Source organism: Lolium perenne, chromosome 6, assembly GCF_019359855.2.
Source record: "Lolium perenne isolate Kyuss_39 chromosome 6, Kyuss_2.0, whole genome shotgun sequence".
In the NCBI taxonomy this organism is placed as follows: Eukaryota; Viridiplantae; Streptophyta; class Magnoliopsida; order Poales; family Poaceae; genus Lolium; species Lolium perenne.
The window spans coordinates 70,525,074-70,596,479 of record NC_067249.2 but is presented as its reverse complement, the minus strand read 5'-3'; the positions used below and the strand labels follow the sequence as shown (position 1 = coordinate 70,596,479).

General features: G+C 48.0%; 3 protein-coding genes and 1 pseudogene across 4 annotated transcripts; 3 read left to right on the top strand and 1 right to left on the bottom strand.

Annotated features, from left to right (window-relative positions):
• Nucleotides 1–32,769: 32,769 nt before the first annotated feature.
• On the top strand, nt 32,770–37,682 carry LOC127307638 (uncharacterized). 2 transcript variants are annotated; one of them, XM_051338378.1, is made up of 5 exons: nt 32,778–33,075; nt 34,926–35,176; nt 36,799–36,892; nt 37,281–37,347; nt 37,442–37,682. In XM_051338378.1, exons 1-5 carry the CDS (start codon nt 33,017–33,019, stop codon nt 37,493–37,495), a joined length of 525 nt encoding a protein of 174 aa, XP_051194338.1. In that variant the 5' UTR covers nt 32,778–33,016; the 3' UTR covers nt 37,496–37,682. The 2 variants fall into 2 exon arrangements, with proteins under 2 accessions (XP_051194339.1, XP_051194338.1); XM_051338379.2 differs by lacking the exon at nt 37,281–37,347 and having other exon boundaries at nt 32,770–33,075.
• Nucleotides 37,683–37,766: 84 nt separating this feature from the next.
• LOC127307636 (23.6 kDa heat shock protein, mitochondrial) lies at nt 37,767–38,928 on the top strand. The gene is made up of 2 exons (XM_051338377.2): nt 37,767–38,208; nt 38,295–38,928. Exons 1-2 carry the CDS (start codon nt 37,956–37,958, stop codon nt 38,681–38,683), a joined length of 642 nt encoding a protein of 213 aa, XP_051194337.1. The 5' UTR covers nt 37,767–37,955; the 3' UTR covers nt 38,684–38,928.
• Nucleotides 38,929–40,586: 1,658 nt separating this feature from the next.
• Nucleotides 40,587–41,747, bottom strand: LOC127310398 (protein ALP1-like; annotated as a pseudogene).
• An 18,442-nt stretch (nt 41,748–60,189) lies between these two features.
• Nucleotides 60,190–63,308, top strand: LOC127307635 (EIN3-binding F-box protein 1). The gene is made up of 2 exons (XM_051338376.2): nt 60,190–60,508; nt 60,603–63,308. Exons 1-2 carry the CDS (start codon nt 60,484–60,486, stop codon nt 62,543–62,545), a joined length of 1,968 nt encoding a protein of 655 aa, XP_051194336.1. The 5' UTR covers nt 60,190–60,483; the 3' UTR covers nt 62,546–63,308.
• The last annotated feature ends 8,098 nt before the right edge of the window (nt 63,309–71,406 follow it).

Here is a 71,406-nt window from a genome sequence, read left to right as displayed (position 1 = left end):
ACATTACTCCTGTAGGTACATCGAAGAAGATCGAGAAAAGCCCCAAAGCTTTGACGGAGCTCTATCGAGAAGTTACCAATGATGATGGCCGCGCCATTCAACGCGGCAAGATAAGGAACATTCAACTCCCTGCCATTAGATATTTCGCTTACTATCTTGCTACTAGCATTCTTGGTAGGGAGAACACTAGCAACATTTCTAGTTATCATCTTGCTTTTCTAGTTGCTGCACTTACTGGAGATACACCTTATCATCTTGGTGCTCTTGTTGCTCGTCGTTTATCCAATAAAGGGCCTATTTTTGGAGGAATTGTTGCCTCACGAATTATGGCACATCTAGATCTTCCTCTTGATCCTACTGATGAGAAATTAACTCCTATAAGGCTTGATATTGCTGCTATGAAGAGTCACCAATTTGTCACAACTGACTCTAGTTTAGAAAATATTGTCTATAAAATGTTTTTTATTGATGGGGATGAGAAGGAAATCCCTTTGCCGCAGGCCGACTTGTTCAGTGTTCACAGGAGACCGTGGACGCGCTCTAAGGAGGAGGTGGATGAGCAGCTGAGGATACAAGGTTTCCACCAGCAGCATGACTCCGAGGACGCCGAGCCCTCCTACGGGTACACCGTCACGTATCCTGGTGCGTCTTCCAGCACATACCCAGAACAGGATCCTTCTTCGTCATACTACGGAGGTGCCACTTCATGGGCACCATGGGGTTGATCTCCATTTAGGCCAAAAGCCTAAGCTTGGGGGGAGGTATACCGACATCACTCATTCATTGCATATTACAATTACCGGATACTTTTATATATTTGTTTATCTTCTTGAGGTGGTTTCTAATAAGAGGGGGATGATATTTGGGGAAGTGCTGTTTGAAAACAGATTCTGGACTGATACTAAAAAAATCATGTGCGTAGCGAGAACGTTATTTTGAGCTGCAAATTTTTGTTCATGTTCCCCAGGTTATTATCTAACTTTCATTAGTTGAGCACTTTTCGATTTGAGCAGCGGAAGATTTTCGTAAAAATAGATTACTGTACTGCTGTCAAGTTTGACGAATTTCTGCTACTTTGTGTTTATGTGATTCTTTTAGTTTTCATTCTCTTGTTTTTGCTTTGTTTCTTTCCTAAAACACAAAAAGACCAAAAATATTTCTGTTCTTTCTCTTTACCGTTTGTTTATTTTGGTTTCTTGTTCTTATTTTGCTTTATTTGCTATCGTTAGGTTGCTATGAGAAAATCCAAAAAGATTTTGCTTTGTTTGCTTGTTTCCTTTTGTTTTTGTTTCCAATTCGAAAACACCAAAAATATTTGTTGTTCTTCTCTGGTTTTGTAAAGTTCATTATGGAGTTCAGCGGTCTCCGGTGGTTGGAGCTTGGTTTTCACTTCATATTATTCAAGCTACACAAGTGAAAGGCAATAATGACGATCTACGACAACTCGACTGTGGTGAGAGGCTGGTATGAACTCTATTTGTTTTCATTTTTGTACATATACTCATCCATGTGAGCATGCTTAGTTGGTTCATGTGAGGTATATGTCATTTAATGAAAGTCTAGTATTTCATGATCTCTCATGTTTAGCTCCAATTTATTAATATGAGTAGCATGTCATAAATATTTGCTTGCATTGTTTTATTCATAGATAGGTATGACATTGTGGTATCCTCCTCTGAATAACTCGTTTGAATTGACTTGGCACATGCTCACGCATGCATATGACTAAACAAAAAGTCAATTAAGCCTCGATGATTTACTTTGCTTCAGAGTTCTTGTATCACTCTTATGCCTCTTTTAATTTTATTTTGTCGCAAGCATGATTATAACAGTTATTGCTCTCTTGATTGTCGCTTCCCAGTCTATTGCTAGCCTTCACTTGTACTGAGCGGGAATGCTGCTCGTGCTTCCAAATCCCTGAAAACCAAGTTATTCCAAAGTGTCCACCATAAATACCTATGCATGGCATTTCAAACCATTCTAAGTAAATTCTCATGTGCTACCTTTAAACCTTCAAAGTACTTCTAAATTTGTGTTAATGTTTTATAGCTCATGAGGAAGTATGTGTGATACGTCTCAAACGTATCTATAATTTCTTATGTTCCATGCTACTTTTATGATGATACTCTCATGTTTTATACACATTATACGTCATTATTATGCATTTTCCGGCACTAACCTATTGACGAGATGCCGAAGAGCCAGTTGCTGTTTTCTGCTGTTTTTGGTTTCAGAAATCCTAGTAAGGAAATATTCTCGGAATTGGACGAAATCAACGCCCAGGGGCTTATTTTTCCACGAAGCTTCCAGAAGACCGAGGGAGAAACGAAGTGGGGCCACGGGGCGCCGCCACACTAGGGCGGCGCGGCCTAAGGGGGGCCCGCGCTGCCCTAGCGTGTGGGGCCCCCGTGACTCCTCCGACTCCGCCCTTCCGCCTACTTAAAGCCTTCGTCGCGAAACCCTCTGTACCGAGAGCCACGATACGGAAAACCTTCCAGAGACGCCGCCGCCAATCCCATCTTGGGGGATTCAGGAGATCGCCTCCGGCACCCTGCCGGAGAGGGGAATCATCTCCCGGAGGGCTCTTCATCGCCATGATCGCCTCCGGATCGATGTGTGAGTAGTTCACCCCTGGACTATGGGTCCATAGCAGTAGCTAGATGGTTGTCTTCTCCTCATTGTGCTATCATGTTAGATCTTGTGAGCTGCCTATCATGATCAAGATCATATATCTGTAATGCTACATGTTGTGTTTGTTGGGATCCGATGAATATTGAATACTATGTCAAGTTGATTATCAATCTATCATATATGTTGTTTATGTTCTTGCATGCTCTCCGTTGCTAGTAGAGGCTCTGGCCAAGTTGATACTTGTAACTCCAAGAGGGAGTATTTATGCTCGATAGTGGGTTCATGCCTCCATTGAATGCAGGACGTGTGAGAAAGTTCTAAGGTTGTGGATGTCTGTTGCCACTAGGGATAAAATATCGATGCTTTGTCTAAGGATATTTGTGTTGATTACATTACGCACCATACTTAATGCAATTGTCTGTTGTTTACAACTTAATACCGAAGGGGTTCGGATGATAACACGAAAGTGGACTATTTAGGCATAGATGCATGCTTTGGATAGCGGTCTATGTACTTTGTCGTAATGCCCTGATTAAATCTCATAGTACTCATCATGATATATGTATGTGCATTATTATGCCTTCTTTATTTGTCAATTGCCCAACTGTAATTTGTTCACCCAACATGCTAGTTATCTTATGGGAGAGACACCACTAGTGAACTGTGGACCCCGGTCCATTCTTTACATCTGAAATACAATCTACTGCAATTGTTCTTTACTGTTCTTCGCAAACAAACATCATCTTCCACACTATACAATTAATCTTTTGTTTACAGCAAGCCGGTGAGATTGACAACCTCACTGTTACGTTGGGGCAAAGTACTTTGATTGTGTTGTGCAGGTTCCACGTTGGCGCCGGAATCCCTGGTGTTGCGCCGCACTACACTTCGCCGCCATCAACCTTTGATGCGTGGAGTTAACACACGTCCGTTGGGAACCCCAAGAGGAAGGTGTGATGCGTACAGTAGCAAGTTTTCCCTCAGTAGGAAACCACGGTTTATCGAACCAGTAGGAGCCAAGAAGCACGTTGAAGGTTGATGGCGGCGAAGTGTAGTGCGGCGCAACACCAGGGATTCCGGCGCCAACGTGCAACCTGCACAATACAATCAAAGTACTTTGCCCCAACGTAACAGTGAGGTTGTCAATCTCACCGGCTTGCTGTAAACAAAGATTAATTGTATAGTGTGGAAGATGATGTTTGTTTGCGAAGAACAATAAATAACAATTGCAGTAGATTGTATTTCAGATGTAAAGAATGGACCGGGGTCCACAGTTCACTAGTGGTGTCTCTCCCATAAGATAAATAGCATGTTGGGTGAACAAATTACAGTTGGGCAATTGACAAATAAAGAAGGCATAACAATGCGCATACATATATCATGATGAGTACTATGAGATTTAATCAGGGCATTACGACAAAGTACATAGACCGCTATCAAGCATGCATCTATGCCTAAATAGTCCACTTTCAGGTTATCATCCGAACCCCTTCCGGTATTAAGTTGCAAACAACAGACAATTGCATTAAGTATGGTGCGTAATGTAATCTACACAAATATCCTTAGACAAAGCATCGATGTTTTATCCCTAGTGGCAACAGCACATCCACAACCTTAGAACTTTCTCACAACGTCCCGCATTCAATGGAGGCATGAACCCACTATCGAGCATAAATACTCCCTCTTGGAGTTACAAGTATCAACTTGGCCAGAGCCTCTACTAGCAACGGAGAGCATGCAAGAACATAAACAACATATATGATAGATTGATAATCAACTTGACATAGTATTCAATATTCATCGGATCCCAACAAACACAACATGTAGCATTACAAATAGATGATCTTGATCATGATAGGCAGCTCACAAGATCTAACATGATAGCACAATGAGGAGAAGACAACCATCTAGCTACTGCTATGGACCCATAGTCCAGGGGTGAACTACTCACACATCGATCCGGAGGCGATCATGGCGATGAAGAGCCCTCCGGGAGATGATTCCCCTCTCCGGCAGGGTGCCGGAGGCGATCTCCTGAATCCCCCGAGATAGGATTGGCGGCGGCGGTGTCTCTGGAAGGTTTTCCGTATCGTGGCTCTCGGTACTGGGGGTTTCGCGACGAAGGCTTTAAGTAGGCGGAAGGGCAGGTCAGGGGGCGTCACGAGGGACCCACACGCTAGGGCCGCGCGGCCAGGACCTGGGCCGCGCCGCCCTAGTGTGGCGTCGCCTCGTGGCCCCACTTCGTATCTCCCTCGGTATTCTGGAAGCTTCGTGAAAAAATAAGCCCCTGGGCGTTGATTTCGTCCAATTCCGAGAATATTTCCTTACTAGGATTTCTGAAACCAAAAACAGCAGAAAACAGCAAGTGGCTCTTCGGCATCTCGTCAATAGGTTAGTGCCGGAAAATGCATAATAATGACATATAATGTGTATAAAACATGTGAGTATCATCATAAAAGTAGCATGGAACATAAGAAATTATAGATACGTTTGAGACGTATCAAGCATCCCCAAGCTTAGTTCCTACTCGCCCTCGAGTAGGTAAACGATAACAAAGATAATTTCTGAAGTGACATGCTATCATAATCTTGATCAATACTATTGTAAAGCACATGATGATGGGGATACACCCGTAGGGGGTGGGTCGCCAGCCCTACTCGCTATGAAGAAGGAAGACCCAGCTGGGCTGCCAGTCGGCTTAAGCGACTGGGCCATGGAGCGACTGGGCCCCCGATCCAAGGAGGAGGCCCGTGCGACTGGATGAAGGGATTGCGTGCAGGAGAGGTAGCGAATCCCGGATTAGTAGCAACTGTGTGATTCGGAGTTATCTCCATGTAACCCTAGATCGGGGGTGTCCATATAAACCCGCGAGCTAAAACCCTAGAGGGACACGTTATCTGAGATTCAATTTCCCCTTGTAAGCTCCTGGCGTAGCCGGCGGCTGAGCCCCCCCATTGTAATTCTCCACTGAGCAATAAAGATCTAGCAGGACGTAGGCCCTTTATTCTCCGGAGGGGCTGAACCTGGGTAAACGTACCCTTGCGTCCTGTGCACCTCGATCCGCGTATGGCCATGTTTCCTTGCCCCCGCATCAACGAAGTGCTGCCCCCGGTAGCATCTGCCGTGGTCATATCCACGACAGTGGCGCCCACCGTGGGGCATGGAACATCAAGCCTCCGAGCCGCGGCGAGGCCCTACTCGCCGATACGCCGGCAAGTCGCCACCGGCAGGATGATCGCCACCGGCGGCTTCTTCCATATCCAGCCGAGCTCCTACCGGCCGGCTTCGAATCCCCTCGCGCGCGCCTGGATGGTGCCGGTCGGCACAATCAATCTCTTCGTCGGGCTCACCGGAGTCAGCGACCCCGGCGAAACTCGCCCCAGCCAGGGGCACGATCCTTTCGCGCCGGGACAACTCCTCACCGCAACTCTCCCCCTCACGGGCGAGGTCCACACGGAGGCCGAGCAGGCCTTGGAAGATGACGCCGACTCGGCCGCCGCAGCGTCAACCGCCGAGTCCATCGCCACGGCGTCGGTCGCCGGGTCCATAGTCGCAGCCTCGCTCGGGGACTCCGTCACCCTAGTCTCCAACCTGAGCGACTTCGAGGACGACTCCGTCCTCCCCCTCTTCAGCAGCGACTCCGACTCGGACTCAGTCGATGAAGCCCGGTACCAATACCCCACTGCCGTCTTCATGGCGGCTGGTGAAGGAGATCAACCTCCCCAAGATCCCTTCTCCACGCCGCTTCCTCCCACCGCGACCGCGGCCGAGATCGAGGCACATCGAGCGGCCTTAGAGGAGCAACGGAAGAGGGAGCTCGTGGAGCGGCAGAAGTTCCGCCTCGAACAAGATTCGGTGAGAGCCGTGTCCCACTACCGCAACGAGCGAAATCGCGCACGCATGGAACGCATCCAGGCACAAGGCTTCCCCAGTGCGCGCCTCAACTTCGACAATCCAGATGGAGAAGTCCACCTCCAGCGCCACGAGCCGCCCATTCGACTAATCATCGAGTCGAGCCGCGACCTGCGCGAGCGATGGTCGCCGCGAATGGGCAAGCGATTGATGCACGCACTCACATCCTCAACGACCAAGAGTGGCGAGCGCGCAACCGGGCAAATGACCGCCTCGCCGACGAGGCCCCGCGCCAGAGCGCGTTTAACCGGGTAGGACCGGCATGTTTCGGCCCCATGATAAGAGGCGAGCCCTACCCAGTTGGGTTCAAGGGCCCTCGCGACATTGGAAAGTACGACACACATATCGACCCCACGGTCTGGATCGACTCGTACACCATGGCGATGGGCATCTTGGGTTATTCCGAGCTACTCGCCGCCCGCTACCTGCCCCTCATGATGGACGGAGTGAACCGTCATTGGTTCAACACCCTCACACCAAACAGCATCGATTCATGGGACGAAGCCAGGGCCGCCTTCATCCAACACTTCGCCAGCGCGTACACGCGCGCAACAACCATAGAAGACCTGGACCGCTGTGTTCAAGGCCCACGCGAATCGACTCGCCGATGGGTACAACGCTGGCAAGACATGTGGACGACCTCCAGCGGCATCAGCACCGACACGGCAATCTACTGCTTCCGAAGGTGCTGCCGATATGAACCACTCAGCGCGAAGCTCCGTCGAGTCAGGAGGGATAACATCTCCATCGCCGAGCTCTTCGACATCGCCCTGCGCTACGCCGACGAAGACCCCACAGTCGACTCGGACGACGAGTACGGCCAGCGGCGCAATCGCCGCCCCACTCACTCCGACAACCACCGCGGCGACTACCGGTTCAGCGGCCGGTCCAGTGGCGGCAAACGCCGCGCCGATGGTGGCCACACGGAACTCGTCGCCAATGCCGACTACGAGCAACGCGACCCGAAGTCGTTCCGGCGAGAGAACCGCGCACCAAGAGAGGACCGGCCTCAGCCCAAGCGGTTCGACGCGCACAGCTTGCTAGATGCCCCATGCATCTACCACAGCAGGTAGGGCAAGCCCTCCAACCGCACGACTGGAAACTGCTATTCCCTGAAGCAGATCGAGAGAGCCCGCCGCGCCAAAGAAGCCCACGGCGGTAACCAGCACAAGGACCGCGCCAAGGACCAGGACCAGAGTAAAGAAGACGGATTCGGACGTAGCGCCGGCTCGCTACACACCTTCACCGGGGTCGGCGACCGCCGCGATCGGAAAGTCCACACCAGGGCAGTCGCCGTGCACGCAGTCTCAGTCGACGTGCCCCGCTGGCTCAACTGGTCCGAGCAAAGCATCACGTGGAGTCGTGAGGACCACGCCCCACGCATTGAATACCCAGGCCGAGTGTCGCTAGTCGTCAGGCCTAAAGTGGCCAACTACTGGCTCCCGAAGACTCTGATGGATGGAGGAAGCTCCATTAATATAATGTACTACGAAACCTTCCAGCGACTCGGTCTGCCAGACTCGTGCCTTGAAGACACCAAAGTCACGTTCCACGGCATCGTCCCAGGGCGGAAAGCCTTTCCAATCGGCAAGGTCACGCTGCCAGTCACCTTCGGCACGCCTGTGAATTACCGCACCGAGCGGATAACATTCGAGGTGGTCAACTTCCGCAGCCCATACCACTGCGTCCTCGGTCGCCAGGCGTTCGCCAGATTCATGGCCGCGCCCCATTACGCCTACAACATGATGAAGATGCCCGGGCCCCGCGGTATCATAACCGTCCACGGCGACCCGACAATGGCGCTGGAGTGCGAGGACGACAGCGCCAAGCTCGCCGACGCCGTCATCGCCGAAGAAGTCGACAACAACGCCGAGCTCGCCAAGTACCCGGTCGACAGCAATGACCCCACCATCCTCGAGAAGCCGACTGAGCTCGACTCGCCTGCAGCGACCTTCAAACCTACTACCGATACTCGCCAAGTAGACCTTGTAGAAAACGATTCGAGTAGGCAGGTTACCATTGGGACGGGTCTGTCCGCCCAATAGGAAAGCGCGCTTATCAAGTTCCTCCGTGAGAATCGAGATATCTTTGCACGGAAACCGTCTGACATGCTAGGTGTCCCGAGAGAACTTGCTGAGCACAAATTACACGTCGACCCCACCGCACGCCCCGTTAGGCAGGCGATGCGGCCCGTGGGAGAAGAGCGCCGGCGTGCAATCGCCGAAGAGGTGAACCGGCTACTCGCCGCCGGTTTCATCATAGAAATCAAGCACCCCAAGTGGCTGGCAAACCCAGTTTTGGTGCTGAAGAAAAACAGGACGTGGCGCATGTGTATCGATTACACAAGCCTGAACCGCGCCTGCCCCAAGGACCCATTCGTCCTACCGCGAATCGACCAGATTATCGACGCGGTCGCTGGTTCCGAGTCGCTATGCTTCCTCGATGCGTATTCCGGCTACAACCAAATAAAGATGGCCAAGGAAGATCAGGAGAAGACGGCGTTCATAACGCCGCTCGGCGCCTACTGCTACACGGCCATGACCTTCGGCCTCCGGAACGCTGGCGCCACCTACCAACGGTGCATGAACAGCTGCCTAGAAAGCCAGATCGGCCGCAACGTCCACGTCTATATAGACGACGTGGTCGTGAAGTCGACTCGCCAGGACGACCTGGTCGCCGACCTCGCCGAAACATTCGCAAACATGCGGCGGTACAACATCAAGCTCAACCCCCTGAAGTGCACCTTCGGAGTCCCATCCGGACAGCTACTCGGCTACGTCGTCTCCAAACACGGCATCGAGCCCAACCCGGAGAAAACGGCAGTGGTCATGCGCACCAAGCAACCAACCTGCCTAGTCGACGCGCAGAAGCTCGCCGGGCGGGTCGCGGCACTAAGTCGCTTCATCCCGCGACTCGGTGACAAGGCCACGCCACTCTATCGCCTCTTGAAGAAATCAGAATCGTTCGAGTGGACAGATGAGGCGCAAAAGGCCCTAGAAGAGCTCCAACACGCTCTCAGGAATGCACCTGTCCTCGCGGCCCCACTCCCTCAAGAAACGATGTTGCTATACGTCGCCGCGTCGAATCGCGCGATAAGTGCAGTCATGGTCGTCAAACGCAAAGAAGAAGGGAAAGAGCAGCTGATCCAACGCCCAGTCTACTACATTAGCGAAGCCCTCATCAAATCGAAGCAGCGCAACCCGCACTACCAAAAACTGGTGTACGCAGTACTGAGGGCCCAGCGGCGACTGGCCCCTTACTTCCACGAGCACCCCATCAAAGTGGTTGCTTCAACTCCACTCGCCGACATCATCCGGAACCGTGACGCAACCGGACGGATAGCCAAGTGGGCAGTCGAACTCGGCGTCCACAGCATCACATACGAGTCGCGCCATACCATCAAGTCCCAGGCATTAGCCGACTTCCTCGTCGACTGGGAAGAAGCACAGCAGTCGAGCTCCCAGGCCGACCTCAAGCATTGGACGCTACACTTCGACGGTTCTTGCAGCTCCGATTCGAACCCTGCACCAACAATATGGCCGAGTATGAAGCACTTCTCCATGGCATGCGCGTCGCAAAGGAGATGGGCGCAACTCGCCTGCGATGCCTCGGCGACTCCGACCTCGTCGCCAGCCAGACGTCCGGCACCTGCGACGCCTCCGACGCCAACATGATCGCCTACAAACGAGCGGTCGACCAAGCCGGCGCCAGCTTCGCTGGCCACGTCGTCGAGTGGATCGACAGGCGCAAGAACGAAGAAGCAGACACCTTGGCCAGGCTTGGGTCCAAGCGGATACCACCCCCTCCAGGAGTCTTCCTCGACGTCCTCGCCCGTTCATCGGTGCACATACCACGGGAAATCGACATCGCTGAACCACCTGCACCTGACTCCGCCCTAGTCGCACTCGCCTCTAATGCTGGGGACTGGACCGAGCCGTACCTCAGCTACCTCGAGCGCCAGGTACTGCCGACGGACGAAACAGAGGCACGCACCCTCGTGCGCCGCTGCAAGTCCTTTACCATCATCAACAACGAACTCTACAAACGCAGCATCTCCGGGATATTTCAGCGCTGCGTCACCGCCGATGAAGGTCGCAAGATCCTCCGGGACATCCACGCGGGCGACTGCGGCCATCATGCAGGCGCCCGCTCGATCGTGGCCAAAGCTTTTCGGCATGGCTTCTACTGGCCAACAGCTCACGACGACGCCATGGCTATCGTTCGAGCATGCGCCGGGTGCCAGAAATACGCCAGCCAGTCGCACATGCCGGGCTCAGCACTGAAGACCATACCCCTCACCTGGCCATTCGCCGTCTGGGGCATGGACATGGTGGGAAAGTTCAAAACGGCGCCCGGCGGATATACCCATCTCCTCGTCGCCGTGGACAAGTTCACCAAGTGGATAGAGGCAAAACCCATCAAAAAATGCGACGGCAAAACGGCGACCAAGTTTCTCCGGGAGTTGATCTACCGCTACGGCCACCCCCACAGCATCATCACGAATAACGGTACAAACTTCGCCAAAGGAGAAATGGCCGACTTCTGCGAAGAAAAGGGCATCCGACTCGACCTCGCGGCAGTCGCACACCCCGAGTCGAACGGACAAGCAGAAAGAGCAAACCAGAGCATCCTCCATGGGATCAAACCACGGCTGATGGTACCCCTGGAGCGCGCGGCCGGCTGCTGGGCCGAAGAACTATCTTCGGTACTCTGGGGCATTCGCACAACACCAAATAGGTCGACCGGCTACACGCCCTTCTTCCTGGTGTATGGCGCCGAAGCCGTCATTCCAACAGACATCGCCTATGATTCACCACGAGTCGCCAACTACGTCGAAGAAGAAAACGAGCAATCTCGGCAAGACAACGTCGACATCCTCGACGAGGCACGAGACCTCGCACTCTCCAGAACGGCCATTTACCAGCAAGGCCTGCGCCGATACCATAGTCGCCGAGTGCGCAGTCGCTCCTTCCAAGAAGGCGACCTCGTCCTTCGGCTCATACAAGACAAGAAGGGCATGCACAAGCTTTCTCCCCCGTGGGAGGGACCGTTCGCCATCAGCCGCGTGCTTGGCAACGATGCCTACTACCTCACTGACGTACGCAAGAACGACAAGGGCGAGCCGCTCACCAGAGAAGTCGAGCGTCCCTGGAACGTCAACCTTCTCCGCCGGTTCTACACCTAGCATAAATGTGTAAGCGACTTCAAGAAATATTAATGAAAAGCACTTGTCTCTCCAAATCGCATTTGCCAACCATTCTGCAGTGCTCGCCGACCTTAACTCATCTCCCATCCCCGCGAGTCGAATCGCCCAAAGTGCGCGACTCAGGGACTGCGAGACCTTCGATTGTTGCTGCTGACCGAGCAATCCACGATCGACCAAGTAGCTCGGCTAACAAGAACACAATGGGCCACCGGTCGCACTACCAGGACCGGTCCGCCCCGTGTCTCTTACGCCGTTAAGCGAACACGGTGACTGGATCCGGCAGCAGGGTCGCTTGCTCGACCAGCCCTCCGGGCCCAGCAATCGCACAGTGCTACGCTATAAAGCACAACTCCACGCCCTCCTCTACCTTAGGCAGGTGACTTGAAAGGCTAAGTACTTCGACTAGGGACCCCGCAAAACGGACCCGCGGCTCGCCAAGGAAAAACGCCCGACCAAGAACCCCTTTGGAGTCGCCTAGCGACTGGCTCACCGAGCCACGACGAGAGGCACGCTACACAGACAGCGCAAAAAATCCACTCACCCACCCATGAGGCTGCTATCCGCGCAAAACGACTACGTCTTGCGGCCCAGGGGACGCCCAGCTCGAACAGGAAAACAGTCATGCCGATAGCCTTCATCGGGGTCGCACAGCGACTGGCCCCTCGGGCCATGGAAGAGTAGGATCACTCCAATCGCTCGAACAAAAGCAAAGATAAAAGAGCAGCAAAAGTCACCAACATTCATCCACCAAAAGCATCTCATGTACAAATAACACACCCTCGAGTCAATCGCTCGGGGGACAACACATCCGCTCACTACAAAGCACGCCAACCTACTTGGGCGAGCTCGACTTTCCCTCCACCACTGGCTCGGCTCCACCGTCCCCGTGACGGAACTTCGGGGTGTACCGGACGACGGGGTACGTTGACAGGGCCTTGGTAGCCGCAGCATGGAAAAGCCGCTCGGCGGGGAAATCCTGCGGGCCTGGCACCTTCTCCGTGTCTTCGGGGGCCGACTGGCTGGTGATGTGCGTCTCCAAGTCCGCAGTCGCCAACACCCGGTCGGCGTAAGGGCGAACCGCCTCCATCAGACGCAACACCTCGGCGACGTCGAACTCTCCAGTCTCGGAGGGGAAGCCGGCCGTCACCTCCTCCACGTCGAAGCCCTCAGAATAGTGGGCAAGCACCATGCTAAGCGCCATGGTGACACCCACTCGACAGGAGGAGCGGCGGAGCCAATCAACCACCGCCGGAATATCGGAGACGGCCTTGAAGACCGACGGCGCGTCCCCAGGAATTACCTCCCGCGGGCTCAGGTACTGAAGCACCGCCAAGATCTCCCCTGCACAGGCAATGATGCGCGTCGTCGCCTCCTGGAGACACTCCCGAGGAGTCGCCGACTCAACGAAGTCGCATTGCCCTGGAAACACAAGCAGGAAAAAATTCTCTAAGTCAGAACTCGCTCTATCAGGGACTCGCCACGCTCGGGGACTGGACCCCCGAAGCGGACTCGCCACGCTCGGGGACTGGACCCCCGAAGCGGACTCGTCACGCTCGGGGACTGGACCCCCGAAGCGGACTCGCCACGCTCGGGGACTGGACCCCCGAAGCGGACTCGCCACGCTCGGGGACTGGACCCCCGAAGCGGACTCGCCACGCTTAAGGGCTAAACCCCCGTAACAGGCTCGCAGTACAAGTTGCCGACCGAAAAAATTAAAAGAAAGTAAATACTCACCGAGCAATTGCCGCGACATCTCGCGGACGAAGGCCTCGAAGCTCGTCTTCTCAGCTTGAACAGCCAAAAGAGTACCTTCCGACGCCTCCTTTTCGGCCGCAAGCTCCTTTGAGTGCTGCAGCTTCAGAGCCGCCAGCTCCTCACGCAGAGAAGCGGCTGCACCCCTGGCGGCGTCCCTCGCCTCCGCCGCGGCATCAAGTCTGACCTTGTAGGCAGCAATTACATCTTCGAGCTCCTTGCCCTTGTCCTCCAGGACCTTGGTCAGATCGGCGACCTCCGCCTTTGCCTTCTTCTTCGCCTCCTCAGCTTGCTGGGCTCAGAAGTCGGCCTCCCTGAAGTAGGACTCCTTCACATACCCCTCTCGAGCCTCGGCAAGCGCCCTTTCCCGCGCCTCTGCTAAAAGAAGTGGAAGATCATGAGGGCAAGAGCAGAAAATACACCGGCGAAATCAAGGACTGTGCGAACAGATACTTACTGCCAAGGGCGATTAGGCGACGGTTCTTCTCCGCCGCCTCTTCCACGAGGGCCGTCAGCCGCTTTACCTCCGCCTGCACAATAAGGAAAATTCAGTACAACGATCGCCTGGTTCCAATATGAAGAGACTCGACTCGCCCCTTCAGCCCGAGTCGACCCTCGGGGACTGGGAGGGAACCATGTCGAACATACAAAACCTACCACATGAACTTCATTAAGCGCCGTGTGCAGCTCAGTGAAGGACAGGGTCGATAGTGGAGGTCCGCGAGACTCGTGCGTCCCACCTCCTTGCATCTCCGCCTCAGTCGATAGCGCTCCTCAAGTCGGAGCAGCGGGATCGCTGGGACGAGCCGGATCCCTGGCAGCCTTGGTCCGCCGCTCCTTTATTGGCGCTGGAGAATCGCTCCCCGCGGCTACGCTCGGCTCCCCCTTGGCCGAAGAAGGGACGACGATCTGATCCTGAGCCGCTTCGGGAGTGACATTCGCCGTCGCCCTTTCCGCGCGACTCACACTCGCCAGGGGATAGCTCTCGTCGACTGGCTCGGCGGGGCTCGCGGTCGCATCCACCGCCTGACTCTCGGCGACGGTCTCCTCCCGTACGGAGGACAGGTCCGCGGGATCGGCGGACGCCTTCTTTGCCTCGGCGGCTTTCTTCAGCTCGGCGGCCTTCTTCGCCTCCGCCGCCTTCGTGGCCGCTGCCCCTGCCACCGGGGCGGGCCTTGTTAGGACCTTCCTCTTAGATCTGCAGAGAAGAACATGAGACTCCAATACCATAGTAACAAATCAAGACACGAGCAGGGACAAGCCGCCTACTTCACGGTGGGGATGGCCTTGACGCCCGGGCCGACTCGGGCCCCGGCTTCCAAAGCATCCTTGAGGGGGCGACGGAGGTCGGTGGCGCCCTCGAGGATGGTTTGGCGCGGTCGCTTGGGGCGCGGTTCACCCTCCTTCTCCGCGGGCTCCTTCCTCTCTGGAGGAGAAGTTGATTCCTCTCCTTCGTCGTCCTCCTGGGCGCTCTCGCCCGGTGCGCTCTGCGAAGAGGAGGCCGCCCCCCGCTTTGTTCCTCGAGGGAGCCTGACGAAGCCCCGCGCCTCGAAGTCCGACTCGGTGCGGTCCCCCTCGTCTTCAACCTCGTCGTCCTCGCCTTCGGTCATTTTCGGAGGCTCCTTCCCTGCGAGTGGGGGAAGATGGTTGGCGACCGTCTGCCACCGCTGCATCCCAAGCAACTGACCGAGTTAACAATCACTTGGCTTCCCTAAGAACGAGTAAAAAGGGTAAAATGTTACCTTTGGCGCTGGCTTGTCTTCGGAGAAAGGCTGCAGCCCATCATCGAAGGAGGTGAAGACGGCGGTGGTGACCTTGGCGAGTGCCTTCCGGTACTCGGCCTCGTCCCACTCGGTCGCCGACGACCGGGTGCAGTCGTTCTGCCCCTTGTATTCCCACATGGGGTGGGCGCGGTAGCGAAGAGGAACCAAGCGGCGACCGAGCCAACAGTTGTACATGTTGGCGGCCGTCAAACTGCTATCCTTCAGCGCCTGGATCGCCAGGCGCATCCCCCTCACCACCTCCTCCTGGTCCTTCGGCAGCGACCTCACGTTGAGGCGCCGAGGCACACTCGGCTCCGGCGTATACTGGGGGATGGGGACTCCGCCTGGGGGAGTGTACTCCAGAGCGTAGAACCAGAACCTACGCCACTGCGACTGTGCCTTCTTGGGCAGTGCCATGTCAATGAAGTTCTCCCCGGACTTCACCTGGAACGTGATCCCGCCGTTGGGAATCAACGACTGGACGCTCTTGCTAACCCGGCTCGCCCGCCCATGGAAGATGGACACCCACAAAGGGAAGTACGGCGGGCAGCCCAGGTAGCACTCGCACAGTGCCACGAACAGCGCGATTTGCTGAACGCTGTGCGGGCCGAGATCGGAGACCTTGATGTTGTAGAAGGAAAGGAGTTGTCGGAAGAAATCGGAGGAGGGGAGAGCAAGACCTCGGTCAAGGAAACTCAGGAAGAGCACGAACTCGCCGGGGCGCGGGAGCGGCTCTACTTCATTCTCCGCCGGCACTCTCCACCGTTCCCGCTTGAATTCGGGGATGATCCCCGCAGCCACGTACGGGATCAAGGCCTCCTTGGTGACCTTGGACTTGCCCCATCCTTTCGCCGCCATTGGAGTATGGGAAGGTTGGAGTGAGGAAAAGACGAGGAGAAGATGAGGGAAGAATGCGGCGGAATGATAAGCCCTAACCCTGGGAGCGACCCTTTATACCGCCGCACTCGCCCGTGTTAAGGAAAAGATCCGCCCGTTGATTCGTTCCGAAATCGCCGCCCTGTAATCAACGGTCGGGATTACCACGGGCTCCGGCTGAATAGCCGTTAAAACTAGCCGTTAGCGGTCACGTCAAACCCAACGGTCAACTTCGCGCAAACGGCTCGCGTCTCGGTCAACGTGAAATCCAGCCGTTGGCTCTTCCACGTGTCCCTATGGTGAATGCACGCCGACTGGTAAACGACGACTGGCTATCGCCGACTGTCACACACCGACTGGCCGGCGCCGAGTGGCCCACGCCGACCGGCTAAATCCGATTAATGCATATCTCCTGACTCGACAGGCACCGGCGAATGGAGGTCGGGACTACGCTGCGACCTCGTCTTTGGGAGCCCGATGGTGATTCATCCTGGTTCATCACCGCCCTTCTTTGAAGATCGCCTCAAAACCCCGCTTCATCGCCATCGCGCTCGGGGACTACTGATGGGGATACACCCGTAGGGGGTGGGTCGCCAGCCCTACTCGCTATGAAGAAGGAAGACCCAGCTGGGCTGCCAGTCGGCTTAAGCGACTGGGCCATGGAGCGACTGGGCCCCCGATCCAAGGAGGAGGCCCGTGCGACTGGATGAAGGGATTGCGTGCAGGAGAGGTAGCGAATCCCGGATTAGTAGCAACTGTGTGATTCGGAGTTATCTCCATGTAACCCTAGATCGGGGGTGTCCATATAAACCCCCCGAGCTAAAACCCTAGAGGGACACGTTATCTGAGATTCAATCTCCCCTTGTAAGCTCCTGGCGTAGCCGCCGGCTGAGCCCCCCCATTGTAATTCTCCACTGAGCAATAAAGATCTAGCAGGACGTAGGCCCTTTACTCTCCGGAGGGGCTGAACCTGGGTAAACCCTTGCGTCCTGTGCACCTCGATCCGTGTATGGCCATGTTTCCTTGCCCCCGCATCAACGAAGTGCTGCCCCCGGTAGCATCTGCCGTGGTCATATCCACGACACATGAGATGAATGCAGCGATTCGAAGCAATGATGAAGATAATGAGTAAACAACTGATCATATAGCAAAGACTTTTCATGAATAATACTTTCAAGACAAGCATCAATACGACTTGCATAACATTTAACTCATAAGCAATAAATTCTTAGTAGAAAGCTTTGAAACAACACAAAGGAAGATATAAGTTTCAGCGGTTGCTTTCAACTTCAACATGTTTATCTCATGGATAATTGTCAACACAAAGTAATATAACAAGTGCAATAGGTAAACATGTAAGAATCAATGCACACAGTTTACACAAGTATTTGCTTCTAAGATATAAAGAATAGGTAAACTAACTCAACAATAAAGTAGAAGAATGGCCCTTCGCAAAGGGAAGCATGGATTACTATTTTTGTGCTAGAGCTTTTCATTTTGAAAACATAGAAACAATTTTGTCAACGGTAGTAATAAATCATATGGGTTATGTATAAGATATCCTATAAGTTGCAAGCCTCATGCATAGAATACTAATAGTGCTCGCACCTTGTCCTAATTAGCTTGGATTAACACGGATTATCATTGCATAGCATATGTTTCAACCAAGTGTCACAAAGGGGTACCTCTATGTCGCCTGTACAGAGGTCTAAGGAGAAAGTTCGCATTGGATTTCTCGCTTTTGATTATTCTCAACTTAGACATCCATACCGGGACAACATAGACAACAGATAATGGACTCCTCTTTAATGCATAAGCATTCAACAACAATTAATATTCTCAATAGAGATTGAGGATTTGTGTCCAAACTGAAACTTCCACCATGATTCATGGCTTTAGTTAGCGGCCCAATGTTCTTCTCTAACAATATGCATACTCAAACCATTTGATCATGAAAATCGCCCTTACTTCAGACAAGACAAACATGCATAGCAACTCACATGATATTCAACAAAGATAAAAGTTGATGGTGTCCCCAGAAACATGGTTACCGCTCAACAAACAACTTATTAAGAAATAAAATACATAAGTACATATTCTTCACCACAATAGTTTTTAAGGCTATTTTCCCATGAGCTATGTATTGTAAAGGCAAAGAATAGAAGTTTAAAGGTAGCACTCAAGTAATGTACTTTAGAATGGCGGAAAAATACCATGTGGTAGGTAGGTATGGTGGACACAAATGGCGTAGTTTTTGGCTCAAGGATTTGGATGCACGAGAAAAATCCCTCTCAATACAAGGCTAGGCTAGCAAGGTTGTTTGAAGCAAACTCAAGTATAAACGGTACAGCAAGACTCACATATGAACATATTGTAAGAATTATAAGACTTTACATCGTCTCCTTGTTGTTCAAACACCTCAACCAGAAAATATCTAGACTTAGAGAGACCAATCATGCAAACCAAATTTTAACAAGCTCTATGTAGTTCTTCATTAATAGGTACAAAGTACATGATGCAAGAGCTTAAACATGATCTATATGAGCACAACAATTGCAAAGTATCAAATTATTCAAGACATTATACCATTTACCACATGCGACATTTTCCGTTTCCAACAATATATCAATGAACGAAGTAGTTCAACCTTCGCAATGAACATTAAGAATAAAGCTAAGAACACATGTGTTCATATGCAACAGCGGAGCGTGTCTCTCTCCCACACAAAGAATGCTAGGATCCGATTTTATTCAAACAAAACAAAAATAAAAGCAAACAGACGCTCCAAGCAAAGTACATAAGATGTGACTGAATAAAAATATAGTTTCACTAGAGGTGACCTGATAAGTTGTCGATGAAGAAGGGGATGCCTTGGGCATCCCCAAGCTTAGATGCTTGAGTATTCTTAAAATATGCAGGGATGAACCACGGGGGCATCCCCAAGCTTAGACTTTTCACTCTTCTTGATCATATTGTATCATCCTCCTCTCTTGACCCTTGAAAACTTCCTCCACACCAAACTCGAAACAAACTCATTAGAGGGTTAGTGCATAATTCATATATTCAGAGGTTACATAATCATTCTTAACACTTCTGGACATTGCACAAAGCTACTGAAAGTTAATAGAACAAAGAAATCCATCAAACATAGCAAAACGGGCAATGCGAAATAAAAGGCAGAATCTGTCAAAACAGAACAGTCTGTAAAGACGAATTTTTTAGAGGCACTTAACTTGCTCAGATGAAAATGCTCAAATTGAATGAAAGTTGCGTACATATCTGAGGATCACGCACGTAAATTGGCAGATTTTTCTGAGTTACCTACAGAGAACCCTGCCCAAATTTGTGACAGCAAGAAATCTGTTTCTGCATAGTAATCCAAATCTAGTATTGACTTTACTATCAAAGACTTTACTTGGCACAACAATGCAATAAAATAAAGATAAGGAGAGGTTGCTACAGTAGTAACAACTTCCAAGACTCAAATATAAAATAAAAATGCTGTAGTAAAATAATGGGTTGTCTCCCATAAGCGCTTTTCTTTAACGCCTTTCAGCTAGGCGCAGAAAATGTGAATCAAGTATTATCAAGAGATGAAGCATCGACATCATAATTTTCCTTACAAACAGAACTTGTTGCAGAGGGTACCTTAGATGCTCCATTATCTAAATTTTCCATAGTGGTACTAAGGGTTTTATCAATTTTAGGCTTATAATAATTCTTTGGCTTAGGCACCTTAGAGACATACATGAATTTTTGCTCCTTGCCCACATAAGCTTTCTCCTTATATTTAAGAGAAGAAAAAGTTGACCCCAATATTCCCATAGCTTCTTCAAGTTTACCAATCCTATGGGTTTGATTATCATGGATAGCACAAGTTTCTAAAATAGCAATTCTTTCATTAATTCCTCCTAGGGATTTATCAAGTTTATCAGTATTATCAAGTAATATTCCCAGTTTAGTATCAACACTTGGAAGATTTTTCTCTATGGCTTCCAACTTTTTCATGACATCCTCAAGAGAGATTTTAGTTTTAGTTTCATTAATACGTGATATTCCAACTAGGCTCTCAATGATGCAACTAGCTTCTAAAGCAGGAGTACCTAGGAAATTACCCCCGAAAGAGTATCAAGAACATACCTATTCCAGCTAGATATACCAACATAAAAGTTCCTAAGTAGGATAATAGTGGAGTGTTTCTTAGTGCACCTATGATGAGCATCACTAATTCTATACCAAGCATCTTTAAAACTTTCTCCACCTTGTTGCTTAAAAGATCGAACTTCAACTTCAGGATTACTCATTTTAGCAATAGTAAATAAAGCAAACTAGATAAAGTAAATGCAAGTAACTAATTTTTTTTTGTGTTTTTGATATAGAGAACGCAAACAAGATAGTAAATAAAGTAAAGCTAGCAACTAATTTTTTTGTGTTTTGTTTTAGTGCAGCAAACAAAGTAGTAAATAAAATAAAGCAAGACAAAAACAAAGTAAAGAGATTGGAAGTGGAGGACTCCCCTTGCAGCGTGTCTTGATCTCCCCGGCAACGGCGCCAGAAAATTAGCTTGATGCGTGCAGTTAACACACGTCCGTTGGGAACCCCAAGAGGAAGGTGTGATGCGTACAGTAGCAAGTTTCCCTCAGTAAGAAACCAAGATTTATCGAACCAGTAGGAGCCAAGAAGCACGTTGAAGGTTGATGGCGGCGAAGTGTTGTGCGGCGCAACACCAGGGATTTCGGCGCCAACGTGGAACCTGCACAACACAATCAAAGTACTTTGCCCCAACGTAACAGTGAGGTTGTCAATCTCACCGGCTTGCTGTAAACAAAGGATTAATTGTATAGTATGGAAGATGATGTTTGTTTGCGAAGAACAGTAAAGAACAATTGCAGTAGATTGTATTTCAGATGTAAAGAATGGACCGGGGTCCACATTTCACTAGTGGTGTCTCTCCCATAAGATAAATAGCATGTTGGGTGAACAAATTACAGTTGGGCAATTGACAAATAAAGAAGGCATAACAATGCACATACATATATCATGATGAGTACTATGAGATTTAATCAGGGCATTACGACAAAGTACATAGACCGCTATCCAGCATGCATCTATGCCTAAATAGTCCACTTTCAGGTTATCATCCGAACCCCTTCCGGTATTAAGTTGCAAACAACAGACAATTGCATTAAGTATGGTGCGTAATGTAATCTATACAAATATCCTTAGACAAAGCATCGATGTTTTATCCCTAGTGGCAACAACACATCCACAACCTTAGAACTTTCTGTCACTGTCCCAGATTCAATGGAGGCATGAACCCACTATCGAGCATAAATACTCCCTCTTGGAGTTTCAAGTATCAACTTGGCCAGAGCCTCTACTAGCAACGGAGAGCATGCAAGAACATAAACAACATATATGATAGATTGATAATCAACTTGACATAGTATTCAATATTCATCGGATCCCAACAAACACAACATGTAGCATTACAAATAGATGATCTTGATCATGATAGGCAGCTCACAAGATCTAACATGATAGCACAATGAGGAGAAGACAACCATCTAGCTACTGCTATGGACCCATAGTCCAGGGGTGAACTACTCACACATCGATCCGGAGGCGATCATGGCGATGAAGAGCCCTCCGGGAGATGATTCCCCTCTCCGGCAGGGTGCCGGAGGCGATCTCCTGAATCCCCCGAGATGGGATTGGCGGCGGCGGTGTCTCTAGAAGGTTTTCCGTATCGTGGCTCTCGGTACTGGGGGTTTCGCGACGAAGGCTTTAAGTAGGCGGAAGGGCAGGTCAGGGGGCGTCACGAGGGACCCACATGCTAGGGCCGCGCCGCCCTAGTGTGGCGTCGCCTCGTGGCCCCACTTCGTATCTCCCTCGGTCTTCTGGAAGCTTCATGGAAAAATAAGCCCCTGGGCGTTGATTTCGTCCAATTCCGAGAATATTTCCTTACTAGGATTTCTGAAACCAAAAACAGCAGAAAACAGCAACTGGCTCTTCGGCATCTCGTCAATAGGTTAGTGCCGGAAAATGCATAATAATGACATATAATGTGTATAAAACATGTGAGTATCATCATAAAAGTAGCATGGAACATAAGAAATTATAGATACGTTTGAGACGTATCAACCTTCAACGTGCTTCTTGGCTCCTACTGGTTCGATAAACCTTGGTTTCTTACTAAGGGAAAACTTGATACTGTACGCATCACACCTTCCTCTTGGGGTTCCCAACGGACGTGTGTTAACTGCACGCATCAAGCTCTTTTTCTGGCGCCGTTGCCGGGGAGATCAAGACACGCTGCAAGGGGAGTCTCCACTTCCAATCTCTTTACTTTGTTTTTGTCTTGTTTTATTTTATTTACTACTTTGTTTGCTGCACTAAAACAAAACACAAAAAATTTAGTTGCTAGCTTTACTTTATTTACTATCTTGTTTGCGTTCTCCATATTAAAAACACAAAAAAATTAGTTACTTGCATTTACCTTATCTAGTTTGCTTTATTTACTACTGTTAAAATGAATACTCCTGAAAACACTAAGTTGTGTGACTTCACTAGCACAAATAATAATGATTTCCTATGCACACCTATTGCTCCACCTGCTACTGCAGCAGAATTCTTTGAAATTAAACCTGCTTTACTAAATCTTGTCATGAGAGAGCAATTTTCTGGTGTTAGTTCTGATGATGCTGCTGCCCATCTTAATAATTTTGTTGAACTTTGTGAAATGCAAAAGTATAAGGATGTAGATGGTGATATTATAAAATTAAAATTGTTTCCTTTCTCTTTAAGAGGAAGAGCTAAAGATTGGTTGCTATCTTTGCCTAAGAATAGTATTAATTCATGGACTAAATGTAAGGATGCTTTTATTGGTAGATATTATCCTCCTGCTAAAATTATATCATTGAGAAGTAGCATAATGAATTTTAAGCAATTAGATAATGAACATGTTGCTCAAGCATGGGAGAGAATGAAATCTTTGGTGAAGAATTTCCCAACCCATGGACTAACTACTTGGATGATCATCCAAACCTTTTATGCAGGACTGAATTTTTCTTTGCGGAACCTATTGGATTCAGCTGCTGGAGGTACCTTTATGTCCATTACTTTGGGGGCGGCTACAAAGCTTCTTGATGATATGATGATAAATTACTCTGAATGGCACACGGAAAGAGCTCCACAAGGTAAGAAGGTAAATTCTGTTGAAGAAACCTCCTCCTTGAGTGATAAGATTGATGTGATTATGTCTATGCTTGTGAATGGTAGATCTAATGTTGATCCTAATAATGTTCCTTTAGCCTCATTTGTTGCCCAAGAAGAACATGTTGATGTGAACTTCATTAAAAATAATAATTTCAACAACAATGTTTATAGGAATAATTCTGGTAACAACTATAGGCCATATCCTTCTGCTAATAGTAATGGTTATGGTAATTCTTCTGGGAATTCTTACAACAATAATAGGAATGTACCCTCTGGTATTGAAGCCATGCTTAAAGAATTTATTAGTACACAAACTGCTTTTAACAAATCTGTTGAGGAAAAGCTTGATAAAATTGATATTCTTGCTTCTAAGGTTGATAGACTTGCCTCTGATGTTGATCTTTTAAAATTGAAAGTTATGCCTAATAAGGATAATGATAATAAGATTGTTACTACAGCAAATGCCATCCAAGTTAGAATTAATGAGAATATAAGATTGATGGCTGAATTGCATGCTAGGTGGGAAAGAGAAGAAAACGAAAAACTTGCTAAAGAGAATAATGTAGCTAAAGTTTGGACTATTACCACCACTAGTAATGATAATGATTCACATGTTGCTAAACCTCCTACTATTAATGGTAAAATAATTGGTGTTGGCAATGTTTCCACTCTTAGTGCAAAGCGTGCAAAACTGCCCGAAACTGCTGAAACTGCAGAAACTGTTCGTGATAAAACTGCTGAAAATTTTCAAAATATTGGGGACAATGATCCCATTGCTGTAAATCATAATGGTTTAGATTTTGATGATTGTCATATTTCTGAAGTTATAAAGTTCTTACAAAAACTTGCTAGAAGTCCCAATGCTAGTGCTATAAATTTGGCCTTTACAAAATATATTACAAATGCTCTCATAAAAGCTAGAGAAGAGAAACTAAAACTTGAAACTTCTATTCCTAGGAAGTTAGAAGATGGTTGGGAGCCCATCATTAAGATGAGGGTCAATGATTTTGATTGTAATGCTTTATGTGATCTTGGTGCAAGTATTGCTGTTATGCCTAAGAAAATCTATGATATGCTTGACTTGCCACCATTGAAAAATTGTTATTTGGATCTTGCTGATAATGCTATAAAGAAACCTTTGGGGAGGATTGATAATGTTCATATTATGGTTAACAATAACCTTGTTCCCATTGATTTTGTTGTCTTGGATATTGAATGCAATGCATCTTGTCCCATTATATTGGGAAGACCTTTTCTTCGAACTGTTGGTGCTACCATTGATATGAAGGTAATATTAAATATCAATTTCCTCTCAAGAAAGGTATGGAACACTTCCCTAGAAAGAGAATGAAGTTACCTTATGATTCTATTATTAGAACAAATTATGATGTCGATGCTTCATCTCTTGATAATACTTGATTCACACTTTCTGCGCCTAGCTGAAAGGCGTTAAAGAAAAAAGCGCTTATGGGAGACAACCCATTATTTTACTTCTGCACTTTGTTTTATATTTGAGTCTTGGAAGTTGTTACTACTGTAGAAACCTCTCCTTATCTTTATTTTATTGCATTGTTGTGCCAAGTAAAGTCTTTGATAGTAAAGTCAATACTAGATTTGGATTACTGCGCAGAAACAGATTTCTTGCTGTCACGAATTTGGGCAGGGTTCTCTGTAGGTAACTCAGAAAAATCTGCCAATTTACGAGCGTGATACTCAGATATGTACGCAACTTTCATTCAATTTGAGCATTTTCATCTGAGCAAGTTAAGTGCCCCTGAAAAATTCGTCTTTACGGACTGTTCTGTTTTGACAGATTCTGCCTTTTATTTCGCATTGCCTGTTTTGCTATGTTTGATGGATTTCTTTGTTCCATTAACTTTCAGTAGCTTTGTGCAATGTCCAGAAGTGTTAAGAATGATTATGTCACCTCTGAATATATGAATTTTCAATTATGCACTAACCCTCTAATGAGTTTGTTTTGAGTTTGGTGTGGAGGAAGTTTTCAAGGGTCAAGAGAGGAGGATGATACAATATGATCAAGAAGAGTGAAAAGTCTAAACTTGGGGATGCCCCCGTGGTTCATCCCTGCATATTTTAAGAAGACTCAAGCATCTAAGCTTGGGGATGCCCAAGGCATCCCCTTCTTCATCGACAACTTATCAGGTCACCTCTAGTGAAACTATATTTTTATTCAGTCACATCTTATGTGCTTTGCTTGGAGTGTCTGTTTGTTTTTATTTTTGTTTTGTTTGAATAAAATCGGATCCTAGCATTCTTTGTGTGGGAGAGAGACACGCTCCGCTGTTGCATATGAACACATGTGTTCTTAGCTTTATTCTTAATGTTCATTGCGAAGGTTGAACTACTTCGTTCATTGATATATGGTTGGAAACGGAAAATGCCGCATGTGGTAAATGGTATAATGTCTTGAATAATTTGATACTTGGCAATTGTTGTGCTCATATAGATCATGTTTAAGCTCTTGCATCATGTACCATGCACCTATTAATGAAGAACTACATAGAGCTTGTTAAAATTTGGTTTGCATGATTGGTCTCTAGAGTCTAGATATTTTCTGGTTAAGGTGTTTGAACAACAAGGAGACGATGTAAAGTCTTATAATACTTACAATATGTTCATATGTGAGTCTTGCTGCACCATTTTATACTTGAGTTTGCTTCAAACAACCTTGCTAGCCTAGCCTTGTATTGAGAGGGATTCTTCTCGTGCATCCAAATCCTTGAACCAAAAACTATGCCATTTGTGTCCACCATACCTACCTACCACATGGTATTTCTCTGCCATTCCAAAGTACATTACTTGAGTGCTACCTTTAAACTTCTATTCTTTGCCTTTACAATATATAGCTCATGGGAAAATAGCCTTAAAAACTATTGTGGTGAAGAATATGTACTTATGTATCTTATTTCTTAATAAGTTGCTTGTTGAGCGGTAACCATGTTTCTGGGGACGCCATCAACTTTTACCTTTGTTGAATATCATGTGAGTTGCTATGCATGTTCGTCTTGTCTGAAGTAAGGGCGATTTTCATGATCAAATGGTTTGAGTATGCATATTGTTAGAGAAGAACATTGGGCCGCTAACTAAAGCCATGAATCATGGTGGAAGTTTCAGTTTGGACACAAATCCTCAATCTCTTATGAGAATATTATATGTTGTTAAATGCTTATGCATTAAAAGAGGAGTCCATTATCTGTTGTCTATGTTGTCCCGGTATGGATGTCTAAGTTGAGAATAATCAAAAGCGAGAAATCCAATGCGAACTTTCTCCTTAGACCTCTCAGACAGTGGCATAGAGGTACCCCTTTGTGACACTTGGTTGAAACATATGTTATGCAATGATAATCCGTGTTAATCCAAGCTAATTAGGACAAGGTGCGGGCACTATTAGTATTCTATGCATGAGGCTTGCAACTTATAGGATATCTTATACATAACACATGATTTATTACTACCGTTGACAAAATTGTTTCTATGTTTTCAAAATGAAAAGCTCTAGCACAAATATAGTAATCCATGCTTCCCTCCGCGAAGGGCCATTCTTCTACTTTATTGTTGAGTCAGTTTACCTACTTCTTTCTATCTTAGAAGCAAACACTTGTGTAAACTGTGTGCATTGATTCCTACATGTTTACCTATTGCACTTGTTATATTACTTTGTGTTGACAATTATCCATGAGATATACATGTTGAAGTTGAAAGCAACCGCTGAAACTTATATCTTCCTTTGTGTTGTTTCAAAGCTTTCTACTAAGAATTTATTGCTTTATGAGTAACTCTTATGCAAGTCTTATTGATGCTTGTCTTGAAAGTATTATTCATGAAAAGTCTTTGCTATATGATTCATTTGTTTACTCATTGTCTTCATCATTGCTTCGAATCGCTGCATTCATCTCATATGCTTTACAATAGTATTGATCAAGATTATGATAGCATGTCACTTCAGAAATTATCCTTGTTATCGTTTACCTACTCGAGGGCGAGTAGGAACTAAGCTTGGGGATGCTTGATACATCTCAAACGTATCTATAATTTCTTATGTTCCATGCTACTTTTATGATGATACTCACATGTTTTATACACATTATATGTCATTATTATGCATTTTCCGACACTAACCTATTGACGAGATGCCGAAGGGCCAGTTGTTGTTTTCTGCTGTTTTTGGTTTCAGAAATCCTAGTAAGGAAATATTCTCGGAATTGGACGAAATCAACGCCCAGGGGCTTATTTTTCCACGAAGCTTCCAGAAGACCGAGGGAGAAACGAAGTGGGGCCACGGGGCGCCGCCACACTAGGGCGGCGCGGCCTAAGGGGGGCCCGCGCGGCCCTAGCGTGAGGGGCCCCCGTGACTCCTCCGACTCCGCCCTTCCGCCTACTTAAAGCCTTCATCGTGAAACCCTCTGTACCAAGAGCCACGATACGGAAAACCTTCCAGAGACGCCGCCGCCACCAATCCCATCTCAGGGGATTCAGGAGATCGCCTCCGGCACCCTACCGGAGAGGGGAATCATCTCCCGGAGGGCTCTTCATCGCCATGATCGCCTCCGGATCGATGTGTGAGTAGTTCACCCCTGGACTATGGGTCCGCAGTAGCTAGATGGTTGTCTTCTCCTCATTGTGCTATCATGTTAGATCTTGTGAGCTGCCTATCATGATCAAGATCATCTATCTGTAATGCTACATGTTGTGTTTGTTGGGATCCGATGAATATTGAATACTATGTCAAGTTGATTATCAATCTATCATATATGTTGTTTATGTTCTTGCATGCTCTCCGTTGCTAGTAGAGGCTCTGGCCAAGTTGATACTTGTAACTCCAAGAGGGAGTATTTATGCTCAATAGTGGGTTCATGCCTTCATTGAATCTGGGACAGTGACAGAAAGTTCTAAGGTTGTGGATGTGATGTTGCCACTAGGGATAAAACATCGATGCTTTGTCTAAGGATATTTGTGTTGATTACATTACGCACCATACTTAATGCAATGGTCTGTTGTTTACAACTTAATACCGGAAGGGGTTCGGATGATAACCTGAAAGTGGACTATTTAGGCATAGATGCATACTGGATAGCGGTCTATGTACTTTGTCGTAATGCCCTGTTTAAATCTCATAGTACTCATCATGATATATGTATGTGCATTGTTATGCCTTCTTTATTTGTCAATTGCCCAACTGTAATTTGTTCACCCAACATGCTATTTATCTTATGGGAGAGACACCACTAGTGAACTGTGGACCCCGGTCCATTCTTTACATCTGAAATACAATCTACTGCAATTGTTCTTTACTGTTCTTCGCAAACAAACATCATCTTCCACACTATACAATTAATCTTTGTTTACAGCAAGCCGGTGAGATTGACAACCTCACTGTTACGTTGGGGCAAAGTACTTTGATTGTGTTGTGCAGGTTCCATGTTGGCACCGGAATCCCTGGTGTTGCGCCGCACTACACTTCGCTGCCATCAACCTTCAACGTGCTTCTTGGCTCCTACTGGTTCGATAAATCTTGGTTTCTTACTGAGGGAAAACTTGCTACTGTACGCATCACACCTTCCTCTTGGGGTTCCCAACGGACGTGTGTTAACTGCACGCATCAATGTGGTGTTTTATCTTTCAACCTTGTCATTTACTCCTGACGGACTTTCACCAATGGACTAGTGGCACATCCGCTTATCCAATAATTTTGCAAAAAGAGCTAGCAACGGGGTTCCCAGACCCAAATAATTAACTTTCATCAATAATTCTCTTCACATGCTTTGCCCTGATTTATCAGTAAGCAACTTAATTTGCAAATAGACACTCCTCCATGGTATGAAAATGTTGGAAGGCACCCGAGGATTCGGTTAGCCATGGCTTGTGTAAGCAAAGGTTGGGGGGAGTGTCAACCATAATGAAACTAAAATACATGTGTAAACAAAAGGGAAGAAGGATGATCTACCTTGCTGGTAGAGATAACGTCCTTCATGGGAGCCGCTCTTGAAAGTCTGGTTGACGAGGTAGTTAGAGTGCCCACTATCATTCGTTGACAACAACAAACACCTCTCAAAACAATTTTACTTCTGTCTTTAGAAAAATGAGAAGCTCTAGCACATGTTAATCCCTGCTTCCCTCTGCGAAGGGCCAATCTTTTACTTTTATGCTGAGTCACCATCCTTTCTTTGAGTACTTTCTTGAGAGCACAACTGTCATTCTTAGTAATATGCTTGTCCCAAAATATGATCAGCTGTGGTATAACTTTGATGCTTTTATCTTTGATAATCTCTACTTCTAGTCTTTCCATGAACTTCGAAGGTGCCCGGGCATTTATGTTTTGCTGTACAAATACGGGCAAGCGAGATACCACTTTATCATATCCTTTTATGAACATTGCAATCTTGCTGATAGACATGATTCATGATGCTTATTATTAATTCGTTCGTACCTTTTCCATGATTGACATAGCTATTAGATGACTTTATTTGCATGTATCTTATTATGAATTTCCTAAGTACTTGTCCATATCATGAGAATATTTACATCATATGAGCAAATGTGTTCGTGAAAGTTCTTTTATCGCACTCAGTTGTTAACTGAATTGCTTGAGGACAAGCAATAAGCTAAGCTTGGGGGGAGTTGATACGTCCAAAACGTATCTACTTTCGCGAACACTTTTGCTATTGTTTTGCCTCTAATTTGTGTATTTTGGATACAACTAACACGGACTAACGCTGTTTTCAGCAGAATTGCCCTAGTGTCTTGTTTTTGTGCAGAAACTCAACTTTCAGGAAAATCCCCGAGATTAATTCCAAAGGGCCTATTTTCACAGAAGATTAACGGAGCCAGAAGACCAGAAGGAGGGGGGCCACGAGGCGCCCACCCCACAAGGCGGCGCGGTGGGCCCCTGAGCCGCATCGGCCTATGGTGGCGGCGCCTCGGCCAGCCTCCGACGCCCCCCTTTCGACTACTTAAGGGTTTCGACCTAAAAACGCACGGGGGTTAGACGAATTTGCCAGAAGACATCCAGAACTCCGCCGCCATCGCGAAACTCCGTCTCGGGACCAGAAACTCCGTTCTGGCACTCCGCCGGGATGGGGAATTGGAGGAGATCATCGCCATCATCACCACCGACGCCTCTCCATCAACCAGCCATGCTTCCCCCATCCATGTGTGAGTAATTCCCCCGCTGTAGGCTGAAGGGGATGGTAGGGATTGGATGAGATTGGTCATGTAATAGCATAAGATTGTTAGGGCATAGTGCCTAGTATCCGTAATTGGTACTTTTATGATATTGTTGCAACTTGTTATGCTTAATGCTTGTCACTAGGGCCCGAGTGCCATGATCTCAGATCTGAACATGTTATTGTTTCATGATGATATTCATTGTTTTATGATCATACCTGCAAGTTGTATACACATATTGCTGTCCGGAACCCGAGGCCCCAAAGTGACAGAAATTGGGACAACCGGAGGGAAAGGCGGTGATATGAGGATCACATGTGTTCACGGAGTGTTAATGCTTTGCTCCGGTGCTCTATTAAAAGGAGTACCTTAATTACCAGTATATTCCCTAGAGGCCCGGCTGCCACCGGCTGGTAGGATAGAAGATGTTGTGCAAGTTTCTCATTGCGAGCACGTACGACTATATATGTAACACATGCCTATGATTGTTTAGTACTTGGATACTGTTTTATTACTATCTGCAGATGCCCTACCTTGATTGTTACATGAGTTTTCTTATCCATGCAGCGCCCGTTCATCCATCCCTGTGCCTACAGTATTTTAATCCTGCTGTTTACTATAATCACCACTGCTGTCTTTATTACTCTGCTGCTGATATTTCACTACTGCTACTGCTATAAAACTGTTGCTACTGATAAACTCTTGCGAGCAAGTCTGTTTCCAGGTGCAGCTGAATTGACAACTCCGCTATTAAGGCTTACAAATATTCTTTGGCTCCCCTTGTGTCGAATCAATAAATTGGGTTTTACTTCCCTCGAAGACTGTTGCGATCCCCTATACTTGTGGGTCATCAGGGCCAGGCCTCCGTATTGCTGTGGAATTGTTGGTCCGCTCGTACCGCTTCGATCGCAGCTCGCTCCTGGCGCTTGACTCCTGCGACCGCGACCAGAGCCAGCAGACGGCGGCGGAAGTGGTGAGCGTCCCCGCCTCCCTTTCCCTCTCTCGTACCAGGCCCTCCTCTCCTTTTCCTGGCCCTCCTTTCTATGTCCCGTACCAGGCTCTGCTCCGCCCCTCCACGGCCCAGCCCCAAACCCTAGTTCTTGCAGCGGGATGGCCTGATGGGGAACGACGGCTAGAGGAGAAGCGGCATCGATTGGAGTGGTTTCTGCCGGGGCCGTTCATCGGGGGCTGGATGGTCACTGCCGGCCATAGCAAGTTGATCCCGAACCGTGGTTCTTGTCAAGAACTTGTTAGGTTCTAATGCTAGCTGTTGCTAATTAATTCGGGTTATAAGATTTTTGTGTTCTCACCAAGAGTATGTTATGAACTTTTGGCAAAGCGTCTTGCTTACCCAATAATTTAGTCCGTTTCGTTGCAGATTGTACGCTGATGAGCTGATGGCAGTGTCAATCATTGAAACGAACTTGTTCAGTAACATTTGTAGAGAAGTACGTTCTGCTTGAATGAATCATCAGAGCGCAGTACAACAAAAAACATTCTAATACCTACCTACTATTTTCATACTTGTGCATAAGTTTATATTGTCCAAACTCAATAAAACGTCAAATTTCATGATTAGTACATCCAAACAGGAATTGGAATTGAGTGTCACCTTTTGATTCTAACAATGAATACCATACACACCCAAACAACATAATTATAATTGGAGGTCATTTCCTTTCCATCTTGGTTTTGGTATTCTACTCCAATTCAATTCCTAGGTTTAATTCTATGCATCCAAACACAGCGTAAAGGTTTTTCGGGAGCGATGTCCAGGTGATATGCAAAACTGTGAAAAAAACAGATACTAAAAAGATGAATTTTCTCTTCTGAACTGACCGGAACTGAGGAAAATGAGCCGAGGAATGAGCAAATGAAGACTAGGCAGATCGAAAATCTGAGTTACGACCAATTGTAAAATGATCTAGATGATGATTAGGCAGTCCATAAAAAGCACTCTTATGTCAATCCATCTAAACCGAATTTGTCCAGATTAAAAAGAGCACGAGTCCTAGCCAAGCAGTCGTACGAGCATAATACCTTGCCCAAGATTTGAAAGAACTTGAGCTTGCACGTCAACCAATTTTCTCCAACGGAAGCTAGCTAGCCACCAGCTCTCAACGACAATCCTGATTCCAATAGGCCCCACCTGTCATCCGGGCCACGGCTTTCCCCCCACCTCCCGGCCAGGCGGCCACGTACGCGCGGGATCTCCCTCCCCACTGCAACGCCAACCAAGTGCAATGATTCCCGCAAACCCAAAAGCAGAAAGATATAAAGCATTATCACGTCACGCCCATCCTCCACCTAATCGTGTCCTAATCCGCCCTGCCTGCTCCCTCGATCGAATTCGAAAAAACAAAGCCGCATCGAGAGCAGCGGCCGATCCAACCTGGTGGTTCTAGGGTTAGGGTTTGCTGCGGCGGCGGCGGGTCCGGGGACCGGTGCTTCCTTCGGCGGCGAGCCTGATGCTATGCTGCTAGGCTGCGGGTCGCTCTCCTCGTGGGTGCGCCGCCTCGTCGCCTGCGTGGGGTACGACTCCTTCCCTCCCCCTGCCTCAGCTCCACCTGCTGCTTGTTTTGTTTCCTGCTACGCCGCGATGGGATGCCCAAACGGCATGGATCGATGCCCCCCGTTTGATTTGGATGATTTGAGTGATTATCGGGAGCTAGCTGCGATAAGAGTAGCTGATTTTTATTGGGCTGGATGCTGCGGCGCTTAATTCGATGTAATTTGTTTATGCTAGTGCTACCAATCCGCAATACTATCTCTGTTTCGATTTTAGATATACTACCGCTTTGTTTCTACATGTGCATTTAACGTCTCACTGTTTTTTTTTTTTTTTTTGATAAAAAGGATCTTCTCCCTGGTTTCCATTAATAGAAACCAGAGCATTCGATGAAATTACTGGCATCATTGAAAGTATAGTTATGATATTACTGCAATGATTTCTGTCTTGATTGTGCATTTACCATTTCACCGTTCACTTTCTTTTTAATACGAGAGGGAGTCTCCCAGATATATCCAGTAATAGAAACCAAGCACCAGTCTACAAGCTATTGTCAGTCAGAAATAATCGGTTAGCATGAGGGGCGAGTTGTTTGAAGTCGACCTGAACGATTGCTTCATATGGTGTCATGTCTTTTTGTTCGCGGCCATCACCTGCACAAAGAATGTTCCGTGGTTTTCCAGCAATGCTGTTTATAGACTTTTTTTTGTCAGCTGATAGATTCTTTGTAGCTCCTTTTTCTTTCCTGGCCCTGAAGCTTCCAAACAGTGGCTTTCTAGGGAGGTTTAGCATAAAGCTGCTTGCACGCAACACAGAAACCTGAATCGATGTTTTACCTGCTCAAGTTATAGTCAAGTTTGCATTTACTTGAGTATAACCCTGTAATTGGTTGCTTAGATTGGCTTTTATTTCTTAATTATCTTAAACTTAAGAATTTGAAGTATGCCATGGACCATGGTTTTTAAGGCGTCCCTAAGACGATGTTTAAGCGGCTCTTACCGCGTTAAAAGCCATGCCATGGAGTACGATCAATGATACTCCCTCCGTCCCATGAAGCATGTTGAAGGTTTGTCAAAATTCGGATGTAACTATATACTACTTGGGGTCTAGATACAACCAAATTTAGACAAATCTTAGATATGTTTCAGTAGTTTTCTTCCCTGCAAAGAGAGCTAACCCCCTGACAGAGAAGTGCGTTGGAGTACTGATGTTTACCATGCCTATGAATATGAATATGGTAGTATTTGTCGACTTCCATAAGCCCCAAATCAAGCCATTTATGAATGTTATCGCTAAGGAGTATGTGTGGGTTGGAGAAAGGGATTGCTAGCTGGGGCAAACCCTCCCCCCCTATGCTAGATTTTTTTTTTTTGTGATAGCACCCCTAGATAATGTGTGGTGTGACTCATAATTTGCTTACAAATTGCCTACGTATGTGCAGGTCCAGTATAAGCAACGCCTTTTCCATGCCTCAGGATCAGAATCAAATGAATACTCCTTTTCCCAGTTTAAGTGTACATAGAGTTATAATAGGTTGGTCTGTGGTAGATGGGAATACCATTACACTCGTTTGTAGATAATATATATAAAATGATTAATGCACAGGTTAGATTTTGCTAATGCTCTATTTTACGGGTTCTTGCTTGCCTCAGTTCATGGATATCTTCACATTGTGCACATGTTTCATGTAATTAGAATGCATAAATCTGGCAGCTACTGTAAAAACTTGATATAGGCCTGCAGTGATAGTTGATCTTAGAAAGTTAGAATAGATTTCACGCAAGCTTTTTCCTGTTTCCTTTTGTTTCTGCAACTTCTCTTAAATGCATGGTTCTAATCATTTTTTGGTCAATCCTGGTTTGCAACAGAGCAGAAATTGTTTTGGATGTGCGAAGTCTACTCCTATAACAGCTGTTGATGAGCCCTCGAAAGGTCTAAGAATTCAAGGGCGCTCGATAAAACGTCGTAGTTTGTCTGAAGATTTCTGGAGCACAAGTCCACGCGAAATGGAGAACAGTGCCTTGCAGTCACAGCGTAGTATGTCTTCCATCAGCACAGCAGCACAATCTAGTGATCAGCATGGAGCTGGAAGTAGCAGCAACCCAAATGAGTTTGTAAATCAAGGTAAAACATCTAACAATCCATATACTTTCAGTCACTAGCATGGTGTGTTCGTGCTTAAGGATTTCTTTGTCTAATAATGATTGTCATAGCAATTCTAGAAGATATAAATAGAAGATGCATGTTAGATATGTTCGTAAATAATAATCTTATATTTGGTTATAGGCAGTAGTTATGCTGACTTCATAATGATGCTATAATGATAAGTAATTACTGTTGTTACCTGTGCTTTATGATCTTGAAAATAAAGTCATGAAAATGTTACTAGCTTTATTTACACCTTTTGAGGTAAGGATACTCAACTGCTGACAGTGGCTACTGAGCCAAACCACCAGTTTCTCTGATCTTTTGACTTTCCTAACCTCACTCAACTGCCGAAAGTGGCTCGAAATAGGCTTTCGCCCCGCTATATTAATATAGCAAACGACCCGATACAACGAACGCGCTGGGGCCGCAGCACAACACCAAGCCCAAAAGGAAACACAAGAGAAAAGAAAAAGAAAACAAAGCCGACACCGGCAGCTTGACAAGAACAAGAAAGACTCGCAACCGCTGCGCCCTCCAGAGAATGCTACCACACTCCTAGCACGCCGAAGCGCCGCGTATCAAGCAACACCTTCAACAAGGAAAATGACGACGACGCCACTGCTGCCCGGACTGGTCCTAGGGTTTCCCCCGATACGCGGAAGGGAGTGGGGAGGAGGGACTACCAACGCCCTTCAGGAAGGCAAGGCGACACCCGCAGGCGTCACCGCGTCAGTGTCGGGCCTGCCGACAAGATTTCTCCCGTCCCCCAACCCACAAACCCGGACGATTCGACGTGCTCCACCCGACTTGCCGCCCACCAGCACACGCCACCGCGACCTTGAAGCCATCCTTGCTGTCTCGCTGTGGTCGCCGGAGAAGGGCCTAGACGTAGAGATGAGAAACAGCCGGGTCGGGGGTAGCAGCACCTCAGCCGAGCGGGAGGGAACTACCTCCACCGCCTTCGCGGTAGCCGACCGACATGGCAGCGAGGTCAAACCCGCCCGGCCGGGCCCAAACAGGCCCGCAAAGACCTCGCTACCACGCTGCAGCAGGCTGGCCGGAGTACCGCCGCCACCCAGCCACCGCCGTCGCATCTCCTCCACCTCCAGGGAGCATCACCGGGGCGCCATGAGCAGCCCGCCCGCCCAGCCCCTCTGGGCCCCGAACTGGGCCCAGATCTGGGCCGAGCAGGCCCTGCCATGGCCGCCGCCAGCGCAGCTCCGCCACCAACGGTCGCGCCGCCTCTCCTCCAACCACCCGACGCACAGGTACCACCCCGCCGCGCCGGACCGCCGCCGCCGAGGAGCACCGCCGCCGGCCAGAAGCCCCGCGCCCCAGCGCCGCGACGGGTAGAGACGTCCCCGCCGCCGCCGGCACCGCCCAGGCAAGGCCCGGCGGCTCCCGCCGACGGCGGCGGCAAGGGGGAGCGCGAGGAGGGAGGGAGGAGCGCCGGGGAAGGGGCGCGGCCCGGCCGCCGCGGGGGGGCGGCGCGGGTCGCGAGAGAGGGGAGGGTTTTTTTCAGAAACTGCCGAAAGTGGCTACTCAGCCAAACAGCTACTTTCGCTGATCTTTTGATTTTCCTATCTGTAAAATTACAGGTCTTCTACTATGGAACCAGACTAGACAGCAGTGGGTTGGAAACAGGCGGGTTAATAATTCTCAGCGTCAACAGACTCGGGAACCAAAAATAGGGTAACTTTCATGCATTTTTTTAATGGAGCCTCAAGATCCTGAATAGTCAGAAGATTTCGAAATAATGAAAGCAGTCTAGTAGTATATATCATACTAGTATATTGAAATACCTTACCTTCTTGAAAATGTGTGTACACAATCTCTGGCATTCTCATGCCCAGTAGTTATCATAAGTTGTGACACATTATGGCTCCACTGATATGCCTTAGTATCATCAATCTGTTGGATTCATGACAGCCACTATGGTAGTGACTAGTGGATTCTCTGAAATATCATATGAACCACGACAGTTAGCCATCAGTTTTAGTTACGGGTGGTGTGTTTTTGCTACACTGTTTGAGACTGGCGCTGGCTCCTTGATCATGATGCATGTCCATGTTGACTGTAGTTGGAATGCTACGTATGAGAGCTTGCTAGGAAGCACCAAGATATTCGCACAGCCGATCCCTCTTGGCGTAAGATCTCGTGCAAAACTGCATACCGTCTCACTCTTTCGCACCTATCTCCCGCAAAACAACATATTTACTGTGCTCGGTTTTGCAATGGCAGGAAATGGTAGATTTCCTCGTGGACGGCTGGGAGCAGGAGGGCCTCTATGATTAGTTGCTTGGTTAAAAGGGGTGTGGTGTTGTTTGCGTTCTCGTTGTTAATCCCTGGAATGTTGTTTTATCAAAGCGTGTGGGTGATGATTGTGTATTGTCCTCGTGGCAGGATGGCATCCCTCATAAGTAAATGTAACATATATTTATCCTACAAACTGTGTTCATTTATGTTAAACGTTGTTGCCTCCCCCCTGCCTAGTTTCTTTGCTTCTCTGCTAGTGTCGACACATAGTAATTTGCTAGTGTCGAATCTGCCTTTTTTTTTTCCTTAGTCGCTACCAGAAGGTTATGGAAGTGTTCGCCTTCCTTCCAGACTTCCAGATGCCTCTCCGGGCTTCTGTTGCCTTGCCTTGCCTGCCTCCTTTATAATGCAACCACCTCCGCCTCCGGACACAGAGTGACCAAAGCTCACCAGCACACCGCACACTTGAATTAACTGTGCAGAGTTTGTTACAGTAAATATGGCTGTAGTTCGCTTGTGCCTCAGCAAGGCCCTTGCCGGCCGTGCGCCAGCTCTGGTGAGGCCAGCGGCAGCCAGTTCTCACGGAAGCCTGAACCTTCGGTCCCCCTTCTCGTCCGAGGCAGCCGACGGCACCGGCAAGACGAGCCGTCATGAGGTCGCTGTGGCAGACCGTTCAGTCTCCAACACCGCTAGCCATTGGCCGTGGGGAGACTTCCGAGTCCGAGACTTGGTCCCGTTCCGCCTGGTCGACGGTACATAGTGGGCTTTACCTCGTACTACTACTCCCTATCGAAATGAAGTGAAACTGCCTGTGACGCTGCCGCCTATTGACGTGCAGGCCTCGGGAGCGCGCTGTCGCATGTCGCGGAGACGCTGAGCCGGCCACTGGAGCGGCTGCGGCCGCTGCTGGGGAAAGTGCGGGAGGATGAGGAGGTGTACCGGCTGCGGTTCGAGGTGCCGGGGCTGGGTAAAGATGACGTGCGGGTCACGGTGGAGGACGGCGCGCTGGTCATCCGGGGAGAGAAGACGGTGCGGGATGAGGGCGGTGGCGACGGCGGCGAGTGGTGGTCGGCGAGCAGCTACGGGTGCTACCACGCGAGCCTGCTCCTCCCGGAGGACGCGCGGGTGGATGGGATCGCGGCGGAGGTGAAGGACGGAGTGCTGTACGTGTCGGTGCCGCGTGTCCCCGGGAGGGAGAGGAACGTCACCGAGGTGGAGGTCCGGTGAGGACTGCAGTCGGCCACCGCATAGTGTGGTCAGCTCCTGCGAGCAGCGCTGCATGGGTGGACACTTGTCTTTGCTTATTTGTGGCCCTGTGGGGTGTGTGTACGTGACTAGGTGTGCGTCAGTGCGTGCGCCTTTGTCATGCCGCTGCGTGGGCGTGGCCGTCGAACATGCGGTCGTTCAAAGCTGGAGTTAGCGTCTGTAAATTGTAAGCCTTGTGAAGTGGGCTGTAGTTCTGGTTTGTTTCTCGCTGCTTGCTTTGTTTTCTGCTGGGTTTGAGTTGGGCTTGTGGCCCGTTCGAACACATCTGGTGCCTCAGCAGAACAGATTCTAAAAAAAAAAACCTCCCTCCCTCAAAAACCAAAAATTGTACCGTAGTCGTAGCTTTTTTTCGAGAAATCCACCGATCTACTAATAATTATCAACAATAGTACAAATAGCCTAAAAAATAAAGAAAATTACAAATTGATACTTGAATCATCTAATGACGACTACATACACTAGCATGACTAGCATGATGCAAAGGTGTGTGGCTGTCCCCGCCTCTCCATCGCGGAAGTCAGGCAAAGTTTATCGCATTAAAACTTATTTTAGTAGACAGACGGGAGAAGAAGTCATGCTAAGGTATCAAAGGACCAACACCACAGAAGAAACCATCACCAACGGTGAAAGTCGTAGATTGGAAAAGACTAACATGCATGAAACCACACCAACAAACACGAAACAACCGGATCCTACGAGACCTGACAAGCGCACAACTCTACGCGCCTTCCATCGGCGCTAGATGCACCACCGAAACAAGGATAGGGCGAGCGAGGATAAACTTATTCTGATTTTATGATGTAATTGTTGTTTCACCATCCCAAAAAAGACTGAAAAACAAACTAAATTAAAAACGAAAACGGTGGTTCACCACACCTCTAAACCCCCAATATCACCAGAGACGAAGTAGATCAACGAGGAGGACGAAACCTAGATGAGTTTTGTTGCTTTTTCCGCCACCTCCTGCTATTTTTCCGCTGCACTCGTACCGGTTCGCCATACTCGTAGTCGTAGCTGACTGTCTTCACTCCTCGCCGGTGAGTGAATGTCCGTTTGACCAGGCCAGGGTTATTAGGTTAACGTCTTAAGGACTGTGCGCGAAGTATACGACAATTCAGCCTTGCTTGCTTCTCAGTTGTGCTAATCGCGGCCAATCAGTCTGTCCAGATTGAGTACTACTACTTGAAAACCCGTAATTTAGCTTACCGGAAAGGAAAAGCTGTAGCTAAGCAGTGCCGTGAGGTGAACGAAGAATTCATAGTAAGAATCGTTATCAATAACGGGGCGTTTGGTTGCCTGGTTCTAATTCGTGGTTCACTGCCGTAGTCGTGTAAGGACACCTTCGTGTTCAGAACGAGCCACGGGCCGAAACAGGCATGTTGTTTGGTAGGTCGGACTGCATCGGTTGGGGTAAAAAGGACTTTCTGTTTGTTTGCCTGCAGCCAAGCCCAAATCTCGATGGAGATGATATTACCATGTTTGGTACCATCCAGACATGTGTATGGTTACCTCTTCTCTACGATGGGTACCCTTACCATGCTATCACCTCCCATCACACAGAAATCACAGTTCATGATAGTTGCAAACTGTTCACGAAATCATCCATAGCTACTACGAATGGTAGTTAATAACACCATGCTCCCTAGCTACTACGAATTGCAGTTTATCATTACGGGGTTGTTCAACAAACGAGGATCGTAAAAGGTTCGAGAAACAAGGGATCATAGGGGTTCTTCTTCTTCACTTCTTCTTTTCTTCTTCTTCTGCACTTCTTCTTCTTCACTTCTTCTTTTCTTCTTCTTCTGCACTTCTTCTTCTTCTTCACTTCCACTTCTTCACTTCTTCACTTCATCTTCACTTCTTCTCAGATGGTGGTGTTGCCTCTGGCTTCCCACATTGCGTCTGCCCACTCTTGCATCTTCACCTTCCAGGCATCATTGTCGCCTGCTTCCACGCCATGGTCGGTCTCTACTTCATCAAAAGTGACAACCTCTTCGAAGAACTCATCCTCGCCCCAACCTAGGATCCAGTTGTGAAGAATGCAGCACGCAAGGACCAACTTTATCTTAGTGTCAAACGTGTGGAACGGTTTATGGTCAAGGACCTTGAACCTGTTCTTCAATGCATCAAAGGCCCTCTCAATGGTGGCTCTAAGGTTTGAGTGTCTGAGATTGAAAAACTCTCTCGCATGCAGAGGTCGGTGCTTCGCAGAAAACTCGTTGAGGTGGTACCTTGTTTTTTTGAAGGGAGGTAGAATTCCAGATCGTCATGCATATCCAGCATCTCCAAGGTAGAACTTACCGTCAGGGATTTGCAACCCATCAGGCCTTGACAAGTTGTCGGCCAGGATGCTGGATCATGAGCTGAACCCTCCCACCTAGCAAGCACGTAGGTGAACCTCATATCGAAATCCACATCCGCTAGCACGTTCTGGCTGATGTAGTGCTTCCTCCCGCGGAATGCTGCAGACATTGATCTCGGTACCTTTGCAGTGACATGAGTACCATCAATAGCCCCAATGCAATCCTGTAAAAAAGATTAGCACACAATCATGTTTCTGACAGTATGACACATATGATAGGTAGAAGGAACATGATTTTGTACTCACCCTGAAATAGGGGAACCACCTGTAGCTGTTCTTGATCTTGGTTGGTGTGTTCATTGATGCTGGCTTGATCATTTCACCTCTGAGCTCCCCAATGGCGTACAACACCTGCTGGAAGTACCGAGAGATAGTCTCTGTGGATCGCCTGAATGTGTTATGGATGACTCTGAACCTCTGGTTATGACCGACCACATGAAGAAACACTGCGACTTGTTCTTCGACAGATGTGTGGATGCTATCAGTCAGCCGTCCTCTTTCCCTGAACGATTTCACAAGTGCATAGAAAGGGGCTCTTCTCATCCGTAGCATCTGGATGGCCTCTACGTTGTTGCAGTTGCAGATGTTGTTTAGGTTGGCAATCCTCTCATGATCTCGTTTTAACATAGGTCTGCATGTCACACGAGGATAAGCAGCATGCATAACTGCTCTCTTATGCACCATCATGATCCAGGCTTGTACGCAAATGATGAGTGCTGCGACGTGATGCACAAGCTGGAGCTGGTCGGTCTACTCAAACAAGATCTATGCATTATGAACGGTCTTATCGAATCCAACTAGTTTTTCGAACATGAATCGAACACTACAGTAGAGTAGAGGAGTTTCCCCTTACCTCCGTCATGGCGGACGATGGACACGGCCGAAAGCCGCCGCAGATGTGCGCAAACTCTGCCGCGGCTGGAGAAGATGACCCTGATCCGGCGTCGGTGACCGAAGGTAGATGCGCGCTGCTAGATCTGGGTCGCCGCCGCCGGCGGTAAGGAAATTGGGGGATTGCAAAATTTGGGAGGGGGATAATGGAGAGGGTAACCGAAGAGGGAGGTTACCCCTACCTTTGCCGCGCAACGCTACTGGGATTTCGGCTTCTCCCGCCATGCCGAGGTGGAGCTCCCGCGCGAACGGCGTTATCGATTTTCGTCTTGCCAAGACCTGATCCTGGAGAAACTATCAAACTTGGCGTTCCTCCGGGCCTGTCCGAGGGGTGCTTTAAAACCCGTGCTATATAACAATGCGAGTGCGCACACAGAACCAAACGGCCCAAAAAATACTCGGCCGGTGCGAACCAAGGGACGCCCAGACTACGAAACGTGCCTAAGTTTCTCTAGCGGAACACTTGTAGACGCTGCTCATCTCCCGCAGACTAGCAGTGTTCTACACGAGTGACAGCGCGAGTTGTACGCAGGTGTGAACTCCCCTGTCGCCCACGGGGTGAGCACCGACGGCGACGTGTTGCGTTGATCCGTAATTTTTTTTTTTTTTTTGAAGTAAGCGTTGATCCGTAATTTTATTCCCGCATCACAATCACCAAAATGTCCATGTGCAGCTCGCCTCGGAACGCACCGAGGCCGATCGATTTTCCGTGCTTTCTTCGATTACTATCGCCGGTCGTCGTCGCCGGGGACGAAAGAGACCCCCCGGGACTGAATCTTCAACAAGCGGAAAACGCATGGAACGCCGCGACACACGCCGTTTCAGCAACTCCAAAACATTTACTGCGCCAGATTTTGGAGAGGTTAAAGGGAGCAGATTATTTTCGAGGAGCCTGCAAAATTTGATGTGAAAACATAGTGCCGAGATTTCTTCCGGCGAGAGAAGGAAGTCTGTTCAAAGATTTTGCTGATTCGCCTCGGGAATTGCTTGCGCCGCAGCTGGGAACTTGGGATCGCTCTTTCCCGTTCTAGAACTGACAGCCTGACACTGACGGCGCGGGCCATCTCTCGCCGTGAAGGGACAGGTGCGGCGGATCGGGATGCGTAGCCGACGCTTGATGCGGAACGCGCCACGTCGTCGCGGATCCAGCCATGGGGGCCACGGATCCTTTGACAGGTCATGGCCAACAGCGGCTGGTCGCGTACGCACAAAACACTTGTGTATTTAGAGCATCTCCGGTCGCGTCCCCAAAGTAATTTGGGTGTCGGATAAAAAAGGGTTTCAGCGTCCTCCAAAGATCATTTTTGTCCGGCGCGCTCCGATACGGTGTCCGGCGCCTCGAGCCCGTCCCTGTCCCACAGGGGTCCGGGCACGCCGGACACAACGAAAAGCGAGGCGAAGCGACACGGGCCCGACGCGTCAGCGGCTCGGATGCTCAACCGCCGCCTACGTAGCGACTGTGCAGTTGCACGGAAGCGGAACCGTCGCATTGGCAACCGCGTCGCCCGACGCGCCAACCGCCGGAATGGAGCGGACTACTCGGAAGAGCAACCGCCGCTCTCTTCGACTTCTGCGCCGCCGTTCATCCGTGCTCCATAAGAAGACCCGTACCTAGGCGCTTTCGGATCTTCAACCGGCCACCATTGATCCAAGCTTCCAGCGAGTCAGCGACGATGAGCTACATCTCACAGCTTCCATCCAACACCTCCAGTGAGGGCAAGTCTGCTGGATTTCGCCATTGGTGGGACAGAACCCAGACGTCCAGCAGCGGTGATGATTCCCTGCCGGCACTTGACAGCGAGGAGGAATGGCTGGGCGTGGAGGAGGACGCGGAGGAGGAAGGGTCAGAGGAGGCGGTGGCGGCCCGTGCGAAGGCGGAGGCGGACGCGAAAGCGAAGGCCAAGGCCAAGGCGAAGCCGGTGAGCACCGGCGACGACGAGGAGGACACTAGTTCCTCCGACGAGTCGGCCGACACCGCCTCTTCGGAAGAGGTGACGAGCAGGAAGCGCCACCATGATGATGACGACGACGAGGCGGGGCCATCATCGAAGAAGAAGACGAAGTAGTTTAAAATAATTTATATGTAATTTAATTATGTTTTTTCGAAGTTTTATATGTAATTTTAAGTTGAACCGATTTGAATATTATAGTAAAGAGTTTTCTTCTATCTATTTAAATTATTTTTAATGTTTGGAGGACGCGGCTGGGGAGCGACGTTCGCCAAACGCGGCACGAACAAAACACGTCCCCCAAACGCTCGATCGGCGCGCTTTGGGGGACGGTTTAGGGGACGGGACTCTTAGGGTCTGTGGTTTCTCAGCCATAATTTGTCAAGCCAAAGTTTGGCAATTTATCATGTGTTTGGTTCTTATCATACTTTAGAGTTGCCACACTTTACTATCCATATGGCTCACTTGTTATAGTGGAAATTTTTTGCCAACTTTTACCATATTTTATGGCTTCCAAAATCCTAGGCACATTTTTGTGGCTGCCACACTTGCTAAAGTTAGGCTTGGCAAAGTGTGACTGGGAAGCAAATAGGTCCTTATAACGTCATTTTTCTTCTTCGCGTATCAATGATTGGGCATCGGGAAGGTCGTTTCCCTCAAGCTTAGGCCGAATGTGTATATGTTTGGTTGGGCTAGCTACGGAGTATGTAGGACGAGGAGTAGACCTAGCGGGTAGAACTATTTTCTCATTTTATCTTTACTTTAAGATATTTCTTTACTTTAAGATACTTCCTTCGATAAATAACATTTATCGTGGATCAGAGGGAGTATAAAATATTCTTTATTGCTGGAGAACACCGAAAAACATCATTCATTCATCGAAATAAAAAAGTATATGCAGTGAACGCTTTCTCGTCGAAGGCTTTGTCGCCTGGATCGGGATCCGTATCGCCTGAGGCCACTAGCAACTCCTATTCTTCCTCGTCCAAGTCGAGGGTGATGATGCGCCTAAGTAGCCGGTCGAATGAAGGCCACGCTGCAGGTGTTCTCGATGACGTCCTACGTCCTTGACGGTGCGGTTGGGCCTTGACTGGAACATGATACTATCGGCCATGTTCTTCTCTGGTGATGGGTGCTCGTCGTCGAAATGGTTCAGCGCCGCCTCTCGCTCCTCACGAAATAGCGTCGTCCAGTGGCCGTTGTCTTTTGGGGGGAGCCACATCGCTTGCTTCTACTTGCGGCGGAAGACCTTGTGGTCACATTGGGTATTAACTTTTTTTTGGAATTTTCAACCGCGCGTCTAGGCTGCGGAGTGCGCCACCGCGTCGCCCTTGCTCCTCCCGCACCGACTGCCTCGTACCACGGATCGTGCCAAAGGCAAGCGCCACGGTGCATATCGCTTGACACAGCTCTCCCATTCATAAAAGATTTCCCCCTCTCCCTACCAATTTAGTCCAGATCCCCTCTCCCATCTTGATATGCAAATGGATAGTAGCTTGCGATGTCCGCCAACCTTTGGGACCTCCGCAAGGCCTGCCATGGCGACGACACCGCATGCACGTAGCTCTCCATGGTGCGTCCGCGCGAGAGCGAAGCTCGTGGCACGACCCGGAGTGGTGGTCGCGGATCCATGCAGAGTGAGGCGAGGAGGGTGTCGTTGATGGCGCTGCTGGAGGGGAGGGTTGCGGCGACTAGTGTGTGTTTTCTTTCTAAGAGAGAAATGAGAAATTTTACATAATAAAATCTAGCAGTGCGTCTCGCGTCTCCATGTTGGCTGTGTTTACACGGTTTAAGTCGAGTATTGATGCACATTGCAAACAGCAAGCTAATGCTGAGAGAGTTTTGAACAAATTATAAGAGGGGTGGATTTCTGAATTTCCATCGCAATTGTGCTGTTTTTTTTCTTGCAATTTACTCAGCTTAAATAGAGGCGAGCTAACTTTCATACTCAGCCAGCGGCGCGACGCATTTCGGATGCCGAAATTGTCCGCTCGCGTCCGTTTGCGTCGCCTGGCGGACGCCAAAATGACCGCGAGGGGCGAAATGTCCATTTGCGTTGGAGGCTACCTCCAGCGGTCCGACGCATTTTGGACATGCAACTGTTTTTTTTTTGGTGCTACTTCTTTTCAATTTTGTTGAATGATCAAGTTTTAAACGCAAAAAAGTTGTACTCATGGTGTCATGTTGGTCCAATCGAATAGATTATAGCCTAAACAATTAACCGGTTACTTCAATCGACTAGATTCAAACATATTTAACATACAAAGAAGAAGAAATTTAAAAACATATAAACTAAAACTATTTTTTGGTCTTCTTGTTAGAAGGTCCTGCCTCGTCGTCGTCGTGGAAACTCCTGCGTCTCTTGCTTGTCACCTCCTCGTCGGAACTGGAGGATGACGCGCCCGTCGAGGAGTTGAAACTAGAAGAAATAGCGTCTTCGTCATCATCGTCGGTGAACGGACGACGACGCGCCGCCCGCGCCAGCGCCCTGGACTTCTTCCTTGTCGCCGCCTTGTCGTCTGCCGCCTCCTGCGCCTCCAACCGGGCGAACTTGCTGTCGGAGTCCTCCTCCTCCTCCTGGCCCTCCTCCTCGTCATCGGCGTCGCTGGCAGCGCCGCCTCCGTCCTCCTCCTGGCCTTCGCTGCCATTGCCGCCTCCGTCCTCCTCGTCCTCACTCGGTGTGGAGACAGGGTAGCTAGGCGTGGAGCTCGGATCGCTTGGCGTCGCCGGGGATTCCCACCAATGCAGGAATCCGGGCGACTTGCTCTCGCTCTCCGAGTCGGACGGCAGCGTGTAGTCGCTCATGACGTGCCGGTGTTGGAGAAGAAGAAGAAGAGGAAGAAGAAGGAGGCGGTTGAACTTGAATTACCGTAGATGTGGGGGTTATAATGTGCGCGGATTAACGGCGGCGCGTATAACGAAGAGACCGGCGGTTGCTCTTCCGCGGCGGTTCGGCGCTCCATTGCGGCGGTTGGTCGCCGCGGTTGCCACACCGGCGTGCGTTGTGAATTCGAGGCCGATCGAACCTAGGTCGCTGCCATGAGGGCCCGTGGGGACGCGAGCGGACGCTCCGCGCGAACGCCGAGCGTCCGTTGAGACGCAAACCTGGCGCATATTTGGGCCAGGTTTGCGTATCACTTTGGGTCGCCCCGCTGGAGGTGATGCCAGACGCATTTCCGGTCCGCGCGCGACGCAAACGGTCCGCCGCTGGAGATGCCCTCATGCCTTTTGGATGATCACCATGTCCGCCCATCCATTCATCGCTCATGCCTTTTCGAGCCAACACATTTTGGGACGGAGGAGGGAGCACGTGTTAAACATGTGCTGAACTGCTAATTACTGTACTTGCTCTAGCTAACTATAGTACTGTGGACAGCGGAATCGCCAGCCATCGCATCACCAAAGATCGGCGTCCTACCCAAAAGTTCTGGTACTTCTTGATCGTGATCTCAGCCCATCGCCGTTAGCACATGCGCTGATTTCGTCATAATATTATCCTTTTGACAAAGCTCCATGCCATCTTTTTGGAAAAACAAAACTCCATGCTAGCTAGCGGAGCAACCATGGAGCTTTTCTCGACCTCTACGGCTCCGTTCGAGCTTCCAAGCGTCGGACTCGGAACACCCTCCGTCGCCTCCGATAGAGCGGCCGTTTCGTCTCCCCTGATCCTGATGCAGCTCCCCTGGATGGCAATGGCGGGCTTCACGTTCCCAAGATCGGTCAGGACGTGGGCGCCCCTCGCCGAACACGCTGCGATCCACCTGGAGATCCACGACGCCTAACCAGGCCACCACCTCCCTCTTCCACGGATGCAACGACCAGGTGCACTTCATTCGGCCACCAGCGCGTCGGCTCCAAGTTTCTCCCGTCGATTATCTCGCCAGCGATTAGCGAGGCGATTAAACAAGTACAATGATCGATCAAGTTGGTCATTAGAGAAGATCGCAGTCTGGCAGCATCGCCTAATCAAATCCGCGAGTAGCCGTATTATATCGGCAAGACGACGAGGGGGAGCGATCTTGTGCTCGCTGGAATTGATCCGGGCCACGCACCCGTCCCGCTGCGCTGGCAATGCCTCTATGGTAAGCTGAATTTGGAAGGCAAAAACAAGAAAAAAAAACATAGCATTAGGATGTCCCGTTTAGAGTTATGGCAAATCGAAACATCTTGCAATTACAATGCCGATAGAACGGGTAGCAGAGGGCAAAGGAGAAAAGAGAGGTGATCCCTCGCTAGGGTTTCCATCGGCACTGCTGCCGGTCAGCCATTTTCCCATGGCCTTTCAGGCCTTGGTGGTACGACGGACCCGATCTTCCGCATGCATGAGGGTTTTTGAATTTAGGTTTTTCTCGTTTCATTTTGTGATGGTGAGGTCAAAATAAGGTTACTTCCGCTCTATCCATGTTTCAGTGGTGCGGAGTGCACGTGAAGTCCCTAGTCTAACGGTTTTTCTAGGATTCGATCGGTTTTCGTGTTCGTTGCACTAGTAGGAAAACCCTTATAGGTGGAGCTTAGGGCCTGTTTGGTGTGGTGTTTGTGGGTCTTTGTCTTGCAGAAAAGCTGCTGTCAGGAGAAAACTTTTCCGAGTGGAAGTCTTTGGCAAACCAAATTTGTTGTCTGGTAAACTGTTGAATTGTCTAAAACACCCTTACATTAATAAAAAGGTGTACTGTCGCTGCTTCACGTGTAATAAATAGAATATGCATCTAAAATTCAAGTCGCCATACAATTGTCATTACATAACCATTAGGAATATATTTGTCCAAAATACATTTCCACTACATTATACTAGCTAATTCCTCCGTTGTCTAGAAATGAACAACGTGTTGGCAATGTCGTCACGTGTTCCGTTCATGCCTCTTGTGTGTAGTTCAGCCGACACATGATCACTAGGCAAGGTAATTGTTTGCCTCTGGGCCTTGGGCATGTAATCCTCATCAGCATCACATCGATCAAACTGTTTATCACGCAAGTTGGAGTCTCTAATGAAATTGTGAAGCACACAACAAGCAATGATAATTTTCTTCTGTGTAACCAAGTCGAAATGAGGGATGCCTTTCAAAATGCGCCACTTATTCTTCAAGATCCCAAAGATGCGCTCGATGCAATTTCACAACGATGAGTGGGCATGGTTGAAAATTTCTTCCTTCTTCGTTGGTGGCCCTTCTCGACGGAAATCAGGAATATGGTATGTGTTGTTTTTGTAAGGAGCTAGAAATCCCTTTCTGTTTGGATAACCAGAATCAACAAGATAGTATGTACCTACACACAGGAGAACAAATTTAAGAAATCTGAAAACAATAATGCATAGAAACAAGTGTGCATAATGAAAATTAGAGTACTACCATCAGGAGGGGTTGGGAACTGAAGTGGATACTTGTCCATGCTGTGTTGCAGAATGCGGTTATCATGTACCGATCCTGGCCATCCAGCAACCACAAATGTGAATCTGAGATCGAAGTCACATATCGCTAACAGATTTTGTGATGTGTACCCATGTCTTCCTGTGTGGTTGACCTCTTCATCTTTTGCAACTTCAACAGGGATGTGTGAGCCATCAATGGCACCAATGGCACCTTTGAAATGAGGATAAAAACGTGCATCTTGTAGTCTTGGATGCACATCCTTGAAAGTTCTATCCACTGGTTTTATATTATCTTTACCCAGTTTGTACAAACAATTCAACACCATATGGAACTTTCTATGAACTGTTTCAAGAGACCGACTGAAATGGTTCTGGACTTGGCTAAATGATTGAGGTGCTCCAACAGTCCATAGAAACATCCCTAGACATTCAACAGATCCCATGTATCTAGTTGAAATTAACCCATAGTTGGTAACTAAGAGGTTGTGCAGTTTGTGAAACACATCAGGATACATTCTAAACATTTTGTAGCACATTTTTCTATCAGCAAGTTGTTCATGCACCCATTCATTCCCAGTTTGTTGTGGAATCCGCTGAGGTGCCTTGTTAAAATATTTATCTGAATAGAGATTACCAAAGTAGCCCAACACAGCCATGTCATGCGCCACCCCAAGGAGGTGTTGAATCCTTTCTTCATCACTTCCATTGTCGCCACCACCATCCATCCTACAAATTTCATATAAGATCATGTCAAATTTTTGGACATGGCATAGCTAAATAAAGGCAACAATTGTCAGGTGATAACAAACAACACATATATATGGTTCATGGAAGGTAGCACAAAACATACATATGGTTCACAAAGCTTACATATGGTTCACAAATATAATAGTACAAGGTTCCAGAATGATCACAAATAGTTTCAGCAAATAAATAGTACAAGTTATGGTTCTACTTGTTCATCTCATTGTGCATCCTTTGAAGATAGTCAAGCCTCCCCTCAGATGTCTCAAATGCCGCCAACAACTCTCTATGCTCCCTTTTCACTGCTAGCTTACTAGCTGTGAACATGAGGTCAGTGCCTTCTTTGATTCCACACTCTCGAACCATAGATAGAAACTCCTTCATTGTTGGGACAGAGTCACCCATGCCGCTTGAACCTCCAGCATCCCCCCTTCCAAATGAAACAAGGCTAGTCAAGGCTGTTTTGTAGTCCCTGTAAAAGGGGCTCTCTTTCTCCTTCTCTCCACCACTAAACTTGAGGCGCTTCACGAAGTTTGGTGTTTTTTTGGACGCATCATCGTCATCATCCACTGGAATTGCAGCTTCCTTGTCCGCTCCCATTTCCTCTTCCCCCGGGATGGCCGAAGATTCTCCGGTGACATGAGCCTTATTAAACATGACATCAAGTTGTGTCAAGTTGGCGGGTGGTCCATATCTGAACTTGACATGCTCAGGACGATACTACAAATAGAACACAAAAAATAAATTAGACAACTATTATCATCGAATCACAATAGACAAAAAGATAATACAAAACATGAATATATAACTTACTTGTAGGTGAGTCTGCCACCAATCATTATCTGCATCCATAGTTTTTGTTTCCGAATCCCAACCTAGCCCGGTTGCATTTAGCAACTCCATCCAACCGGTGTATTCCTTTTTTAACGAATCCCATTTGTTCTTAAATTGCTTCTTTGTTAACCTTTTTCCCGTTTTCTCGGCAAATTTATCCTCAAGATTCTTGTACCCCTTCCTACTCAAACAACCTCCATCCCTATTGTTTGCATTGACTTCCTCCATACAAATGTCGCAAAAAAAGCGAACGTAGTGTGCATCCCAAATTGCCTTCTCCATGGAAATGAGGGACACAAGCTATAACACACAATTACTATACGAAATACAATCTACCTAATCATAATGTGGTAAGCAAACAATCAGACACACAAAAAAATATGCACTGACTACTAGCATATCATCTAGCACTAACACTGTAACACACCAAAAATTCTTGCACAATCTATATGGAAGCAATATCTAAGATCATCCACTAACTTCATTCATACACACTATACAAATTGAATCACGAATTGAAATAACAAATCATGGGCAGAGAACGGCAGCCTCGGCATGGATTCGTCCTCACCTAGCTGACCAGTGGCGGGGCTGTGGGGCGCTGCTGCTGCGCGGTCGAGGACGGGCCGGTCGTGGCCGTGGAGGACGGGAGCGGAGGCGAGGTGGTGCGGCGGCGGCGGCGAGGTGGTGCGGCGGCGGGCCGGTCGTGGCCGTGGATGGGAGCGGAGAGGGGGCGTCGAGGACGGGCCGGTCGTGGCCGTGGAGGACGGGAGCGGAGGCGAGGTGGTGCGGCGGCGGCGGCGGCGACGTGGTGCGGCGGCGGCGGGCCGGTCGTGGCCGTGGATGGGAGCGGAGAGGGGCGTCGAGGACGGGCCGGTCGTGGCCGTGGAGGACGGGAGCGGAGGCGCGGTGGTGCGGCGGCGGCGGCGGCGACGTGGTGCGGCGGCGGCGACGACGTGGTGCGGGGCAACCCTAGCGAGCTCGAGCAGCCGTGGGTAGCGACGGGAAAAGAACGACGTTTTCCTCGATTCACTTTCGGGAAGCTCGGGAAGCACCAAAAAAGGTGCTTTTTCCCATAGGAAGGAAAACGCATGGCTTTTGTAAAAGCCCAACGCGCAGCTCAGCCCTTTGGCTCGTTTGGGCTGCTTTTTTTGGTGGAAAGCCTCTAAAAGCTAGACCAAACATGCCCTTAGTTCTGTGGCGCACCACTAAAAATGCGCCACAGAATATTATTTTGTGGCGCACCATTCTGGGTGCGCCAAAGAAATAGCTTAATTTTGTGGCGCACTACTGAACCATGCGCCACAGAAACTATGTGGGGCCCACATCCTGCCACCACCAATTATTACTGTAGGTATTTCTGTGGCGCACATGGCGTGCCGCGCCACGTAAATAACTCTTCGTGGCGCACGTGCTTCGGTGCGCCACGAAGTAGTTGATTCTGTGGCGCACCTGCTCGGGTGCGCCACAGAATTAAGGTAACTTATATCATCTCGCCCGTGCCCTCCCCCGCCTGTTCACCTCTCCCCTCTCCCCTCTCCCCTCCCCTCTCCCCTCTCCCCTCTCCTCCGATCCGCCGCGCGCCGCCATGGTCGTTGCCATCGCCGTCGCCGCCGCCTTCCTCCGCGAGGGGCGCATGCCGCCACGGTCCTCCCATCCCCGCCACCTGCAGCACAAGCTGCCGCTACGGCGAGGAGGGGCCGCCGCGAGGAGGGGCCACCGTCGCGGCAAGGTGGAGGAGCCGCCGCCTCCTCCTCCTCCTCCACCCCTGCCGTCATCTTCAACCTCCTCCTCCACCCCTGTCATCGGTGATCTCTCTCCCCTCCCCTCCTCTCCCTCTTAATTCCTCTCCCCGCGCGCACAAGGTGCTCGACGAAATCTTTCTTTGTCGGTGTCTTTGTCTTCTTTCTTTATTCTTTGTCTTGTGCTTAACTGCTGTTGGCTCATTGCTGTTGCTGTGCCGAAGCTATTGCTATGTCTCTGTAGATATTGCTGTTGGCTCATTGCAGTTGTTGTTGGCTCATTGCTGTTGCTGTGCCGAAGCTATTGCTGTTGGCTCATTGCTGTTGCTGTTGGCTGTGCTCATTGCTGTTGGCTCATTGTCATGTCGTGCTCATTCTTTATTCTTTGTTGGCTCATTGCTCATTGCTGTTGGCTCATTGCTGTTGCTATGTCTCTGTACATATTTACTTGATGGATTCTTGTGAGCTTATGGTATGCTACTATGCTACTGGTGGGCTTGTATACATACATATTTGTAGTTGCTCTTGGTTGGCCTAAGAATGCTCCCTGGCCAGATGCTTGATGTCTTGGCTCAGCCAATGATGCAAAGGCTGAGGCAAAAACTTGGATAAGAACAGATACTAAAATGTGTGATTTAAATGGAATGCTTATGATGGTATACTAAAATAGATATATCCACAGTAGGGGATCATGTAAATGAATGCCACTGTGGTATCCTTTGAAGAAAATGGGAAGTTTCTGATGGTTTAAAAGACTAGGTGATGCTAGGTTATTAAGTTGGCTGTCAAGGTTGGTTTTATCTGGTTAACTTGGATAGGCTATGTGTTCTTGCTTACTTATGCATATCCATCTCTACTGGATTGACTAGCTCAGGCTTGGCCTCTCTCTTGCCAGCATCACTTGGTTACTACTAACCAAGTGATGAATAATCCCTTATGGTACCCCAGCTTTGTTTTGAACTCAACTGAGTAATGATAAATTTCTATTTCTTGTTGGCTTTGATGAAAATAGAGATATCCACAGTAGGGGATCATGTAAATGAATGCCACTGTGGTATCCTTTGAAGAAAAAGGACTGTTTCTGATGGTTTTAAAAGGCTAGGTAGTGCTAGGTGATTCAGTTGGCTACCAAGACTTGTCTCATCTGGTTAGCTGGGATATGCTATGTGTTGTTGCTTGTTTATGCATATCTATCAGTTACTGGATTTACTGGTTCTTGATTGGCCTCTCTTTTGCCAGCATCACTTGGTCTATATACCAAGTGATGAATAATCCGTTTGGAGCATCTGCTCCATGCATGCTATTTGTGTTTGAGCATCTTGACTTATGTCACCGTGGTTGCTGGTTTGTTGGTGTTTTTGTACTTGCCGATGATTAGATGGTTGGTCGATCACTCGTACACTCGGGGGTGGAGCAAGTGAGGCTTGGTGTGATGGCACAAATATCAATATCTTGTGCATCCTACCTGGCCTCACTTACTCCATCCCTGGATGTTAATATTTGTTTCGACCAACAAAGTATGAGGCATATGATATCTAGTTGAGATACCACTTGGCTCTTTCTTCCATTTTAGTGCCGATGATTAGAATGTTTGGTCACCTATATGCCGCAATATACTTTGTAGACGGGCCCCCCTTTCCCTGGCCGCCGTTCCGTGAACGAGTCCTTGACGAGACAACAACGCCGACCTGCCTCTCCGGCGCATCACCACTTTTCTTCTCTCGCCGTCCAGTACGTGAACGAGTTCTCAATGCCAAGGCGGTGCCAGCCTCCCTAGCATCATGCCGACCCCTGTTGCCGCGCTTCAGGCCATGTCTCACGCGCCCTGCACTCTTCGCCTTTTTGCCAGGTGAACGAATAGACTAATCGTTGGAATAAGGAAGCCGATGACGGCCGATCGCAATTTAATCTTGCGACCGGCCGTCATCAGTTTCCTTATTCCAACGATCAGCCTATTGGTTCACCGGGCAAGAAGGCAAACAGTGCAGGGCGCGGGACACACGGCCTGAAGCGCGGCAACACGGCCCGGCATAATGCTGGGCAGGCCGGCACGGTCTTTGCATCAAGGACTCGTTCACTGGACAGCGAGGGACTGCCGTGGTTCTGCGCCGGAGAGGCAGATCGGCGTTGTTGTATCGTCAAGCACCCGTTCACGGAACGCCGGCCGGGGAAAGGGGGCCCTTCTGCAAAGTATACGGCGGTGTATACTGCAACTATGGTTTCTGACCATAGTATTTGTGTTGACCAACAATGTATGAGGCACTTATTCCATTTTGTCATTCCATTTGCTTTGAGATTTTCAAAATGCCGATGATTAAAATGTTTGGTCACCGTACACTCGGGGGTGGCGTAAGTGAGCCTGGTAAGATAGCACAAATATCAATCTCTTGTGCATCCTACCTAGCCTCACTTACACCATCCCTGAATGTTAATATTTGTGTTGACCAACAATGTATGAGGCATTTATTCCATTTCTCTTGTGCATCGGACTTGTTGGTCTCACTTTCTTCCATTTTCATCATAGTAGGAACTGGATGAAGACCCCGATGCAAGCGAGCCTGGTGGGTAGAGATGAGGGAGCAAAGGAGGAATCGGATGAAGACTACTTTGTATCTCGAAATTGTGAATTTTGTATGAATTAAGAGTTGTATGCAAAACATTTGACACTTGCCACTATATATGTATCTCGATCGGGCTCTAAGTAATGTGATGATGATGTCTATGTTATATCTGTGCAATGTACATGATATTTATATTATATCTGAATGTTGCTGTATATAACATGTATATTGCTGTCTATAAACTGCTGTCTATAAACTGCATGTGTATAGCAGGCAGCACAAAATCGTGTATAATACAAGCAAATTCTGTGGCGCACTGAAAACCAATTCTGTGGCGCACGTGTTTCTGTGGCGCACCTAAGCACAAATGCGCCACAGAAACCTTAATTATGTGGCGCATGGACCGGTGCGCCATAGAAACCTTATTTTTGTGGCGAAGTTTCTGTGGCGCACCTCCCATGCGCCACAGAATCCATTTTTGGTGCGCCACTGATGAGGCTTTTCCTACTAGTGTTGGTGTGGTTCAGGCCAGTCTTTTCCGAGCTACGGTTGTCGTCACTGGCGAGCGGCGAGCAGTGGTCCTTCGAAACCTTACCATTGTGACTTCCCGTCTACTACAACAAGCTCGCTTACGACAAGTTTTGTCTAGTTCTTGTGATGGGGGCCGAAGACGACGTCACATCTTCAACCGAAGCTAGTGTCTGTAGTCGTCGCTAGATGGTCCAAAGTCCAATTACCTAATTATAATTTTTATTATTATAGAGCTTTTTGTAATGATGTTGATGATTTGATTTGATGAAAAAGCAAATGTTTGCAATGTTTTTTGTAAAATTTTGAAAAGATGGTGTAAGTTTTTTTAATTAAGTCTAACACCAATGTTAAATGCATTTCCCATGATCTACGAGAAAGCATTTCCCACTAGATAGATTTTAGAACGCAGAATCAAGAAAACGAGCTTAGATTAAGATGTCCATATATAGCCTTTGGAATACCAACAAATCAAAACATGCAAGTGCAAAAATGTAAAATTTTGGAAAAAAGGTATATGTCTTTTTTAAATTAAATCTAACTTCGTATTTAACCAATAAAAAGTCAATCTAGACTTTACGGATTGAAGTGCACCCAATTTCATGATCCAAATGGGCATCCACACTGATAAAGGTTTTAATGCTAAAATCTTCGAGATTCTACCTCCGCAGCTATGAGGTCTCGGGCCCCAACAATGCGCATCGGCCATCACACGAAGGAAGTCCCACCACCACTAGGCGCAGCAGCCGCAGCCCTCCAGCCTAGATGGGGCCCAGATGGGCAGCCACCAGCCGCTCTAACCTTGCGCCGCGCCGCTGCGTTGCCTCCCTACACCGCCACACGACCCGCCGCTCCACCATAGCGCCACCCGGCCCGATGCTGCGCCAGGAACGACTGCCGCGCCAATTCTCTGCACGACCCAAAGAGACCACCTCTTCGCGCGAAGAGAAGAAATTGGGATGCGTCGTCCACACCCAGCTGCTTTACACGGCTAGGCGCCACCACCACCGCCGACAGGGGAGACGGCTAGGGATGCACGACCACGGTTCTTTTTGGCTAGGCTTCTATTGCGCCTTGCCTATTCTATGTTTCAACAAAATTATAGTTTCTATCATTTGTCCCTTTAACTAGCATCTTAGAGAAAACATCAACCCTGCAGTTGAACATGAGAGGAGCAATGAGGAAAAAATAACCATCTACATAACTAACTTTAATACACACAAAACCCCCTTGAATGATTGGTTTGAAATCTTGCGTTTTTTTTCCTCTCTCCGTTTTTAGAATCCTACGAATCAAAGATGAAGTTGGCTGAAGTAGTCTAGACTTGAAAAGCTTAGCAGCCGGATCAGATTCAGCAGGCAAAGAATCGCTCTCCTTGTCGTCTTGCTGATATAGTATGGAGACTTGCCAGTACTCATGCTTATCAAGGCTCCACTTGGTGCTCGTGCAGATTGTTTATCTCGCGAACGACCAAGTTGGTTTTCTCTAATGACCAAGTTGCTCAACGCCTCGTGCTTAGTTTATCTCGCTAATCGCTTGCATTGCAGGATAAGCGATGTGCGAGCCTGTAGAGATGTGGAGATAGTATGCGCTTTCTCCAGGAAATGAGGTGGCACATGCAATTTCTTCTCTTCGTCACACAAGGTTCTCCTGTAGAATTCTCACGGTAGGTGGAGGCCGGCCGTGCTGGCATCCAGGTTCTCTGCACAATCAGGTGCATGAACCCCGAAATGAGAAAAGAAATGGGAACGAATCCTTCTCCCCGTGCTGTACTCTACTCGGGAGGATGGAGTCAGTCGCCTCTACGTGAAGAAAGTGTTTTCTTTTGTGAACTGTGCCGTCTGTTTTCAGTGGCCTCCTCCACGTTTTTTGGACGATTAGTCTTATCTGTAGTCTCTATTTTTTTTATATCTTAGCTTTAGTGGATTCTGAAAGTAAGCCCTTTTTCCCCGAAATAATATACTCTCTTTATCACATAAAAGATACTTTAAATTTATCTAAATTTAGATATTGAACAATAAATGAATGTGGGCGGTCAACTAGGTAAGTCTGTGCCCAGAAAAGAAATGACTAGAAAGGGATTGAGAGAAGCTTTCACGGTGGAAAAAAAGCATATGTTATTGGAAATTGTTGAATTTTTCTTTTGCGAAGAGGAAATTGTTGAATTTGACTCACTTGAGGCTCTGGTTTAGCATCAAGAGTGAAGTTTTGTGCTAATTCTTTGTCGTTCTTTCTTGCTAGAATTTTTGCCTTGAATCTTCTTCTCTCTACCCCGCGCTAGTTGACAATGAAAGCAATGAGACTATATATACCACATATATGCCTATCTCGTGTTGTGAGCTATAAAGTACACTAGGGGGTCGACCAAGAAAGAGGAATGCCATTAGCTCCTTCCCATCCTCTATGATGGACATACTGTTTAGATGCATCTATATTTAGACAAATCTAAGATAATTTTCAGTACATAGAGAGAATATTAAATTGAAATTATTATTTTTAAAACAAGGCAAACTAATTGATTAAGATATAACGAGAGTTTCAACCGTTACATTGATGAAGCCAATACCCTCCATAAGCATAGAACATGCATGCTATAGGAGACTGCAAAAGATCATCAACAAAACAAGAGAGACTACTCTCCCGATAAAAAGTTCACAGAGAAAAATAAACAAAATTATAACAAGAGAAACTCTAGGTGGTTGTAAGTCCCATAAATGTTTCTATTTGGATCACAAAATTTAGTGCATGCCCAATAGTTGATGAGACAGTCTTATCTTAGAAAATCATTTGCGATTAGAAGTTTAGAACTGATAAAATGTGTTATATAATAGATTATCCTTTTATTGATGTTTCCAACACTTATTTTTTTACATAATCCCTGGATTATGTCATGAGTAAAATAAACTAGAAAACATGTGTTTGGGTAATGGTAATCACCACCTACGGGTGCGCATAAATGTGAAATGTCGAAACCTGACATCACACTTGTCATGACAATCATGATTGAGTGAAGAGTCGCATAATATTCCACCAAATCTAGAGCCGTTGATCGACATAAAAGGCTCTTAGATGTGTGCAACATCTAGCCACACCAAGGCTCTGATATAGTGAGAAGATTCTATTCCTTATGGCGTCGTCTCCACCATGACGTCCCCTACCAGGGACGAAATCAGGAAAGAGATATGGGGGCGGGGGGGACTACATGTAAAATTTCTTGGATGCGAGGACATAGCTAAATTTAGGTAAAATTGCAGGTCAAATCAGCATATTAACGAGGAGGGTTTCAGAAAAAATTCCACCATGAGGAGGGCCATGGCCCCAGCCAGCCCCCCGCTAGCTCCGTCCCTGTCCCCTACCATGAAAGGGTAGTGTCCACTATCACAACACACTCAATAGTCTTGGATTTTAGCTACTGGTGTAGACAACTCATGCAACTTGTCTAAATCTATGAGTTATTTCAGCTTGTGAAGGTTGAATATAATGTAGTTTGTTTGGCTGCAATAGAGAGAATCTTGCAAACAAAGTTGACATGCAAATTATGGAACTAACCAGAATGTCTCTAAGTTGGTCGACGATTGGCAGTACCTTCGTATGGTTCGAGTTTTCCCTCTTCTACTAGACCACTCGCCTCCGTCGTATTAGAACCGGAATCATAGAGGCCACTACATGCATATCTGACTCGGTGAAGCTCCATGTCACACCTTGTCGACCCGCCCTCAGGCTCGAGATGAAGAAGAACACCCTTACAAACAACCTTTGAAAGGGCAGGAGTGATACCACGAGCACCATCGCGATCCGCTGTCATGACTTCTTCCATAATTGTCGACCATGCACCATAGTGAGGGAACAAAGGAGAACCCTATCGTCGGTGGTGCCCCTACAAGGTTGATGGCTATGTCAAACCTTAGTAATGGTAAAAGTTTTTTTCTCCACCCTCGTCAACGGGCAACCGCTTTTGTACGAGATCGATGTGGGTTGCCGATCCCCACCATGTGGATTTTAATTAACCGCGACATCCCCGGTAGATGAAATTTCTATTGTGGAGTACCTAGCTCTCACTTAAGGTTGTGTGCATCGTTTCGACGTAGAGATGGAGAAACTTGTTTTCTTTAAACATTTTTCGTGGTTATCTAAAATGGTTTCTTTGGTGCATCCACGTGTCGACACCCTGGAATAGGAATCTCCCAGCAAACCCACACTCCAAGCGCAATGAGAAAAGGAAAACGAATAGTAGGGTAGACGGAATACACGGCTCCATGACGCCAAACGGGAGGAAGAGGAAGACGCGTGCATGTGCAACGTATGTACCAGGAACGAGTGCCGATCCATCCATCCATCTATCTCAATCCCCTCCACGGCTCCACCGCACACACACACAGGGTGTACTATTGCGCAGGTTCAGTGCATCCACCGCAACTTGCCTGCCCCTTCCGACCACCAAGAGCGACCCACCCCGCTTCCTTTCTTTTCTCCTCTCCGATTATTATTCAATCGATTCCCACCCGTCTCTCTCCTTTTCTTGCTCGCCCTATACCCTCCGCCCCAGGTCGCGCTTTCCCCTTCGTTCGTCCTCCACAGACTTTCTCCCCTCCTCTCCCTGCTCCTTTTTTCCCTGTCGCGGCGGCGATAGGGTTCGGCTTCCGATTCATCTTCCTTCCTCCGGTGTGGTCGCCTGTAAATGCTTAAGGCCCTCTCCGGCGGCGAGGATCCTGCGACGGCGGCTCTGTTCTTGGCTCTGATCTTCTTCTTCGTCGGAGGGATCTCTTCGTTCTCGGGTGATTCGGCATGCCTGCCTTCCGCGCCTATGGAGGTAAGCGATCGATCGAGAGAACTATTAGGGTTTGTTGCGAGGAAAGCTCTCTTCTTTGCGTGTGCCTGACGTGCTCTTCGGTTGGGTCAAACAGATGGCGGGTGCCTCGTCTCCGCCCCCGCCGAGCTCTCGGGCATGTTCTGCCGCGGCGGCGCCGGCGGCGTCGTCCAGCAGCAGCAGCAGCAGCGGAAGCGCTCCCTGGTGGCCGCGTCGGCGGTAGCCGCCGCGGCAGCGGCGGCGGAATACGTGAGGGCCAGCAAGAAGGTTCGGCAGCTCACACAGCCGTCCCTGGACGCGCTGCCGGACGAGTGCCTCTTCGAGGTGCTGCGCCGCCTCCCGGGCGGCCGGGAGCGGGCCGACTCCGCCTGCGTCTCCCGCCGCTGGCTCGCGCTCCTGGCCTCCATCCGGGCCTCCGAGCTCGGCCACGCCACCGCCGCCCCACCCCTCCCGGATCTCAACGAGGAGTTCGTCATGGAGGAGGACGACTCCTCCTCCTCCTCCCCCGCCGCCGTCGAGCGGGCGCTCGAGGGCAAGGAGGCGACCGACATCCGCCTGGCCGCCATGGCCGTCGTCGCGGGGTCCCGGGGCGGGCTGGAGAGGCTGGCCGTGCGCGGGAGCCACCCGGCGCGCGGGGTCACGGACCAGGGCCTCCTGGCCGTCGCCCGCGCCAGCCCAAACCTCCGCTCCCTCACCCTCTGGAACGTGCCGCTCGTCACCGACGCGGGGCTCGCCGAGGTCGCCGCCGGGTGCCCCAACCTGGAGCGGCTCGACATCACCGCCTGCCCGCTCATCACGGACAAGGGCCTCGCCGCGGTCGCGCAGGGGTGCCCCGACCTGGTCTCCCTGACCGTGGAATCCTGCTCCGGGGTCGGCAACGAGGGGCTCAGGGCGGTCGGCCGGTGCTGCGCCAAGCTGCAGGCTCTGAGCATCAAGAACTGCGCGCACGTCCGGGACCAGGGCATCTCTAGCCTCGTGTGCTCGGCGTCTGCCACTCTGGCCAAGATCCGGCTGCAGGGGCTGAACATCACTGATGCTTCGCTTGCCGTGATCGGGTACTACGGGAAGGCCGTCACGGATCTCACGCTCGCTCGCCTTGCTGCTGTTGGCGAGAGGGGGTTCTGGGTGATGGCCAATGCCAACGGCCTGCAGAATTTGAGGTGCTTCAGTGTCACCTCCTGCCCTGGGGTCACCGATCTCGCGATCGTTTCTGTTGCCAAGTTCTGCTTGAGCCTGAAGCAGCTCTGCCTCAAGAAGTGCGAGCATGTGTCCGATGCTGGTCTCAAGGCGTTCGCGGAATCGGCGAAACTGTTGGAGAACCTGCAGCTTGAGGAGTGCAACAAGGTTACTCTTGTCGGTGTTCTTGCTTGCCTTGTCAACTGCAGCCAGAAGTTCAGGGCTCTCTCTTTGGTGAAATGCACCGGTGTCAAGGACATCTGCGCGGCTCCTGCGCAGCTTCCTGTCTGCAAATCACTCCGTTTCTTGACCATCAAGGATTGCCCGGGTTTCACTGATGCGAGCTTGGCTGTGGTTGGAATGATTTGCCCTCAGCTGGAGCAGGTCGATCTGAGTGGTCTCGGTGAGGTCACTGACACTGGGCTTCTTCCCTTGATTACATCTTCGGAGAGTGGTTTGGTCAAGGTTGACTTCAGTGGTTGCAAGAACATTACAGATGTTGCTGTTTCTGCCCTGGTGAAGGCACATGGAAAATCTATTAAGCAAGTTAGTCTTGAGGGCTGCAGCAAGATAACTGATGCAAGCCTCTTCGCCATTTCTGAGAACTGCGCTGAGCTTGCGGAGCTTGATCTTTCTAGCTGCATGATTAGCGACTCTGGTATCGCAAGCCTGGCAGCCGCAAAGCAGTTCCAGCTTCGTGTCCTCTCGCTGTTTGGCTGCACGAATGTCACTCAGAGGAGTGTGCCGTTCCTGGGCAACATGGGTAAGCTGGAGGGCCTCAATCTCCAGTTCTGCAACATGATCGGTGACCACAGCATTGCATCGCTGGAGAAGCAGCTCTGGTGGTGTGACATTCTCGCTTAGTCAGACAAGATGGTTCATTGCCGGCTACTGGGTCAGCCGCTGGCATATGCAGATATACGTCCGTAGCAGCAGTAGCGCAACCGTCACCATAGTCAGTTTTTCGGCTCATGGATGAGCCGCGGTGGGCTTCTGAACTTCGTTCAGGGACCGGTCGTTTTTTTGGAGGGAGCCTTTGGCCAAGTGCTCGTTTTTTCACAGATCACACCTCAGGAGGTGATCTGTTTTTTGAGCATCTGGCTGCCATTACTGGCATCATGCCCCTCCGTCCATGCACCGGTCCTTGCCATTATAGTCCACCATACTGGTTTTTAGGTTGCTCTAGTGTCCAGTGTCATTTTTTCACTGCTTCATGGTTAAGAAGTTGCAGGCGCCAGCGCCAATGGCCAACTGAAGCAGCAGAACTCGACTGTTGGCATTGCCTGGTGGTTTGGTGCTGCTCTCCAGGGTTGCTGATGCTGGAGGTCTGTTAACTTGTCTGGTCAGTATCGTTATTGAGTTTGGGTCTGTCAGTGTCTTCAAGTGTCGTGTGCTGTTCTCTGTAGTGTGTGTGTATGGAGTCATGTAGGGTTGCTTTTTTCTTGCGGTTCCTCTTTGGAATGCCTGGTGTTCATGGGAATCTGGTCGTCGCAAGGCGCATACTAGAGCCTTGCGATTACAACCTTGTGGTTGTTTTTCTTGACAGATTCCCGATTTTACCGGCAGATTGTTGAGGACTGTAATGTTTGCAATCTTATCATAATAAGTGAAGTATGTGTTTGTTCTACCTTGTTGTGTGACTCATATCTCATTTTGTGATTTGGATTCGATGCCTTCGTCTTGCACAATATAGTGGCATGGATTCTGTCATATACTCTGTATGGAGGTGATGATTCTTATGAGAGTAAATTTCTGAATGTGCTTAGATTTCGTGTTTGTTAGTAGAAGTATGTTCTAGCAATCTGGTGCGCCCTGCTGGATAATATTACTGATTGAAAGTCTTATCAGTTTATTTGCGAGCCTTACCGGTAGTTGAAACGAGTAGTGGAAATAAGCCAATATCAATGAAGCATCATCCCATTTTCAGACATGTATTAATCCATCATGCAAGCAATGAGGTGCGGCAAGTAGTATAATAATAACCCAAAAAAAACAGTAGCATATATCAAAGCTATGCTAGGCGTTTGCAACAAGAAACTAATAATAAGGGTATACAAAAAATACCAAACGAACATGAGCATATATCAAAGCTATGCTAGAAGCACAAACGCAACAATATATTTCCCAGGAATATATATGATTCACAAAGAGTCATCAACAACGCATTAACCATATTTCTCACTAGAGGCAAGATTCAAATATCATCAAGTGAAGTTCAAAAACACAAGCATGAGTTAGCATAGCGGAGTAGAAGACTTTGCTAGGTTGGCATTCTTGCCATCGAGCCCAATACACAATACGGTTCAAACATGAGCAACACAAACTAGAAAAACAACATCCAATCAAACATAGGAACTAACTATGTGTGAAGATAACTAGCTAATACTATTACTCAAGGTACAAAATTCTAGTTGTATGCCCACACCTTTCATGACTTGCACAGATCAAAATAACTACACTCGGGTGGATTTGTTGTTGAATCATGTGCCAATCATTGGGGACGGAGAATCTCCCTCGAAACATGTGTCTGTCCAGCTGCTGGCTGCTGCTCCTGGGGCCGCGGCAGAGCCGACAGGATCCCCCTCGGCGCGTGCGCAGGACAGCCTGCACGCCAGTGGCCAAGTGGAGGTGGTTGGCCAGCCATTGGGCGACACGCGGGCATCGCGGGAGGCTCCCAAGGCGAATCCCGTGTGACCACGCTGAACGTGCAGAACACCGGATCTTCTGCACCGCACAATGGTGCGGTAGTGTCTGTTAGTGAGGTATGTTTTGATGGAAATGTAGATGTTTCTTTTGATTTGTTTCAAACTTATGATAATAATTTTGCTAGTATTAATGCGCAGTTGGGTGAGAAGCTCACTGGAGCTCCTGGTGCTTCTGTTATTGATGAGAGCAACATGGTTGGCATGGTAGTTTCGGATAAAAATCACTACTCTCACATGATTCTTTTGGTTTTACTAGTATTGATGTATCTCAAATTGTCCAATCCAATGTTCAGGCGCTTGATGGAGCAGCCAATGGTTTGCAGAGGAAGATGATGAAGAAAGTACATGTGCCGACCAAGGAGGAAGTAATTGCCTTCGGTGGTATTGCTCCTACCATGGCTCGCTCGAGTGTACGTCTGCAGTGCAAGGACAATGGCGATGATGAGGTCATGGACAAGGCTATGAAGCTAGCTCAGCAGCGCATGGACCCTATGGTGACAGGTACAAATAAATCTTCCAATCTCTCTTTTATTGAAAATGATAGGGCGGAGATAATAGGGATAGCTTCACGTTTAGGGGTTTCTTTAGGAAAGGATGTTCATGAGGCAATGCAGACGGTAGATAGTCTTAAAAAAGTAGAAGAAATCTGTAATATTCAATACCTACAAAAAAATATTGATTATGTTATCGAAGGGGATAATGGTCCCTCAAATTTAGTTATGACTAATGTGTCAGCTCTATGTGAAGATCTTGTTGATGATGATAAGGAGATTAGTGATGCAGATGATCTAATAGGGAATCCTTTACCACCTATAAAAGAAAGGGATTTCTATTTTCGTGCCCTCGGGTCCTTAGTTGTGCTCAGTTTTCCCCAGCTCCTTGGTTTTTCCTCAGTTTTCTCCAAGCCCTTGTCTGAAACCATCACACGTGCTGTAACAGCCGGTTGCCAGACGGTTGACCGTTATCTTCTGACTAGTGGGACCACGTAGAGCCCGCAAAGACACGTCAGACCATCCATCTTTGTTTGAGCGTAAGCATCACTGTATCCCTGACCAAAACGCGAACGAGTGAGGTTTAGGTATATCAAATGACAAGTGGGGCCATGACGCTGATACAAGGGGCAATACACGGGTAGGATTAGATTTTTAAACGGAGCTCTACAGCGATGACACGGAGGAGGTGGCATGCGGGGTGCCGAGATGAGATCGACGTCCACAAAGAACTACATGAGGCGAGACCAGACGCATTAGATAGATATGAACTAGACGCGTTTAACCATGCAAAGAAGAGAAGAAATGGTCGACGACATCGACGACTACCTCAAAACTTTGACTGACCGTGTCGGACACGAACGCGAGCAATGTAGAGAAAACTAGTGTCTCCCCTTTCTGGCGTGTATAGATGGGTGCTAGGAGAGTGTGGTGGCGAAGGGAAAGACCTCGCGGTGGTCTGTGGCGTCCAGCATACCGGGGCGGCGTGGCCGTGCCCACAGCGGCGTGCATGCATGTTCGGCATTGGCATTAGCATGTACGTTCGGCATTGGCCTCGGCGGTATCTCTGGTGTGTCAGTGATCGAATGAGGGGACGGGATTGAGGGTGCATCCCGACGGTGACCTAGCAGTTGCGGCGAGCATAGCCGTTCTGACCATGCCGATATCGGCATCGACATCGTTTGGACGCTGTGGTGCTCGAATCAAGGTGGGATTTGTTTCTTGTATGCCAAAATGAATTTGAAACAAGTTTCATGTTGAAGGTTAGGTAACGAAAGTTTGTAACTAAAAATTATACTAGCGCCATGGTGAGGTTCTTTTTGATAGAGCTATATGGTTCGGCAAACTTTTTTGACACTTTTTAGATATTCCTTGTTGTTACACGTATGACATCATGTATGGCAAATTTAGGGTCATTTGGAGATGTTCGAAAAAATCACTTTGCTTCAGCGCATGCCGAAACCAGCTTTTCTAACAAGGTGATTTTTTCCACCTTCTCTAAATGACCTCAAATTTCATACAGATGATCTTCTATACATAGATAGATAGATTGTATCGTTTTTACATTTTTCGAACTTTTTATTTCCCTTTATAATACCCAATTGATTTTCAGGTCAAAACCTCGAAAAACAGCATTATGTATGGCATCATTTTCACCCTAAATTTCAAATTTTGTGAAACTTTTCCTTTTAGATATTCCTTGTTGTTATAGGTATGGCATCATGTATGCCAAACTTGGTTAGGTCTCACTGAAACCAGCTTTTGTAACAAGTTAGGTTTTTTTTGACCTTCTCTAAAGGGATTTTTTTCCTACCTTCTCTAAATGATCTCAAAAATCAAACTGCCGATCTTCTACAAAGATAGGTAGATTATTTCGTTTTTACATTTTTTTGAACTTTTATTTCCCTTTATAATGCCCATTTGATTTTCAGGTCAAAACCTCGAAAGTTAACATAAGTAGATGGTGAACCCTCCCAAACTTCAAATACAGAGATAGATAGATTGTTTCGTTTATCATTTTTAGCGTGAATAGTAATGGCTACAAGAAATCGGTGATGGTTTATCATTTTTTGCATGAAAAGTAATGACTACAACAAATAGGTGATGGTTTATCATTTTTTGCGTGAAAATTAATGGCTACAACAAATCGGTGATGATTTATCATTTTTTGCGTGAAAGTAATGGCTACAACAAATCGGTGATGGTTTATCATTTTTTGCGTGAAAAGTAATGCCTAAAAGAGTTTATAATTTTTAGCGCGTGAAAAATAATACAGAAAACCGCCCTTTAGCATACTTAGAGGGTGGAAGCTAACCGCGGACAGAGAGAGAGGGTGGTGGCCCCGATCAGAGAGAGAGAGAGAGGGGTTATCCTGCCCGTTTGATCATACGATCAAGGCAATGTTGCACGTCTGTGAGAATTTGTGAAGGGAGAGGGCAAAACTGAGTAGTATCAAGAAACCAAGGGCACCTGAGTAGTAAACAGACAAAGGGATTCAAATATGAGATTTAAAAAATGGAAAATGCATGTTTTGTACAATGAAACCCATCTTGGCCTACCACAAACTATTTGCAATACAAATATACATGAGTGTGAGAATTGTGGTCTCATTTAGACAAAGTATGTTTTGGGGAAAGCTGTTTTGGGAATGGCTTATTGTGGAAAACCATGCATCTTCATAGCTACTAGGTGATTTGAGAAGTGGCTATTTGTGGTAAAACTTGATTTATCTATGATTGTTATGGTTCCCAACGTGGTAGGTCGTGTAAGAAGACTCCATGAGTAAGTGCCACTCTTTTTCGGAATTTTTTGCACATTAAATGACTCATTTAACTAGTTAATCCTATTTGTTGACTTTCTGTTGACCAGCCACTTGAGGGTAAAACTGAGTATATTGCACTAGCCAGTATTAGCACTCAAGGGGAAAACTGAGCACACAAAAAATACTAGTATAAGACTCGAGGGTATACCTGAGTATATCTAAATTTCCAAGGTTAGACTCGAGTACGCGTGTTGCAGTGCAGAAGTTGAAGACGTGCAATTATTGATGCGTAGACGCGGGTCGCGATGCAGAAGTCGAAGACGTGCAATCGTGAACGCGTGTCGCGTTGCAGAAGTCCAAGATGTGCATACGTGCAATGGTGGATGCGTAGGACGCGGGTCGCATTAATCACCCCTCGCCTTTATAGACGCCTCCCCGTACTATCTTTGTCACTCTCACTCGCTCACGCAACACCGCCTCTCACGTCCCATCATCTTCTCCAAAGCAAAAAACCCTCTCCCTCTCCCTCTCCTCTACCGGTGAGATGCACAAGGAGAATGAGAATCCCATCGTCCACGACGCCGTCGGCTCAAAGCGCGACGCCTCCCTCTTCGACGCCGTCCCCTCAACGGCCATCGCCGCCAGTGCATCGGAGGCTGCCACCGGTGGCAGTCAGATCCCGCCGGGATGGGACCCCTATGAGGAGGTGCCGTACATCTCGCCCCCGAACCCCTACGACACCTGCATGGACGACCCATGGAAGGAGGTAACTACGGTTTGCTCCCTTTTTTGTTCCCCATTCCTTTTTGAACCCTATTTTTGCTGGTGTAGATGGATCTGTAGATGGATGAGTATTGGGTTAGTATTTGCGCCGGTTTTATTCCATTTTGTTTTGATCCCTTCTTGATTTCGTTTAAGATTTGGGGTTCGGCCGTTGGGTTAATTTATGCAAGTAATAATGGGATCTCAATCAGTTAATTTATGCAAGTAATCATGGGATCTCAATCAGTTATTTTATGCACGAATCAAAAGATATCAACCGTTTAATTTTGCTAATAATCTGGAATATGTTCAAGTTCAGATCTGGAATCTGTTTCTTTGCCTATGATGAATCGTTGGGCACAAATTTTTACAGGGAGGTTTCAGCGAACCATTGCTGTGTACAAATCTGTTGTGCATGAGCTTTGGTTCGCTAACACCGTCCCTATAGCTATATAATCGTGTCCACTCTAACTGAGGTTGGCTCTGTTTTTCCTAACTTTGTTATCATGCACGTTAGTCATCGTTGGAACTCATTCACTCATAGTTTCCGTTTGATATGGATCAGGTTTCTGGCAGCGACGACGAGGACCAGCACACCAAGACTCGGCAGGTGCTTGATACGTCTCCGACGCATCGATAATTTCTTATGTTCCATGCTACATTATTGATGATATCTACATGTTTTATACACATTATATGTCGTATTTATGCATTTTCCGGCACTAACCTATTAACAAGATGCCGAAGAGCCAGTTGCTGTTTTCTCATGTTTTTGGTTTCAGAAATCCTAGTAAGGAAATATTCTCGGAATTGGACGAAATCAACGCCCAGGGTCCTATTTTTGCACGAAGCTTCCAGAAGACCGAGGGGGAAAGGAAGTGGGGCCACGAGGCGCCGCCACACTAGGGCGGCGCGGCCCAGGCCTTGGCCGCGCGGCCCTAGCGTGTGGGGCCCTCGTGTGGCCCCCTACGTTGCCCTTCCGCCTACTTAAAGCCTCCGTCGCGAAACCCCCAGTTCCGAGAGCCACGATACGGAAAACCTTCCAGAGACGCCGCCGCCAATCCCATCTCGGGATTCAGAGATCGCCTCCGGCACCTGCCGGAGAGGGGAATCATCTCCTGAGGACTCTTCACCGCCATGATCGCCTCCGGAGTGATGAGTGAGTAGTTCACCCCTGGACTATGGGTCCATAGCAGTAGCTAGATGGTCGTCTTCTCCTTATGTGCTTCATTGTTGGATCTTGTGAGCTGCCTAACATGATCAAGATCATCTATCTGTAATGCTATATGTTGTGTTTGTCGGGATCCGATGGATAGAGAATACTATGTTATGGTGATTATCAATCTATTACCTATGTGTTGTTTATGATCTTGCATGCTCTCCGTTATTAGTAGAGGCTCTGGCCAAGTTTTTGCTCTTAACTCCAAGAGGGAGTACTTATGCTCGATAGTGGATTCATGCCTCCATTAAATCTGGGACAGTGACAGAAAGTTCTAAGGTTGTGGATGTGCTGTTGCCACTAGGGATAAAACATTGATGCTATGTCCAAGGATGTAGTTATTGATTACATTACGCACCATACTTAATGCAATTGTCTGTTGTTTGCAACTTAATACCGGAAGGGGTTTGGATGATAACCTGAAGGTGGACTTTTTAGGCATAGATGCATGCTGGATAGCGGTCTATGTACTTTGTCGTACTGCCCAATTAAATCTCACTATATTTATCATATCATGTATGTGCATTGTTATGCCCTCTCTATTTGTCAATTGCCCGACTGTAATTTGTTCACCCAACATGCTATTTATCTTATGGGAGAGACACCTCTAGTGAACTGTGGACCCCGGTCCTATTCTTTACATCGAATACAATCTGCTGCAATATTTGTTCTTTACTATTTACTGCAAACAATCATCATCCACACTATACATCTAATCCTTTGTTACAGCAAGCCGGTGAGATTGACAACCTCACTGTTTCGTTGGGGCAAAGTACTTTGGTTGTGTTGTGCAGGTTCCACGTTGGCGCCAGAATCCCTGGTGTTGCGCCGCACTACATCCCGCCGCCATCAACCTTCAACGTGCTTCTTGGCTCCTCCTGGTTCGATAAAGCTTGGTTTCTTTCTGAGGGAAAACTTGCTACTGTCTGCATCACACCTTCCTCTTGGGGTTCCCAACGGACGTGTGTTAATTGCACGCATCAAGCTCTTTTTCTGGCGCCGTTGCCGGGGAACTGAAGAAAAGCTACACCACAGAGAATTGCCTCCCACGGCAACAACTCTTTTTCTGGCGCCGTTGCCGGGGAGATCAAGACACGCTGCAAGGGGAGTCTCCACAATCCAATCTCTTTACTTTGTTTTTGTCTTGCTTTATTTTATTTACTACTTTGTTTGCTGCACTTAAACAAAACACAAAAAAATTAGTTGCTAGCTTTACTTTATTTACTTGTCTTGCTCTCTATATCAAAAACACAAAAAAAATAGTTACTTTATCTAGTTTGCTTTATTTACTACTGCTAAAATGAATACTCCTGAAAACACTAAGTTGTGTGACTTCACAACCACAAATAATAATGATTTCCTATGCACACCTATTGCTCCACCTGCTACTACAGCAGAATTCTTTGAAATTAAACCCGCTTTACTGAATCTTGTTATGAGAGAGCAATTTTCCGGTGTTAGTTCTGATGATGCTGCTGCCCATCTTAATAATTTTGTTGAATTGTGTGAAATGCAAAAGTATAAAGATGTAGATGGTGATATTATAAAGTTGAAATTGTTTCCTTTCTCATTAAGAGGAAGAGCTAAATATTGGTTGCTATCTTTGCCTAAGAATAGTATTGATTCATGGACTAAATGTAAGGATGCTTTTATTGGTAGATATTATCCTCCCGCTAAAATTATATCTTTGAGAAGTAGCATAATGAATTTTAAACAATTAGATAATGAACATGTTGCTCAAGCATGGGAGAGAATGAAATCTTTGGTAAAGAATTGCCCAACCCATG

Excerpts from the sequence above, each read along its gene's own strand:
- LOC127307638 (XM_051338378.1), top strand. The coding sequence starts at position 33,017 with ATGCTGCTAGGCTGCGGGTCGCTCTCCTCGTGGGTGCGCCGCCTCGTC. Across the intron at positions 33,076-34,925 it reads CGCCTCGTCGCCTGCGTGGG|AAATTGTTTTGGATGTGCGA; the intron begins GTACGACTCCTT and ends GCAACAGAGCAG. Across the intron at positions 35,177-36,798 it reads AAATGAGTTTGTAAATCAAG|GTCTTCTACTATGGAACCAG; the intron begins GTAAAACATCTA and ends GTAAAATTACAG.
- LOC127307636 (XM_051338377.2), top strand. The coding sequence starts at position 37,956 with ATGGCTGTAGTTCGCTTGTGCCTCAGCAAGGCCCTTGCCGGCCGTGCG. Across the intron at positions 38,209-38,294 it reads CCCGTTCCGCCTGGTCGACG|GCCTCGGGAGCGCGCTGTCG; the intron begins GTACATAGTGGG and ends ATTGACGTGCAG.
- LOC127307635 (XM_051338376.2), top strand. The coding sequence starts at position 60,484 with ATGCCTGCCTTCCGCGCCTATGGAG. Across the intron at positions 60,509-60,602 it reads TGCCTTCCGCGCCTATGGAG|ATGGCGGGTGCCTCGTCTCC; the intron begins GTAAGCGATCGA and ends TGGGTCAAACAG.